The sequence below is a fragment of the Piliocolobus tephrosceles genome, chromosome 3 (genome assembly GCF_002776525.5).
Source record: "Piliocolobus tephrosceles isolate RC106 chromosome 3, ASM277652v3, whole genome shotgun sequence".
NCBI classification, from domain to species: domain Eukaryota; kingdom Metazoa; phylum Chordata; class Mammalia; order Primates; family Cercopithecidae; genus Piliocolobus; species Piliocolobus tephrosceles.
In genome coordinates, this window is record NC_045436.1 from 61,587,639 (window position 1) to 61,659,727 (window position 72,089).

The 72,089-nt window shown below is 35.8% G+C and overlaps 2 protein-coding genes and 1 pseudogene across 6 annotated transcripts in view; all 3 read right to left on the reverse strand.

Annotated features, from left to right (window-relative positions):
* Positions 1-1,902: 1,902 nt before the first annotated feature.
* On the reverse strand, positions 1,903-58,451 carry HSPA4L (heat shock protein family A (Hsp70) member 4 like). Of its 4 annotated transcripts, XM_023217568.3 has the most exons (20): positions 58,210-58,451; positions 57,613-57,810; positions 46,356-46,413; positions 44,626-44,766; positions 41,827-41,949; positions 39,271-39,370; positions 38,622-38,755; positions 36,631-36,875; positions 36,417-36,493; positions 35,304-35,455; positions 34,743-34,849; positions 32,407-32,540; positions 23,611-23,810; positions 17,722-17,820; positions 15,298-15,435; positions 13,010-13,135; positions 12,257-12,364; positions 8,505-8,624; positions 5,213-5,374; positions 2,610-3,296 (listed from the first exon to the last, which is right to left on the reverse strand). In XM_023217568.3, exons 2-20 carry the CDS (start codon positions 57,717-57,719, stop codon positions 3,105-3,107), a joined length of 2,523 nt encoding a protein of 840 aa, XP_023073336.1. In that variant the 5' UTR covers positions 57,720-57,810; positions 58,210-58,451; the 3' UTR covers positions 2,610-3,104. The 4 variants fall into 4 exon arrangements, with proteins under 4 accessions (XP_031791178.1, XP_023073337.1, XP_023073336.1 ...); XM_031935318.1 differs by lacking the exon at positions 58,210-58,451 and having other exon boundaries at positions 1,903-3,296; positions 57,613-57,972; XM_023217569.1 differs by lacking the exons at positions 57,613-57,810; positions 58,210-58,451 and adding an exon at positions 56,522-56,679 and having other exon boundaries at positions 1,903-3,296.
* On the reverse strand, positions 25,721-26,135 carry LOC111546277 (annotated as a pseudogene).
* A 7,912-nt stretch (positions 58,452-66,363) lies between the features above and the next one.
* SLC25A31 (solute carrier family 25 member 31) overlaps positions 66,364-72,089 on the reverse strand; it is a 41,063-nt gene continuing 35,337 nt past the window's right edge. Inside the window, exons 5-7 of one of the 2 annotated variants that reach the window (XM_023217619.2) lie at positions 71,523-71,648; positions 67,958-68,008; positions 66,364-67,269 (exon numbers count right to left, since the gene is read on the reverse strand). In XM_023217619.2, the coding sequence (XP_023073387.1) occupies positions 67,958-68,008; positions 71,523-71,648 (177 nt within the window). In that variant the 3' untranslated portion in view covers positions 66,364-67,269. The remainder of the gene's footprint in view (positions 67,270-67,957; positions 68,009-71,522; positions 71,649-72,089) is intronic. The other variant, XM_023217618.2, reaches the window with a different exon arrangement.

Here is a 72,089-nt window from a genome sequence, read left to right on the forward strand (position 1 = left end):
CCCAGGCTTAAGTGATCCTCCACCTCAGCCTCCAGAGTAGCTGGGACTACAGGTGTGCACCACCATGCCTCACTAAGTTTTTATTTTTTCTAGAGATAGGGTCTCACTCTGTTGCCCAGGCTGGTCTTGAACTCCTGGGTTCAAGTGATCCTCCCTTCTCAGCCTCCCAAAGTGCTAGGATTACAGGTGTGAGTCACCATGACCAGCCTTGTTATCCTTTTCAAAATCAAGTTTATCTGTTATTTCAATAGCCATATTCTTGGCTGTGCTCTTTCTAGTTTTTTGTAAAACTTATTTTATTTTATTTTTTTGAGATAGAGTCTTGCTCTGTTGCCCAGGCTAGAGTACAGTGGCACGATCTCGGCTAACGGCAGCCTCTGTCTCCTGGTGATTCTCCTGCCTGAGCTTTCCGGATAGCTGAGATTACAGGGGACATGCCACCATGCCTGGCTACTTTTTTTGATTTTTAGTAGAGACAGGGTTTTTTACCACGTTGGCCAGGCTGGTCTTGAACTCCTGACCTCAGGTGATCCGCCTGCCTCGGCCTCCCAAAGTGCTAGGATTACAGGCGTTAGCCATGGCGCCTGGCCAAAACTTAATAATTTTCCATTACTGCTAAGGAATTAAAACATCACTAACTTCTGTTATATTATTTAACAATTGTTTTTTATAATTACAGTACAACTGGCTATCAAGAGTACAGAGCCAAAGTATACTACTTTGTATTAATCATTCTAAATATTCCCTACAAACTTAATTCTTATTTGCTTACCATAGGAAAACATTGTTTTACTATGTATCTTTTAAAATAATTTCTGAAATAATAGCTTTTTATTTTGAAAATCTGTCTAGCATTGCATATTTTAATGTAGATTAAAATTGGACTGAATTAGACTGTCTACCCAAAGCTGTATTAAAGAGAGCACTCTCTCTCATTAATGAATTAAATAAATACATGATAAGGCTAAATTGCTTTTGAAATTATCTTTTAAGTTGAATAATTGGGTAGAAAAAGTATATATATGGATGTATTTAAGTTATTAAATTAAGTGTTATATAATTACAAAAATTAGTGGTACTATCTGATGAAAACACAAAACTAAAAGTGACTTCAGAGCAGGAATGGAAAATGTCAGGATAGACTAGAAAATTTAGATGTATTAATAGAAAAGTTGTTCCCATATTTATTCCCAGGAAGTTTCCGAGGCATAGCTCCTAAACAAGTGAGTGGATGTTTTAACTCAAACAAAAGCTCTAAAGTCCCTACTTGTATTGTTATATATTTGCTTTCATTATCTTCATGCTTTTCCTGAAATGAATCTATACATTCAACATACAAATAAAAAGCATCTATGTTTTTAAAAAATGTATTTAATCACCTATTTGATATACCTATTTTATTTTAAGAGAAGAGAAAGTTTAAAGACTAGAAGTTTTAAAAATATATTGTTTATATGATTTTTTAATGCAAAAAAGAGATTCTTCCCCTCAAAAGACTGAATAAAAATCCCTGCAAAATGCACTACTCCATACTCTCCATTAAGTGCCGACTACATTGTAGAAACAAAATCTCTCGTAGAGAACTAGTTGTGAGAAATAATGACTATCCCTAAAGATATTAGACTCTCAATTTTTACAACTTAAGTCAATATTTAGTTGTTCCTAATATAAAGATTTAGCTTTGGGAGAAAATGAGCCTTTTGAAATTTTAACCTAGGTCAATCTAGTTGATTGGCATTAAGGACATAAGGGCTCATACACTTGTCTATGCGTCTGTCTCTTGTAGGTGGAAACATCATTTCGGTCTGTTCCCATACTTAAACAGTTTCAGGTCTCTGGACAAAAATTAACAATGTGAACAAGTTTGGTGATGAAGCACAGATAAAGTCCTTAAAATACATCTTAAGTTTACAGTCCCTTTTCCCATTTAATTTGTATAAGCACCACCAAAACTGGAGCCAAGGTTTCAAAAGGTAATGTTAACAGCAGGAACTATAATTTAATCACATCATACAACACTATGTAACATTCTATATTTCTGCCTGTTGATATGTAACATAGTTAAGTTTATTACAAACATTATTTCCTAAGACTTACGGTATAAGTGCTCCTTTTCAAGTATTACCACTTAATAGTGTTTAATCTACAAGGTAACATTAGGTAAATCAATGATAAATGTATATAATGCAATACACTGTGCCACTTCTCCCTACCCTGTGTTAAGGTATTATTAACAAAATCAATTAAGAAAAAAACAAGACAACTATTATAACTGAAACAAGGCTATGAACATCACAGATGCATGTCTGAGTAGATAAACAGCATTTCCCCTTAACATGAAGGTCATTTTGTCAGAGACTCCTGTGTCTTTAGGCTAGCATTGTTTTAGCAGCAGCTAGTCTTCAGGACAAGATCAAAAATTTCAAGTGAAAAAGATGAGTTACTCTGAGAAAACATCAATCCACATTACTAATAAAAGAAGCAAACTGCTGGTTTCACCTTAACATAAAATTGGGTGTGTTCCCTTTCACATGTGATTTAGTTCATTTATGTGATGATAGCAAAGCTTTGGAGTTCTGTGGTACATCAATGAGATGGACTAATTTGTTGAGAAAGCTCTTATTTGTTTTAATATTTAAATTGTAACAATACAATAACTAGAAAAAGGTCAGTGCCTCCGTAGCTTTCAACCCCATCAATTTCCATTTGTTTTTCAAAATAAAGTTGCAATTAAATCTATGCTTCTGCAACAATAGTGCAATCAAGTATCCTTTCCTGAATAAAGGAATTGAGGTTTATCCCAGTAGAAGCTTTAAATAAGGTAGACTGTTGCCAACTATTTATCAATTCTGTTATGTTTGATATAAAATGTATCTGGAAAGCTTAAATTGTCTTGTAAATCTAATTCGGCTAAAGCTTCATGTAAGCAGCAATGGAAATGAACAGAAGTGCACTCAATATAAAACACTTTTCAAAACTACTCCAAAAAACAAATGACAAAAAGAGGTTAAGAACAACTGAACATCTGTTGTGTGTACCAGATGTAAAAGATGGACCCCGTGGTTACTTGCACTGTTTCAATTATGTGAAGGTAAAATTAAGACTTAGTCCACTTCCATCTCTCCGGAGGATTTAGTATGCTGTGAGCTGTCTTTTGTTGAATCTGATTTAGTTTCATTTCCACTCTGTCCATCCATTGGGCCATTGTGTTCACTATTAGCTTTTGCTTTGTCTTCAGGAACTTCTACTTTTGGTTTGGGCTTGTAAATGATGGGGTTACAGAAATTATCCAGTTCCTAAAGACACGAAGAAATTGACTATATTAAAAAGATTACAGAACAAATTACCATTAACTTTCTAAATTCCACATTAACCTTCTGAATTTTCACATAATTCCACCTTTCTGAATTTGTGTTAGCTCAGCCAGATAACCAACTGTTTTCTTCAAATGCCTCATGAAAGATTTACCTTGTTTGTTAGTATATGTCTGTGGCAGTCAAAAATTATTGAATCTTAAACAATTATTTTTTGTACTTAACCTTTCTAATACTTGTTTCTTTATAATAATTCAAATATAGTTTACTTTGGCAGGAATAATTTTTAATTCTTCCTTTACATTATGTGTAATGCTTTGCTATAAGAATGACATCAAATAACACCTATTTCATAAATTGAAAATTTTCAACATTTATATGAAAACAATTCTAACAAATGGAATCATACAAATACACAAACAACTTTTTTTTTTTTGCAAATAGCTGAGTAGCCTCTTCTGTTGAGGGAAAAAGTGCCATGAAAGTAAATTGCAACTTAATAATTTAAATGAAACAATGTTCTTCAATTTCCTTGCTTTTTACATACAAATAGAAGAACACTATACAAACACTACTCAAATTTAAAAACCTTTTAAGATCAACGTCACAAAGATTGGGGTAGGGACGGAAATATAGGGATTAACATCCTAGGGGGAATGTTTTAGTTGCAAACTGCTCTTGTCACACTCCACATCTCATCTCATTAGGAGTAAAATATATATTATAGCTTCTTGGCAAAACTTTGTTAGAATAAAAATATTTTTATTACGTATTTATTAAAAATACCAGCTTTTGTTAAAAAAAGAAAAAATCACATATCCCAAAACATACTGAATTATATTTTTAAAATCCCCTGAAATTCCATCTCCTACAAATAAACAATATTAACCTTTGGTGGATATCCTTCTAGATGTATATTCAGGCATATGCATACATATAAACAAATCTATGAGCACACATATTTATACAAATTAATACATTTTATTTAGGTTTTGTAATTTAACTTAGCAATACACTGTATATATCTTTAGATCTAAATAGATATCTCTATATGTAAAATGCTATATTTAATGGCTGCATAGTGTTGTATGGATGCATCAATTTATTGATCTAGTTTCCTAGTGATAGGTATTTAGATGCCTTTTTTTTTTTTTTTAAATAGACAGGGTCCTGCTCTGTCGCCCAGCTGGAGTATAGTGGCACGATTGTAGCTCACTGCTGCCTCAAATTCCTGGACTCAAGGGAGCCTCCTGTCTCAGCCTCCCGAGTAGCTGGGACTACAGATATGCGCTACCACGCCCAGCTGATTTTTGTATTTTTTGTAGAGACAGGGTTTCGCCATGTTGTTTATGCTGGTCTCTAACTCCTGGGTTCAAGCAGTCTGCCTTTCTCAACCCCCACAAAGTGCTGGGATTACAGACATGAGCTGTCTCAACCCCCACAAAGTGCTGGGATTACAGACATAAGCCACCACACCTGGCCAACGTTTTCATTGGCAATATTTTTTAAATTGAAAAGTTTATCTTGGAATAAGATTTTACCATGAAAATTTATACACTTCAAACTAGGTCAAAGACAGACTTATACTGAAAAATTCTGTAATGAAGACTTAGAGGTCTCATCCAACCTATAAATCTGAAATACTTAATCAGAAGTTGCCACATTGCTTTTATTTCATTCTATATTACTCTTGAAGTTTAAAAACCAGCCTTGTATGACAAACTAAATCAATTACCCCATACCTAAAATCTTAATTTTTTTTAACTAAATAAAAAATTAGCCTTAAATTTCTGTTCTTCTAAGTTCTTCTGCAAGTTGATTATTTGCCAAAGTATGACTCTCATTAAAAAATTTTAATCCTTGAAACCATTAAAAAGGCAATTTCATAAACTTCTTACCTTTGACTTTGCTACTATTTCTGAAACTTTTACCACAGGATCTTGAGTGAGACTTAGTTTGTTTTGTGCATTCATCTTACTATTCAGCCAACTCATGGCATCACTGATATATTTTTCAACCTTTTCCATTTCAGCAGGATCCAGATGGTCATATCTTTCATCCTATTAAAAAAAAAAAAAAAAAAACTTGACTGCATGTAACGATTTTTCAGGTAGCACCAGTTTATTCATAATTTCTACTTTAAAAATTTACTCTTATTGACTGTATACCTCAAATGTATTCATCTGAAGAAACCACATACAAATAACACAGAACTGAAGAGAATGGGATAAAAGATAAAATCAGTGTGAGTTTAAAAAGGAAAGGTTCTCTGAAGAAATCAGGTTTGGGAAAGAATGACTAGTAAGGAATACTCATGGAGAAAGCACTTAGCCAAGAAAGAAGCTGCAACAAAATGGAATGTGTAAAGGAGAAATAAGGTGAACAAGGCATATAGCAAACTAGACACAAAATTATGAATATATAACAGAAAAGTATGTTAAATTCTTGATTAGAAAAATGACAAAATTCTTTCTGAAAAAGAGAAACTGCCGTTGTCACATATAATAGACAACCAAGTAGTCATGGTTTAGGTTAGTAGTGATAGAATCAGAAAGAAATGGCAATGAACATATAGAAAGAGAATCTCCTGATGGATTACAGTTTGGACACAGAATATAAAGGGAAAGAGAATGTAAGAACACTCCAAAGTCAAAGAAGTAGGAGGATGGTGATGCCATTTTTAAAACCATAAAGCTATATATATGAAGGAAAAAAAACCCAAACAAACAAAAAACCCATAAAGTTCCCTCAGATACCCAAGTCCTCTTTCTGCTTGTATGATCAGAAATTATGCATCAATCATCTGACTTAGTTTCTAGGTTGCCACATTTTCTTGAATTTCTTCCTATGTCATGGATCACTTTTTAAGTTTCTTTTGCCAGTTCATCCTCATTCATCTCTCTACCCACATGCTTAAAAAAAAATTGCTTATGTTTCAAATACCTGATTATGTCCCCACCTCCTCTTCCCAGTTTTCCTCATCTCAGCAAATGGAAACTTCATTCTTTCAGGTCAAAATCCTTGGAGTCATTTTCAACTTCTTTGTGATAGATTTACATCAAATCTATCAGGAAATCTTAAAAGCATCTACCTTCAAAATAAATGGAAAAATCTGACCACTTCTTGGCTCCCCAACCCTACTATCTGGGTTCGAGCCTCCATTTCTTGCTGGTATTATTCTAATAATGTCTTAATCTGTCTCTCTGCCTCCAGATCCTTAAAAATAAAGCCAAATGTTATTACTCCTGTGCTCAAAACCTCCAACAGCTTCCTATCTCAGAGTAAAATCCAAAGTTTAACAAGGGCCAACAAGACCCATTTATGATCTGGCAACTGCCACACTTACCGCTATTTTCAACCACACTGACCTTGCTGTTCCTCTAACATGTTCTCCCCTTGGTGTTTTGCAACTGCTATTCATTGTCTAGAACATTTCTCTTCCAGTTATCACACATCTTTGAGTTTTCACTTCTTCATTTCTCTCCTAACATGTGTATCACCTTATTAGTACACCCTTCTGACAAACCTCTTCCAACTCTGGCAGTCCTTTACTTTTTCTTCAGCTTTTTATTACTATCTGATATAACTTACAGTAATTTATTGTCCACCTTTCACTATTGAAGCATATTAAAAACAAGTTCAATGTTTTGACACTATAGTTCGATCACCTAGAAAATAGCCTAGCCCATAATAAAAACTCAAATGTTTGAGCAAAAGTGAAGTCTTGCCTTGTGTGGGATTATATCTTAAACGTGTATATTGAAGAAGAGAGCTAAAGCCTGGGGAGCACTGTGCCACTAGTAATTATACCAGATTTAAAATATTCTTGGTGTTTTCATTGGGTTGTTTCTTCTTTCTTACTTTTTCATTATCCTTACATTCTATCTGTGCCTATAAGAACAATTTGAACACTGATATTAACAGGCATATTTACAATCAATATCTGAATTTTTCCTTTAGGTTTGCTGGACTGCAGTTTTTGTTTCACAAAACTCAAAAATCTCTTATTTCTAAAATAAGTAACTGTTTTCCATTTTGTGTAGTGGAAAGCAATACAGTTGCTGAGAATTTGTATGTTGATGTGAGACTGGTTAGGTTTGAGTGTTGATTCCATCATTAACTACTTGGGTAAACCTCAGTAAGTTGCTTAAGCATTTCTGTTTCCTTAGTTGTAAAATAAAGATAACATTAACTTTGTATAGGATACATCCTGGTGAGATAATCTACATAAAATACTTAAAATTCATGATGTGCTCAATAAATGTAAGCTATTTTCACATGTTTGAATATTTCTGGTGCTAGTCTCTTCTTCCTACTAATGCACGTTTAACATCAATGACAAAAACTAGGGATTACAGAGAATATTTCCTTAGAGTAGGGATCAAAAAACTTGTACCATCAGCTAAATCCAGCCACTGCTTATGATTTTTTAAATAAAGTTTTTGGGAACACAGCCATGTCCATTAGTTTGCATATTGTCTATGGTACTTTTGTGCTACAATGGCAGATATGAATAGCTGTACAGACACAGTAAAAACTGTAAAGCCTAAAATATTGTTTGTCTTAAAAAAAGTCTGATAACTACTGATTTAGAGGAAATAAAACAATAAGCTTAATTTTCTCAAATTTTATATCTAAATGGAAATATCATGTGTATAACTACATATTTGAGACTTAAAGACAGTGGAAAGATTAAGGTTATATAGATTTGAATATGTTTATAAAAGAATAAAGCATACAGGAGATTATGGATGACTAATGGACTGGAGGACAAAAAGCAACTAAAAGAAAAATGAGCCAAGAAACAAAATAATGGCTAGCAGAGTCCAGTCTCAAAGAAGCCCATAATTTAAAAAAAAGTCAAAGAGGTCCTCTTTTTCACTACATAAAAAACATAAAAATGAAATTGCTAAGAAGAAAACAATGGATTTGGTCACTGGGTTATTTTATAATGTAGTTTCAGGAAATTCTAAAAGATGAAAGCTTCGTACCTTCACTGTATTTCAAATGTATCCGAATCCTTAAGTGAAATTCTTCAATAAAAAAGTAAGTTTTAAATTTGGTACACAAAGTCTCTGGAATTTGATAGCTACAACTGCTATAGCTTTATAGCTGAGAACTTTTAGATTTGCCCCATTCTATGTACCATGCACATGCCATCGTCAACAATTGGCTTTATGAATTCAATACCTTGTTTCTATAAGCTTCTATCACTTTCATGACAAGTTGGATCTTTTTTCCCAGGTCATTTAAGGCTTTTGGTCTCTCTTCATGCTCCATGTACTTCATTTGAATAGGCTGGCCATATTTCTGTTAACATGAGAAATTTTTAAAGAAGAAAAATTGTTATTATTTGAGTTTTAACAGAAAACTTTTATAGGGCCCTTATAGGATGATAAATAGAAAGAAAAGATGGACAGATAAAAATATGTCCCCTCTTATTTTCCTATATGGAAGCGAGTTCCAGTAGCTACTTCCTCAATCCTACACACGGCTGCCTTCCTCACACCTTATCTCTTTTTCTCACTCATTAAGATTATTTCTTAGCTTCTCCAATCCAACATCTCAATCAAAATTTTAATTCCTTAAAAGCTGGGTGTTAAAACTTTGTAGAACTATTAAAATAAGAAAACCATAAAAACTATACTGCATGCAGAATTTGTAGATTTGAAACTTGGTATCAAATACTCAAAACCATAATATAACCCTCTATGTACAACATAATTACTGGGACTGATAATTATTATCAACTAAATATTATTTGTATATTTAATCAGTAAAATGAGTACTGTAGTATATGTAGGTTTTTCCCCTACATGTCTTGGATTAAGGAGTTTCTAAATGTTAAAACAGACTCTGTAGTTTTGGGAAGGGGCGCACATTAGAAGGATAAAATCACTATTTTCTTTTAAATTCTTTATATACTTAAATAAAAATCGGCTTATTTTAGAACAATTTTAGATTTACAGAAAAGTTAACGGAAATTATACAGAGAGCAAGCACCAGACGCTTCACTATGCTTTTCCCTAATGTTAGCATCTTAGGATACATTTGTCGAAACTAAGAAACTACCACTGCAGCATTACTATTAACTGAACTACAGTCTGAGTTCATTATCATCTGTTCCAGGATACCATTACTAAATTTGGTCTATTCATATCATACTCTTTATAGTTTAAATGTTTTTGAAAGGGAAGCAAGTAGTGCATTTTTTTTTTTTTTCCATTGGGCCAGGGTCTTGCTGTGTCACCTAGGCTGGAGTACAATGGCAACAGCTTACTGTAGCCTCAAACTCCTGGGTTCAAGTGATCCTCCTGCCTCAGCCTCCCAACCTGGAACTACAGGCACATACCACTGTGCCTGGCTAATTTATTTTTTTGTAGAGATGGGGTCTTGCTTTTTTGCTCAAGGCTGGTCTTGAACTCCTGGCTTCAAGTGATTCTCCTGCCTTGGCCTCTCAAATTGCCAACATTACAGAAAAAGTAAAACTTGTGAAAACTTCTGTAACATTAATTTCTATGGCTACTTATATATTTGAAGCAGAAGAATCCATGATAGGAACTGCTGGGATTTCCAGTTATTTCTACTGGCCTCAGCTGCTTGGCTTGTGTTTCTTTTTGAGAAGGAGTTTCACTTTTGTTGCCAAAGCTGCAATGATGCGATCTCAGCTCACTGCAACCTCTGCCTCCTGGGTTCAAGCGATTCTCCTGCCTCAGCCTCCTGAGTAGTGGGATTACAGGTGCATGCCACCATGCCTGGCTAATTTTTTGTACTCTAAGTAGAAATGGGATTTCACCATGTTAGCCAGGCTGGTCTGGAACTCCTTACCTCAGGTGATACACCCACCTCGCTTCCCAAAGTGCTGGGATTACAAGTGTGAGCTACTGCGCCTGGCCGGCTTGTGTTTCTTTTAGGGAGATAGGGATTAAAAACCACCAAGAAGATATGGTAAAGCCTAGTTTTGCTATCATAAACTTAGGTTTTCTAATTATTTCCTTTGGAAGTAATTTGTTGGCATGAAGGTAATTTTTTGCACAATATTAACTTCTTTTAAGTTGAGTAACTTCTTTTGCACACCCTCCCCCACCTCATGCCTGTCCCAAGTTGTAAAGGGCCATCTTTTCCCATATTCTAAAAATCCTTGTTAATGTCATCATGTAGCATCTATGTAATCCCTTGCTACTCAAAGAATGGTTGGGGACCAGCAGCATCAGCATCACTTGGAAGCTTGTTAAAAGTGGGTCCACCTTGTATCTACTGAATCAAAATTTCCATTTCAGTAAGCACCCAGGTAATTCATACGCACATTAAAGAGCTGCTATGATCCATACTAAGAAGGAATGACTGAAAATTTCCTCCATCCTTCCAATATAGACTTTTTTTTTTTGAGATGGAGTCTCGCTCTGTCGCCCAGGCTGGAGTGCAGTGGTGCAATCTCAGCTCACTGCAAGCTCCCTCCCGGGTTCACGCCATTCTCCTGCCTCAGTCTCCCGAGTAGCTGGGACTACAGGTGCCCGCCACCATGCCCGGCTAATTTTTTGTATTTTCTTTTTTTTTGGTAGAGACGGGGTTTCACCGTGTTAGCCAGGATGGTCTCGATCTCCTGACTTCGTGATCTGCCCGCCTCGACCTCCCAAAGTGCTGGGATTACAGGTGTGAGCCACAGCGCCCGGCCCAATATAAACTTTTAATCTTTTAAGGTATTTTTTTCCAGATTTGGTAGCAAGTATGGAGAAAGGAGTCAACAGTGGTCTTTCCCTAAAATAACATCACTGACCTAAAAAAGGAGATTTTGTGGTCAAGTCTCCTTATTTCTGAAAGGACGTTAAAATTCAAGAGCAGTGGCACTATTTTTTAAGTCCTGGCTGGTCAGGTATCCCCATGAGCTACACTGTGAAAATACAACAGGCCACTGTAGTATTACTCCCTAACATCAGACAGTTAAGAGTCAGAGGAGCAGGGGAAGAGGATGACTCCCTTAATGGATAAGAAAGGGTCAAGATTATATATGTATTACTTCTTAAAGACATGCCAGTAATATATAACTTGTGCAAAAATAACACTGATCATCTATAAACATTTATATTTCGACATTATGACTATACAATATCTGATTTCAATTATGTAGTACTGCTTGCCTCTCAAAATGCTTTTAAAATTAGAACATTTCCTCTTACACATTTCTGATTTAGTAATTTTTCATGTACTTACTAAAAACATACAGATCCAGCAATCTCACTGTGTATATATCCAGAGAAAATAAAATCAGTATGCCAAAGAGATATCTGCACTCCATGTTCACTGCAGCATTATTCACAATAGCCAAAATACAGAATCAATGTAAGTGTCCATCAATTAAATGATGGATAAAGAAAATGTGGTATGCATATACAGTGGAATACTATTCAGCCTTAAAAAGAAGTAGATCCTGTCATTTGAGACAATTTAGATGAACCTGGAGGACATTATGCTAAGTGAAATAAGCCAGGCACAAAAAGACAAATACTGTATGATCTCAAAGGTTGACTCTAAAAAAGGTAAACTCTTAGAAGCAGATAGTAGAATTGGTGGTTATCAGGTAGTATGATGGAGAGCTATTGGTCAAAGGATGCAATATTTCAATTAGACAAGAGGAGTAAGTCCAAGAGATCTATTGTACATATATATATAACAATATACTGTACATTCGAAAATTGCTTGAGAGAGTAGATTTTAAGTGTTCCCCTCCCAAAGAAACATATGTGAGGTAACTCATTTGTTAAATAGTTTGACTTAGCCATTCTACAATGTGTGCATAATCAAAACATCATGTCGTACACCATATATACAATTTTCCCCTCAATTAAAAAATTAAAAATTAATAGAACATACACTGTGCTATTACATCCTAATTTTTAGAAAAAATTACTGATTTACACTAACATGGACTTTAAAAAATGTACCTTTAGTTCTTGAAGCTTATCCACATACACTTGTTTAGGTTGGTCCTCTCCATCTTCATAAAGCCAATTTTCTGTGTCTTCCAATATTACAGACAGTTTATTCATGTCCTAGTAATATATTTGAGAGACACTGATTAAAAATACTTTCCTAAGAAATAAAAGTCATTATTGGGCCCAGTGCAGTGCCTCATGACTGTAATCCCAACACTTTGAAAGGCCAAGGTGGGAGGATCGCTTGAGCCCAGAACCAAGAGACCAGCCTGGGTGATATGGCAAAATCATGTTTCTACAACAAATTAAAAAATTAGCCAGGCATGACGGCACGTGCCTGTATTCCCATCTATTTGTGAGGGTGAGGTGAGAGGATTGCTTGAGCCTGGGAAGTAGAGGTTGCAGTGAGCTGAAATCGTGACACTGCACTCTAGCCTGGGCGACAGAGCTAGATGCTGTCTCAAATAAATAAATAAATAAATCAATAAATAAATAAATAAATAAATAAATAGTGAAAATTATGGAAGGACAGAATGTTTTTCAAGTATAAAATATCAAATTTCAAAATTTTCTAACTTCTTATTCAAAAATATGTTTTTAACCATACTTCTGCAACTTGCAAAAATAACTAAGAACCCTCCCCATATGGGCCCAAGACTGGCAACAATAACAACATTTGGTACATTTATTTATGTAATTTGTACTAGCATTCTCAAGTAACATTTAAATAGTCCTCACAAAAATTACAGAATTTAGACTTACTTCTGGAGTGATGAATTTTTCATAGACAGTGCCCAGCCTGTCTCTAAAATCATATACATATTCTTCAACGGCATTCTTAGCATCATTTCTTTCTTTCTCCAACTTATCTTGCATAATCATCTTCCCCTATTCAAAAAGCTTCAGATTAGTTGTCATAAGAATACGCGTTAGGGAAACAGAAATCAAAACCACAATGAGATACCACTTCACACTCACTAGGATGATTACAATAAAAAAATAAGTATTCATGAGGATGTGGAGAAAGTGAAACCCTTGTACACTGCTGAGAGGAATGTAAAATGCTGCAGCCACTATGGAAAACGTTTTGGCTGTCCCTCAAAATGCTAAGTGCAGAATTTCAATTTCACTCCTAGCAGAGACTTGAACAGATATTTGTATGTCACTGTAGCATTATTCACAATAGCCAAAAAGTAAAAACAATCCAAATGCGCACTAATAGATGAACGAATAAAAAAAGTATATAAATGCAATGTAGTATTTTATTTCATTTTAAGAAGAAATGAAGTTATGATACGTGCTGAAACAAGGTGAATCTTGAAGTCATTATGCCAAATAAGCCAGACACAAAAGGACAAGCATTGTATAATCCCACTTAACATGATTCTTATCTATGGATAACTAGGCAATTCACAAAGACAGAAATTAGGGGACTGGGAGAAGGGAGGAAAGCAAGTTATTATAGAGTTTACATTTGTGATGGAATTGTTTTGAAAACAGACAGTGGTGATGGATGCACAATACAGTGAATGTAATTAAAGTCATTGAATTACACAACTAAAAATGGTTTTAATAGCAAATTTCATGTAAAAATTTAATGTAGTATACCAAAAACCACTGGATTGTATACTTTAAATGGGTTATGATCTCATGTATCTCAATAAAGCTGTTAAAAATCAAAAGAAAAGATAGCCTATGTCATTCTACATACTCAGGTTAAAATCCTAGGTTCCCTACTTACTATCTTGAGATAGCAGAAAAATCATTTAAACGTAAGTTTTCTTATGCTAAAACAGACGGCATAATTCCATCTAACTCATAGGGCTGCTAATAAGGTTGACAGAATTCATGTCAAATATTTAGTTAAATGTTTGACACATACCTGGTACTGAATAAAAGCCTTGCGGGGGTGGATATGGTATAGTTGTTGTGATATTGAGCTTTGGAGAACAATCACCTGGATCCAAATCTAAAGGGTATTTCTGATCCTGGGTGATTTAATCTACTTGTGTCTCAGTTTCCTCACCTGTAAAATGTAGTTCTCTAACAGAACCTACACTTCATAGGTTTGAGGGTATAAATAAAAAGTATTTATAGATGTTAGTTTATGATGAACAAAAGCAAAGAAATAACCTGAAGATTATAATACTTGAGCAAAATTTTCACTTTAATAAAAACACATGTAAACATAAGAATCCCTTTATAAACTACCATGGATTCATATTTGTGAACTGAAAATGAGACTTTCAAAAGTTAAGAAAATCTCATTTTATGTACAAAATTTGCTATAACCGTGCTTCCCTACGATTCATTTCTTTGGGAAAGTTTTTCTCAAGACACACAAATTCCAGATTATTCAGGCTCTCCAGGAATGCTTGCTTCACATAAAATGCAGCCGTTAACAATTAATGAATAGATGATATAGGTAGGTACTACAAAAGCAAGCATTGTAAAGTCAGAAGACTGACCTTTTAATGCAGGCCAAGCTTGTAAAAATTAGGAACTACTGCTTAAATGCAAACTTACAAAATATAAATTACTTCTTACACAGATACTGGTAAAGAAACAACACTCGTTTCCTCTAGAGACTGTAACTTAAACATGTAAATAGAAAAGAACATACAAGAAAATGTCAAGAATTAACAAAGATTTTTAAAAAAATATTTAATGGATGTCAGAAAACATTTTGAATAGAGATATAATCTTTAAGGACAACACAGGAGAAGAGGGGAGCAGCTAATATTTTCCCATATGTTGTCTGCTGGGTGTCATTGTTAAAGACAGGATAAAAGGAAGAATCAATTTCAGAAGTCTTTCCCTATAGAGGAGGCAATACTTGTTTTTCACGCAACTAAGATGAAAGCTACACAGTACATAAGGCATTAATACAGCTGAGTATTTTGTAAAAAATAAAGCAATTTAGTAATTTACTTAATATAATTCCTTAGGAGTTATAAACTAGTGCCCTAAATTTTGGAGATAATCATTGACTTCTACAAAATATCAGAATAAATTACCACCTATTTCAACATCAACTCGGATTTACATACTTCATTTTCAATGTAGCTGTTGAGAAGATCTTGGCCCAGTTGTCTACATAGGCTACTCTGGATCGGTAGATCAATACTTTTGACTTTTCCTTTTTTAAGTGTCTGATTTAATCGGTCTTGTTTGTCTGAGACAGCTGACTGCAAATCCGAAAGAGAAGTATAAATTTCTAAAATTAGCTTAAAAATAGATTTAAGAGGTAAAACAGGAATTAAAATCAAAACGATTATGATCTGTTATATTTATTTTAAAGTACTACCTTAAGACTGATGGTATTTTGTAGTCTGGGTATGTTAAATCCTAGTTTCTATATTAAAAATATTGGGTTGGAAATGCAAAGCAAAATTAAAATGAGTAGCTACTTCTCACCCATTACGGTGGCTATAATAAAAAAAAATAAAATAATAAGTGTTGGTGAGGATGTGGGGAAACTGCAACCCCTCATACATTGTTTGCAGGATTGTAAAATGTTGCAGCCATTCTGGAAAACCGTTGGGAAGTTCCTCAAAATGTTAAAGATGACAATATTAACAAAACAATGTTAACAAAAATGTTAAACGATTATGACCCAGCAATTCCATTCCTAGGTATATGCCCAAGAAAAATGAAAATACACACCCCTGCAAAACCTGTACATGATTGTTCATAACAGCATTATTCATAATAGTAAAAAAGTGAAAATAACCCAAATGTCTATCAATTGATAGATGGCTAAATAAAATGTGGTATGTATTCATACAATGTCATATTATTCAGCCATAAAAAGGAATAGTGATATTTCCTACAACCTGGATGAACCTTGAAAACATTATGTTTGGTGAAAGAAGCCAGTCACAAATAAGCACATACTGTTTAACTATATGTATTTGAAATGTTCACAATAGGCAAATCTATTGCCTATTCCCTATGGCTGGCAGGGAGAGGGTTGAAGGGAAATGGGAAGTCACTCTTAATAGATACAAGGCCTCTCTTTGGGATGATGAAAATGTTCTAAAATTGTGATGATGGTTGCACAACTGAATATACTAAAAACTGTACACCTAATTGGATGAATTGAATGATACGTAAACTAAATCTCAATAAAGCTGTTCAACAATTAATTTTTGAAAAATGCCAGAAAAAAAGTTTCCAGGTTTTAAATAACTTTAGAATCTAAGATTTAAAATTAAATCTTTATAATCTCTGAGAAATGAATCTATTTGGCTAACCTGCATAGATTAAGTTCTATGCAGGTTAGAAAAATCTGCTGAAGATGACAGCTTAAGAGTTATAACCACATTCATCTGGGTGACTGGGGCCAAGTCTCTCCCTTCTGTCTTATTGGCAATAGCTGTCTTAGAAAAATAATTACTCTCAAGAAATCATTTATCCTTTAACATTTTATTTCTGAAAGTATTAATTTTTGCACATAGAAAAATATTTTATGATATACTTAGAGTGGTTAATTCTGAGATACAGAGTACAGCTAATATAAGTTTTCCTCATATAGCTTGTTCCATCTCATATTTTTCTGAAATGATTTTTTTACTTAAAGTTAAAATTTTAACTTATGTATTCGTACTTTAGAAATACAATGCAGTTATTGGTGAAGCATGAGAAATAATGAATTAAAGAAATAAGGTAAAGAATTTAGGCAATTTTATTGTTGGGTTCTTTGATAAAATCTCCTTTTTTTTTTTTTTTAATAAGTTCAAGGGCACACGTGCAGGTTATATAGGTAAACTCATGTCACAGGGGCTTGTTGTACAGATTATTTCACCACCCAGGTATTAAGCCTAGTACCTGTTAAGGGGAGGGATCCTCTCCCTCCCTTCCACCCTCCACCCTTCACTCTCCAATAAGCGTCAATGTTTGTTGTTCCCCTCTACGTGTACATGTGTTCAAATGAGATGAAAAAAAAAGTTAATGAAAAATATATCTTTTTTCCTACCAAAAAAGGTAATTTTGCTGATGTTGTTAGGGTTCATTTTTTAAAAACACAACTTTTTTTTTTTTAATTATACTTTAAGTTCTAGGGTACATGTGCGTAACGTGCAGGTTTGTTACATATGTATACTTGTGCCATGTTGGTGTGCTGCACCCATCAACTCGTCAGCACCCATCAACTCATCATTTACATCAGGTATAACTCCCAATGCCATCCCTCCCCCCTCCCCGCTCCCCGTGATAGGCCCCGGTGTGTGATATTCCCCTTCCCGAGTCCAAGTAATCTCATTGTTCAGTTCCCACCTATGAGTGAGAACATGCGGAAAAACACAACTCTTAATAAATCATTAAAGCATACTTATTCCAGCTATCAGCTTTCTATACTTTCTCACAGTTCTAAGATCAAAAATATCAACTGCATTAAAAGAAAACATTATAAAATACAATAATTCAAAATATCAATTTCAAAAAGACACAACTATAGAAAAAGTAAACCAAACCTTTGTTTTGGCTCCTGTATGATCAATTTCCTCTTCTGGGGTGTGTTCCACATGACATTTTTGATGCCCTCCTTCTTCTTGGTCAACCTGCATTTTATCCTAGAAAGAAAATACATAACTGATAATATATGCAGTGTCTTTTTTTTGTTTTAGAAATGTAAACTGCATCTTGGAGTTCAAGTTTGTTTTGAAAAGTAAAATGTAGAAACAGTTAAGTAGAAGCTCATTTTTCAAATGAGAATTGCTACAAATAAACAGATTAACAGGTAAGTAAAGTGGAAAGATTTGATGCTATCGGATAAATCTTGTTTGATTTGTCTATGGCTAAGTAATTGCAAAATACATGGAAAATTGTTCTCAATTCAAATTTACAAATAAAGATTCACAAAAGCTTACAAAAAAAAGAGAACACTCAAGGGTTGGGGGCTAGGGGAGGGATAGCATTAGGAGAAATACCTAATGTAGATGACGGGTTGATGGGTGCAGCAAAGCACCATGGCACATGTATACCTATGTAACAAACCCACATGTTCTGCACATATATCCCAGAACTTAAAGTTATAATAAAAATAAATAAAAAAGAGAACATTCAACTTGATATGAAAAATGTTTATAAGTAACACAAGAAAATAAAATGAAAAAGATACAAAATCTATGAATTACACAAATATAATACATCTTTAAATTGTAAAATGTAAAATAATTAGAAATACCCACTCTTGAGTTTTGATATAAATTAATGAAAATTAATCAAATTAATCAAAACTCAAAGTGGGTGTTTCTAAATTATTAAAAGGTATACTTTTAAGATTTTTTTTCTTTTTATGTCTAAAAACCAAACTTTCTACCAATAAAATCTCCAAAATGAACTCTCCACTTGGCAAATAATCCCATATATATAATAGATTTTTTTGGTCACCTTCTTAATCCTATCTGTCACTATCCTCCTGAGGAAAGCTTGAAATGTAGGAATCAGCACAATTTAGGTCTTCAACTACATCTAGAATTAAGCAAATCTGTAATACCCGGAAAGGTATCTTGAATAAAAGTTTATTTCTGCCAAAGAGGAGCTAATTTTTTTTTTTTTTTTTTTTGTAGTTAAAAGGTCAATTATTCTTTGGGAGGCTGAGGCAGGCGGATCACGAGGTCAGGAGTTTTGAGACCAGCCTGACCAACATGGTGAAACCCCGTCTCTACTAAAAATACAAAAATTAGCCGGGCGTGGTGACGTGTGCCTGTAATCCCAGCTACTCAGGAGGCTGAGGCAGGAGAATTGCTTGAACCTGGGAGGTGGAGGTTACAGTGAGCTGAGATCGTGCCACTGCACTCCAGCCTGGGTGACAGAGCAAGACTTCGTCTCAAAAAAAAAGAAAAAAGAAATCAATTATTTCTGATATTTCAACTGCCCTCCCCCACCTTACAACCTCCCCAACCCTGTTGATAGGTAAGATAAGTGAAAAAAGTGATAAAGTGTTGAGTTATTAACTCTAATTTTTGTATTACTCAGAAAAAAATGCTAAAAAATGCCTTATCACTTAGAATTTTTATATTTATTGAAAGAGCTCTTCTATTGTTTATATATTTGTATCTCTCATAGAGAAAAGGAAAATAAACCAGATTAAGTAGTTATTTCTAAAATTTCTTCACATTCAGAATCCAACTCTTCTGAATCACTTAATCCAGTTGTTAATGTATATTTCTATACAATATCATTCTACATGTCATCAAGAGTATAAATGACCCAGCATTTGTTTAAAAGTTGCTCTAATACAGTCTCTAGTGTTTTCTTACAAGTCACTAATACCTATTCTACAAGATTTATGACTGTATCTTTATCACAACCTGTTTTCAAACAACCAGGACTCATATTCCTTCCTTGAATGCTCCTTAAATGGTTTGTTCACTAAAATGTCAAGAGGTTGCCAACTACCTAGTCATGCCACTAGGAATTTCAACCGAGTTAACAGATGCACAGGTGATGAGAAGTATCTCATGACTATTGTGATGGTCAACAGCAAACATAAGATGTTATCATTTGTAAGACTCATTAAGATACATTTAAAAGCAGAAAATTACACATCTTAAAATGGATATGAAATGCTAATAAACTGTTAATTCTTTGAAATGATTTAAAAATGTTTATAGAAATATTATCAATAGTGGAATAATTAATGGAAGTGCCTCTAGACTCTGGCTTCCCTGACAGATTTTAAACTCCGTGAGAGTTGAGTTTAAACTCCATGAGATGGTTGTCTTTCTGTTTGCTGCTATGGCCAAGCACACATTTTAGGTACTCACAGCTATTTGTTAAATAAACATAAAGCACTTAAGAAACAAATCTACATACTATCATGAACTGTAAGGTTTTACCCGATTTGTTGCTTGATTTGCCCTCTCAATTTCACTTTTTTTTTTTCTGGCTATTCCCCCATTCTCCACACCTATATCCTAAACACCAACAACTCTCCTATTTGTTACAACAACAAAAATGAAGGCCTTCCTGTCTCAGTACCTTTCTATTTGTTATTCACTCTGCCTGGACAACTACCTACCTACTCCTTACCCTTAAACTGTCTTTTGCATCCTTCAGACTAGCTTACCTGTTTCTTCCTAAGTGGTTTCCTCATCACTATCACATAATTCCCACTACACATCCCATTTCCTTTATGTTTATATGCTATCTTTTTGCTTCATGCCTGTCTTCTCCCACTAGACTGTAGGTTACAGATGTGTGGCAACCTTTTCAATCTTGTTTAATCACTGTATCCCTAGTGCACAGAAGAGTCCTGGCTACACATAATCAAATATTTTGAATTAAACAAAGAAATAGAAGTAGATAAAAAGATAAAGAACCCAAATGGTCAACAACTGGGAAATAGTTAAACTGTGGTACATTAGTAAGATGAATAGCATATAGTTTCTTTGATCCCTGGGTTTTGTGATATAGTTTAAGATGTGATAATTTTTGTTTTTCTTGAGGACTCTGTTGTCCAGGATGGACTCAAACTCTGGCCTCAGCGTCCTGAGTAGCTGTAACTATAGGCACAAACCAAAGTACCCGGGGCTTGATGTAGTAATTTCTTAGTAAGTACCTGGAGCCTGATGTGGTAATTTCTTAGTAAGTATCCAGGGCTTGATGTGGTAATTTAATATGCCCCTGTATTAAATTATACCTACAAGAGAGGGGTCAATTTTCTCACACGTCATTATATTGAAGTCAGCAAGCTCTATTGTGATTTTTCAGGAAAATCAATGCTATTTTAATTTTGAATTAGAAAATAACACATATAAAATAATCTTTCACAAACTGACCCTCATAGGAAAAAAAAGGCTCCTGCTGATGTTCACTGGTTTATGTCTGGGCCTCTTTATCTACCTCAGAGCCAGCAATACCATCAGCTAGGATAGAGTAAAAAGAAGAACTTATTATCTTATTATTCCCCACCCCTTGAAATTTAAACAATTAGCTTCCAGAGTCTTTGAATTGGTTTACTTTTTTGAGGGGAAGGGGAGACTACTTTATAATGGTATTTAAGTCTTTAAACTTCCAAATACAGAATTAAAGACAAAAATCCTACAGAAAACCATTAAGAAAGTGCACAGGCCGGGCGTGGTGGTTCACACCTGTAATCCCAGCACTGTGTGGGGTAGAGGCTGGCAGATCACAAGGTTAGGAATTTGAGACCAGCCTGACCAATATGGTGAAATCTCATCTCTACTAAAAATACAAAAATTAGCCAGGCGTGGTGGCATGTGCCTGTAATCCCAGCTACTAGAAGGGTGAGGCAGGAGAACTGCTTGAACCTGGGAGGTGGAGGTTGCAATGAGGCGAGATTGCACAACTGCACTCCACCCTGGGCGACAGAGTGAGACTCTGTCTCAAAAAAAAAAAAGAAAAAGAAAAAAGTGCACAGAATATTTTCAACACAGTGTATTCAGCATCATTGCTTTTATTAGCAAGGAAAAGGAAATAAATAACAATTTATTCAATATTTATTATATTAGCTGTGGTAGGGATTTAAAAGATTTAGGCTGGGCATGGTGGCTCAAAAAAAAAAATATAATACATATATGAATGTGCTCACCAACAATGCCAAGTATATGATCTGTGTTAGTTACCTTTTTCTTTGATTACATACATTGTAAAAAAAATATTAAGGAACACATCACCTATCCAGAAATTCCTTGTATGGGAACCTCAACTGCCTGCAAATGTTCTAGCAAGCCAAAAACTATCATAAGCAGGTAAGTCTCTGAGTAACCAAAGCAGAGGTCATAAATCCATGCACTTTATTCACATGTGAACCCACTTAGTTCACATACAGAAATCATCCTTTAAAGTTTGGTTAACTGAATTTCCGGCTCACAAACAGAAGCAGCAAATAAGAAATGCCAGGGGAAGTACAAGATGGGTGCCATACTATTCTTGTTGTATTTTCAGTTCCTAGGATTCACTAATATTATATAAAGAAAATTAAAGGTCTCAGCAGAAATACTTAAAAAAAGATAAACGAGCCGGGCGCGGTAGCTCACGCCTATACTCCCAGCACTTTGGGAAGCTGAGGTGGGTGGATCACGAGGTCAGGAGATCGAGACCATCCTGGCTAACACAGTGAAACCCCGTCTCCACTAAAAATACAAAAAAAATTAGCCAGCATGGTGGCACACGCCTGTAGTCCCAGCTACTTGGGAGTCTGAGGCAGGAGAATCGTTTGAACCCATGAGGCAGAGGCTGCAGTGGGCCGATCGCGTCACAGCACTCCAGCCTGGGCGACAGAGCAAAATTCTGTCTCCAAAAAAAAAAAAAAACCAAAGATAAATGATTATGAACACCTGGTCTTAGAAGGCATACAAAGTACTTCCAATTTCAGTAAAAATAAATCTTAATGGATTAAATTTACATATCTAAGTCATTGTGGATTATAAACTTGAAATATTAACTTTTCACCAATTATTATGTTAATTTATGAAAAACTATCTTCACTAACAGATAAAGACACTTCCTCTTCCTCAATTCAAATAAGAAAGTGACTACAAAATAATACATGGAAAGACAGAAAGAAAAAACCATAGTCCTTAAATGAAGTAGTTTAAAGGGCTAGTGATTGAATTCTGATCAATTTGGAAGAAAGATGCATAGTAATTATTAATAAAAACAAAAAGCAACCTTAAAAAAAGGGAGACACTGTCTTAAAATAGGACAAAAGCAAATCTAGGGCAGATTTCCAATTGTAATTAACAAATGCCATTAAAAATAATGCACAAAAGTAATTCATGAGGAGTGCACATAAAAAGATGAAAACGTTGTGTAGTTAAATACAATAAAGTTCTCCTAAGATTCCTTCATCTATAATATCCCCACAGTAAATTCAGTGTCACTCTTCAATAAAGAAAAAATTAAAAATCTGTACTTTAACATTACTGAATGTACAGCACATTTCTCTGTTTAACTGTCTCAGATGTCCCCCAAATAAACCCTGAAACATTCTTTATTAAGCATGTATTTTCTATCTAAAAAGAACGTAGAGTTCAAAATTTATCATTCTGAAGTGGTTTATCTGTAAGCTAAAAATCTAGCCATAATAAAATACATGTTTTAATGGAAGTTAAGAATGTAGGAAAGAACTCCAGGTTCACATGCTCCATGTAATACTATGAAAGATGCACCAAACTCTTAAAAAGTATATTACAACGTGAAAGATGTAAAGCATTGAAAATAGTATTATTCCTCAATGCTTTTATCAAAAGACTTTACACTGATTCCCACAGCAGAAAATCAAAGCAAAACCTCAGAGAGTAATGTATTCAACTATTAAAGTCCCAATTATGATTAAGATATACCGTATATACTATCTATTACAAGAACATTGAGAAAGAATTTCTACATACCATATTATCTTTGTTTTCATTTTTAAATGAAGTTTCTGTCTCCATTGGAGCATCACTGTGATCCCCTTCCAAATTTTGCTTCTCAATTACTGATGCGCTAGCCACACTGAAGATTCCATGGATATTAACACGAACTTTAACCTTCACTTTGGAACTATCACCATCAGACTGTGGAAAAACATTCTGAATAGTGAAGCTCCCTTAAGGAAAAAAGAACTCCAATCAGTATGTGAGCCTCAGATTAACTTATTCAATTCATTGAATAATTTGGCTATCATCTTTAAGATGTTGGCAAATAATCATGTTGGCAATAATTATGATCATATCCTGATTGATCACTATGGGGCAGGTACTTCCCCCAGATTATCTTTTATAAACCATAACAAACCTGTTATTAAGTCTCAGGAAGCTTAAGTAACCTGTCCAAAATCATCGAAGTAGGAAAAAAAAAAAAAAGCATTGGGAATTTAGCCATGGACAATTTGATTCAAAGGCAGTAAGTTATAATACTGCTACTCTAAAATCAAAGTAACAAAATTCAAATTCTGAATTTGAAAACAAAATAGATATTACCTTTTTTGATATAAGCTTTACAAATCATAACCATCTTGGTAATTCATAAAGCAATTCCAATTTTTTTATTTTTCCCATAGCAAAATACCTGTAGAGATTATTATCAATGCTTTAAGAAATCTACTGGTGTTTTATTTCTCTAAAGAAATCTCATATATATATGATCTATAGTAGAAGAGAGAATACTAGGCAGTAAAATCAGGTAGTAAAAAACTTGGATGACTTTTTTATGGGTTAAATTGTGCCCCCCACCTACTCCCACACTGTACTTAGTACCTCAGAACATGACTATGTGTGTTTTGTTTTCAGACACAGTTTCACTCTGTCACCCAGACAGTAGTGCAGATGATCATAGGTCACTGCAGCCTCAAACTCCCAGGCTCAAGCAATCTTCCCACCTCAGCCTTCAAGTAGCGGGGACTACAGGTGCACGCTACCATGTCTAGCTAATTTTTCTGATTTTTAGTACAGATTAGGTCTCACTACGTTGCCCAGGCTGGTCTTGAACTCGCAGGCTCAAGCAATCCCCCTGGCTCAGCCTTCCAAAGTGCTAGGATTACAGGCATGAGCCACCATGCTCAGACTGTGACTGTATTTAGAGATACCTTGACTTCAGACTTCTAACCTTCAGAACTGAGACAACAAATTTCTAATGTTTAAGCCACCTAGCTTATGGTACTTTGTTATAGCAGCCCTAGCAAATTAATATAATGTTCAATAATTTTACTGCTTTATATAATATCCTTGAAATATTTATATTTGTGCTGTCCCCTTCTTAGTCTATAAAGCAGCACATAGACAAAAATATAAAACTTGAAAATCCTTTTAAATGTTATAATTTCATTTTATATATTCTGAAAAGATCACTCAGTTAAAATGGATATTACAATCTCCTGTTCTCACTTTCTTTTTTTTTCTATTATTTTTAATTGCATTTAGTCACATCATTTATAAGGGAATATGTTTATAGAAGATGGTTAAGACTGGTAATTTATTCTTGGGGTTTGTTTTAAAATGAGAAAGGAGGAAGTAGTTATGAGTTCACAAAGAATATTTCAGGATGATACAGGTTGACTGTAAACTCAAAAGGGACACTGACACCAATCCTATAAACAGCAAATATGGATGTAACTGATTTAAGCCTATTGGTTCATTTTTAAAAAGTACTCTTCTTTCTTTAAAGTTAAGTACTATAAATGATTCTTGAAAATCTACTGTGGGCATGATATATTCAGTCAAACTTGCTAGGGGTTGGGGAATGTTTTTGTGACCATCCAATTCAGAGCATGATTGAGAGTTAAACAGCATTACAAAAAGTAACAGTCACAGTACATAATCAATTCCTTGGACCATACAGCTTCCACAGCTCTCATCATCCTGGTTACCCTTCTTTCCGCTTTCACTTGCACATTCCTTTAACAAACAAAAATCATCAAAGTTCACCAAAATTCTTAAAGTCACAGTTCATCTAGCACTGAATGATAGTAGCTTTGGCATTTGATATTACAAAATCACTTTTCCATCACAAATATTTTCTTCATTCTGGATCAAGGTGAGGTAAAACAGGAACAATCAGGTTCCCAAATACAGAGTCTCGAATTATGAAGTATCCAAATGAATGTGCATGAGCATGCTGCAAAGCTGCCTTCTGTTGGGCTGCAATATACTGCTGCTCAGCATGATCCTGGAAGTCCTTAAGAGAGGGTCTCGAGAGTGCAGTGCTAGCTCCAGGATGATTTGTTGAAGACTGGTTCTGCATAAGTAGTTTTCTTTTCTCTTTGTCCAGTTCTGCCAAGATTGCAACTTGTTTTGAAAACTTTGTCCTGAAGAGTTTGCTGCAATTTTCCTATTTTGTTTCAATTACGTCCAGTGGCAACTGGTCAGCACTTCATAATCACCTGGGACGTGAGAACACCGGGACCACCTCACCTTCCAATTGCCCTCACTTTCATATTAATCCAGTAATAGTCATTCTAGTTGTTTCCCGTGAACATAAAGTTTAAAATTAGAATATACAGTCAGTCTGGCAGCACAATTTCAATCTACTGATTAAAGTTAAGTTTTTCAGTAAAAAATAATTATTTCACAAACCTTTCAGGACAGTTACAGAGCATTTTATTTTTATAGAGTGAGTCTTGCTGTGTCGACAAGGCTGGAGTGCAGTGGTGCAATCTCAACTCACTGCAGTCTCTGCCTCCTGGGTTTGCACAATTCTCCTGCCTCAGTCTCCCAAGTAGCTGAGATTACAGGTGTTTGCCACCACACCCGGCTAATTTTTGCAAAGCATTTTAAATACAGAAGTAAAAATGAATTAGAAATATAGCTGTCCCCTCAGTATCTACTGAGGATTTGTCCCGGGTCTCTCTGAGGATGCAAGAACCTTGTACACATCATTTTGCATTGAGTGAAACGGGGTCTCACTATACTGCCCAGGCTAGTGTTCAACTCCTGGGCTCAAGCAATCCTCTGGTAGTCAAGTCCCTTATTAAAAAAATGACATAGCGCCTCCGCTGTTGATACCCAGGCAAACAGGGTCTGGAGTGGACCTCAAGCAAAATCCAGCAGACCGGCAGCTGAGGTTTCTGACTGTTAGAAGGAAAACTAAGAAACAAAAAGGACACCTACACCAAAACCCCATCAGTAAGTCACCATCATCAAAGACCAAAGGCAGATAAAACCACAAAGATGGGGAAAAAGCAGTGCAGAAAAGCTGGAAATTCAAAAAATGAGAGCGCATCTCCCTCTCCAAAGGAACGCAGCTCATCGCCAGCAACAGAAAAAAGCTGGATGGAGAATGACTTTGACGAATTGAGAGAAGAAAGCTTCAGTCAATCAAACTTCTCAGAGCTAAAGGAGGAACTACGTACCCAGTGCAAAGAAACTAAAAACCTTGAAAAAAGAATGGATGAATGGATAACTAGAATAATCAAAGCAGAGAAGACCATAAATGAACTGATGGAGATGCAAACCATGACACAAGAACTACGTGACAAATGCACAAGCTTCAGTAACTGACTCGATCAGCTGGAAGAAAGAGTATCAGTGATTGAAGATCAAATGAATGAAATGAAGCCAGAAGAGAAATGTAGAGAAAAAAGAGTAAAAAGAAATGAACAAAGCCTCCAGGAAATATGGGATTATATGAAAAGACCAAATCTACATCTGATTGGTATGCCTGAAAGTGACAGGGAAAATGGAACCAAGTTAGAAAACACTCTGCAGGATATCATCCAGGAGAACTTCCCCAACCTAGTAAGGCAAGCCAACATTCAAATTCAGGAAATACAGAGAACATCACAAAAGATGCTCCTCGAGAAGAACAACTACAAGACACATAACTGTCAGATTCAACAAAGTTGAAATGAAGGAAAAAATGTTAAGGGCAGCCAGAGAGAAAGGTCAGGTTACCCACAAAGGGAAGCCCATCAGACTAACAGCAGATTTCTCGACAGAAACTCTACAAGCCAGAAGAGAGTGGGGGCCAATATTCAACATTCTTAAAGAATTTTCAACCCAGAATTTCATCTGCAGTCAAACTAAGTTTCATAAGTGAAGGAGAAATAAAATCCTTTACAGACAAGAAAATGCTTAGAGATTCTGTCACCACCAGGCCTGCCCTACAAGAGATCCTGAAGGAAGCACTAAACATGGAAAGAAACAACCGATACCAGCCATTGCAAAAACATGCCAAAATGTAAAGATCATCAATGCTAGGAAGAAACTGCATCAACTAACGAGCAAAATAACCACCTAATATCATAATGACAGGATCAAGTTCACACATAACAATATTAACCTTAAATGTAAATGGACTAAATGGTCCAATTAAAAGACACAGACTGGCAAATTGGATAAAGAGTCAAGACCCATCAGTCTGCTGTATTCAGGAGACCCATCTCACATGCAAAGACACACATGAGCTCAAAATAAAGGGATGGAGGAAGATCTACCAAGCAAATGGAAAACAAAACAAAAAAAAAAAGCAAGGGTTGAAATTCTAGTCTCTGATAAAACAGACTTTAAATCATCAAACATCAAAAGAGACAAAGAAGGTCATTACATAATGGTAAAGGGATCAATTCATCAGGAAGAGCTAACTGTCCTAAATATATATGCACCGAATACAGGAGCACCCAGATTCATAAAGCAAGTCCTTAGAGACTTACAAAGAGACTTAGATTCCCATACAATAATAATGGGAGACTTTAACACCCCACTGTTAACATTAGACAGATCAATGAGACAGAAAGTTAACAAGAATATCCAGGAATTGAACACAACTCTGCACCAAGCAGACCTAATAGACATCTATAGAACTCTCCACCCCAAATCAACAGAATATACATTCTTTACAGCACCACATCACACTTATTCCAAAATTGACCACATAGTTGGAAGTAAAGCACTCCTCAGCAAATGTACAAGAACAGAAATTATAACAAACTGTCTCTCAGACCACAGTGCAATCAAACTAGAACTCAGGATGAAGAAACTCAATCAAAACCACTCAACTACATGGACACTGAACAACCTGCTCCTGAATGACTACTGGGTACATAATGAAATGAAGGCAGAAAAAAAGATATTCTTTGAAACCAATGAGAACAAAGATACAACATACCAGAATCTCTGGGACACATTTAAAGTGGTGTTTAGAGGGAAATTTATAGCACTAAATGCCCACAAGAGTAAGCAGGAAAGATCTAAAATTGACATCCTAGTATCACAATTAAAAGAACTAGAGAAGCAAGAGCAAACACATTCAAAAGTTAGTAGAAGGCAAGAAATAACTAAGATCAGAGCAGAACTGAAGGAGATAGAGACACAAAAAACCCTCCAAAAAATCAATGAATCCAGGAGTTGGTTTTTTGAAAAGATCAACAAAATTGATAGACCGCTAGCAAGACTAATAAAGAAAAGAGAGAAGAATAGACGCAATAAAAAATGATAAAGGGGATATCACCACCAATCCCACAGAAATACAAACTACCATCAGAGAATACTATAAACACCTCTATGCAAATAAACTAGAAAACCTAGAAGAAATGGATAATTTCCTGGACACTTGCACTCTCCCAAGACTAAACCAGGAAGAAGTTGAATCCCTGAATAGACCAACAGCAGGCTCTGAAATTGAGGCAATAATTAATAGCCTACCAACCAAAAAAAGTCCAGGACCAGATGGATTCACAGCCGAATTCTACCAGAGATACAAGGGGGAGTTGGTACCATTCCTTCTGAAACTATTCCAATAAATAGAAAAACAGTGAATCCTCTCTTACTCATTTTATGAGGCCAACATCATCCTGATACCAAAGCCGGGCAGAGACATAACAAAAAAAGAGAATTTTAGACCAATATCCCTGATGAACATCGATGCAAAAATCCTCAATAAAATACTGGCAAACCAAATCCAGCAGCACATCAAAAAGCTTATCCACCATGATCAAGTGGGCTTCATCCCTGGGATGCAAGGCTGGTTCAACATACGCAAATCAATAAACATAATCCAGCATATAAACAGAACAAAAGACAAAAACCACGATTATCTCAATAGATGCAGAAAAGGCTTTTGACAAAATTCAACAGTCCTTCATGCTAAAAACTCTCAATAAATTCGGTATTGATGGAACGTATCTCAAAATAGTAAGAGCTATTTATGACAAACCCACAGCCAATATCATGCTGAATGGGCAAAAACTGGAAGCATTCCATTTGAAAACTGGCACAAGACAGGGATGCCATCTCTGACCACTCCTATTCAACATAGTGTTGGAAGTTCTGGCTAGGGCAATCAGGCAAGAGAAAGAAATCAAGGGTATTCAGTTAAGAAAAGAAGAAGTCAAATTGTCCCTGTCTGCAGATGACATGACTGTACATTTAGAAAACCCCATCGTCTCAGCCCAAAATCTCCTTAAGCTGATAAGCAACTTCAGCAAAGTCTCAGGATACAAAATCAATGTGCAAAAATCACAAGCATTCTTATAAATCAGTAACAGACAGAGAGCCAAATCATGAATGAACTCCCATTCACAATTGCTTCAAAGAGAATAAAATACCTAGGAATCCAACTTACAAGGGATGTAAAGGACCTCTTCAAGGAGAACTACAAACCACTGCTCAGTGAAATAAAAGAAGACACAAACAAATGGAAGAACATACCATGCTCATGGATAGGAAGAATCAATATCATCAAAATGGCCATACTACCCAAGGTAATTTATAGATTCAATGCCATCCCCATTAAGCTACCAATGACTTTCTTCACAGAATTGGAAAAAACTGCTTTAAAGTTCATATGGAACCAAAAAAGAGCCCGCATTGCCAAGACAATCCTAAGTCAAAAGAACAACGCTGCAGGCATCACGCTACCTGACTTCAAACTATACTACAAGGCTACAGTAACCAAAACAGCATGGTACTGGTACCAAAACAGAGATATAGACCAATGGAACAGAACAGAGCCCTCAGAAATAACACCACACATCTATAGCCATCTGATCTTTGACAAACCTGACAAAAACAAGAAATGGGGAAAGGATTCCCTATTTAATAAATGGTGCTGGGAAAATTGGCTAGCCATAAGTAGAAAGCTGAAACTGGATCCTTTCCTTACTCTTTATACAAAAATTAATTCAAGATGGATTAGAGACTTAAATGTTAGACCTAAAACCATAAAAACCCTAGAAGAAAACCTAGGGAATACCATTCAGGACACAGGCATGGGCAAGGACTTCATGTCTAAAACACCAAAAGCAATGGCAACAAAAGCCAAAATTGACAAATGGGATCTAATTAAACTAAAGAGCTTCTACACAGCAAAAGAAACTACCATTAGAGTGAACAGGCAACCTACAGAATGGGAGAAAATTTTTGCAATCTACTCATCTGACAAAGGGCTAATATCCAGAACCTATAAAGAACTCAAACAAATTTACAAGAAAAAAACAACCCCATCAAAAAGTGGGCAAAGGATATGAACAGACACTTCTCAAAAGAAGACATTCACACAGCCAACAGACACATGAAAAAATGCTCATCATCACTCGCCATCAGAGAAATGCAAATCAAAACCACAATCAGATACCATCTCACACCAGTTACAATGGCAATCATTAAAAAGTCAAGAAACAACAGGTGCTGGAGAGGATGTGGAGAAATAGGAACACTTTTACACTGTTGGTGGGACTGTAGACTAGTTCAACCATTGTGGAAAACAGTGTGGCGATTCCTCAAGGATCTAGAACTAGAAATATCATTTGACCCAGCCATCCCATTACTGGGTATATACCCAAAGGATTATAAATCATGCTGCTATAAAGACACATGCACACGTATGTTTATTGCAGCACCATTCACAATAGCAAAGATTTGGAATCAACCCAAATGTCCATCAATGAGAGACTGGATTAAGAAAATGTGGCACATACACACCATGGAATACTATGCAGCCATAAAAAGGATGAGTTCGTGTCCTTTGTAGGGACATGGATGCAGCTGCAAACCATCATTCTCAGTAGACTATTGCAAGAACAGAAAACCAAACACCGCATCTTCTCTCTCATAGGTGGGAATTGAACAATGAGATCACTTGGACACAGGAAGGGGAACATCACACACCGGGGCCTATTGTGGGGAGGGGTCGGGGGGAGGGATAGCATTAGGAGACATACCTAATGTAAATGACGAGTTAATGGGTGCAGCACACCAACACGACACATGTATACATATGTAACAAACCTGCACGTTGTGCACATGTACCCTAGAACTTAAAGTATAATTAAAAAAAAAAAATGACACAGTATTTTGCGTATAACCTGCATACAGCCTCCCAAATACTCTTAAGGCTGTATCATCTCTAGATTAATTATGATACCTAATACAAAATAAATGGTATGTCAGTAGTTATATGTAGTAGTGGAATAGCAACAAGAAAAAGAAGTCTAGACATGTTCAGTACAGACACTTGGTTTTTCCTAGTATTGGCTGAATCTACAGATGCCAAAGTCATGAATACTGATGGCCAACTGTAATAAATCCTGCTGTCATTATAGAAATGAACTGAGCACTACAAACGCACATTTTAAAAAAGAGTATAAATATCTTTCTTTAGAAGTCCAGTACTGGCTTAGCTGAAATGTCTATTTGTTTCCTTGATTCTAAAATAACACATTATTTATAAAAGGCCAAAATGTTATCGAAAACTTTTTTTTTTTCTCTTACCAATTCTTGCATCAGGATAAGGCACTTCATGTAAATTAGTATAAAATGCTTCTAGTTCAAATGGTTCCTTCTTGTGGAAAGTAATGACTTTTGAGAATGGGGCAGGATGGTTCTTACAGAAAACTTCACATTCCCTAAAATGGAGTGGGAAAGACACTCACTTAGAAACAAATAGAAAGTTGCCTATGAACCTATTTACTGAATCCATTTTATTCTTAATCCATTAGCAGCAACTGCAAAAATCTCTGCACAAATAAAAAGAGAAAACAATTATTGATTTTGTTCTAAACATACATTGTGACAGATTTATGGCTCAAAGGTTTCATGATGTCTATCATAGTAACAGACAACTGTATACTATTAAAAAAAGAAAAATTACCTGAGAATACGTATATTTTAAAGTCAATGTGTAGGGTTTTTTCCCTCACATCTGAGGGCCAAGTCCTACCCATTAACTTCTAAAATACTTGCCTATTACCCTTTTAATTCTGGCTACCTTTAATAGAAACTTTCATTTGCCAATAATTTTGAACCTACAAAAAGGTGCAAAATTAAAAATCGGACAAGGAACACTTGTATATCTTTTACCTAGATTTGCTACTTTACTCCATTTGTTTCATCATCTGAGTATACACACTTTCTGTGTATATTTTTCCTGAACCAACTGAGGGTTATACATACATTATGGTCCTTTACCCCTAAAAACGTCAGTGTGCATCCTAATAGGGATATTCTCTGATGCTGAACTATTCATATTTCCATTTATTTTTCAGTTGATATAACAATGTCCTTTGCAGTATTTTACCCCACCAAAACAGGGAGTTTTTAAAATCTACATAGCAATTCCTATTCTTAAATCGTTTAGCAGAATCAGTTTATGACTATTTGTTATAGTGGCCCAGAAACCAATCTTTAATACTATATTATCATCCTATTACTGTAAGTTTGCAAGATTTTAAAATCTTGAATCCATAAACCTCTTACTCTATTCTAGTTTTCAAGAAACTACCAATACCTTCTACTTTCTTATTGTAGTCATTAGGCTATATTTACTTTTCAATTTAGCTCCCCCATATGTTTTCTCACAATTTTTTTCTGGATCACTTATACCTTGAAACTGAAATTAAATTTTATAGAATAATAATTCTTGCCTCAAAATTGACATTATCTGGGGAAGACAGGTGAAAAAATATTTACAAAGAAAAAAACTGACTTTAACACATGCCATTAAAATCCTTTGCAAGACATTCAGATAAGGCTGATAATTCGTATTTTTGAAATGTATACAAAAATCTCGTTTTCTTGGGGGTACTTATGTATAGAACACAGAACAAAATTTTAAAAATAACTTCAAAATGTAAACACACCCTTATTCATTGTACAAGCTACACTTTTGAAAAGCAGGCAAGTAAAACGTTTGAAATATAAATTTTGATTCTGGTAGGGAAGCAGGCTACCTAAATCCTGGGCAGTTCATGGAAAAAAATGTAAATGTTAACACAAGCATGAAAATATTGTAGCTTATGACAGACAAAAACATTAATAACAAAGTACTTTTTTAAAAAAAATATCTGCATGTTCAATTGAAAGTATAGGAGAAAATGAGCTAAAATAGGCAATCTCATGCAAACTAATACGAATATAAACCGGTATCCTTTTAGTGAATAATTTGCCAATATTACTCAAAATAATGTGCATATTCTTTGGCTCAACAATTCCATTCCTACACTGCTATCTTACAGATACACCATGCACGACTGAACAAGGGTATGTGCACAAGGATGTTCTTACTAGCACTGTTTAAAATAGCAAAAATATGACTTAATACTATATTGGTTAAATTTATTATGGCACATACAACTACTGAAAAAACAGTTACTGTGTGTTGACATGGAAAAATAAAACACAATATAATTTAAAAAGCTAAGTTGCACTAGAGATTTATAGATAATTCTATATGTACTTAAAAAGTGTATGATTTATTTATGGATAGTCAAAGAAAATGACTGGACAGATAAACTAGCTGTTAAAAATGTTTATGTCTGTAAAATGGGCTAAGAGAAGATATGACAAATGCAGGTCTTTTTTATACTTCTATACTGTGATTTATTTGAAAATGAGCCTTGCTTTACTTTTATAAAAAACACAAATTTAAAAATATGCCCAATTATGATTTATAGGTGATATATCATTTTTATATTCTTTGTTATCTAATACATTATTTAAAAGTATTTGGCAGAATTTTAAGAAGTGTAAATTTCTCTCATTTAGAAAAGTAGGTTTAACTGGTTAAAGATTTACGACAAGCTCTAATCAAGATTTTAAAAATAACTTACCCAGTTCCATCTTCAAAAGAGGTCTTCCACCTTAATGTAATTGAATAGGGAACAAGGTCTGTTATGGAAAATTCACGCACTTTAAATGCTGGTGAGAGAATCGCACACTGAAAATAATAAGATGCATACCATATTTAAATCAACAAATACAAAACATACCCTAGATTACTCTGATTGAACTGCTTAAGAGTCCTCCTATTACAATTGTTACATTTTAAAAGTTACTGGTTTTTGGCAATGAGAAGTGAAAATTTAAAAGGGCCTGAGTACTTTTTATGTGACCTTACAAAAATTAACATCTTTACTCTAAAGGGATTTTAAATGGGCAGACTGCAAGAATTTGTAAAATTAATATTCTTTCAGTGTCGTTACAGACACACTGTCCTATTATAGCTTAAAAATATAAATGGGAAAGACATAAGACTTATTTATCAGAAATAACTTCAGTTTACTTTAGCTTATTGATAAGTGGATGGAACAGGTAACATTAAAAGGCCCCTTTGGATCTATCACTCATTTCTGGCAAAATACATACTCTACAAAATAAAATAACAATTATACCTGTAATGCACATCCTCTTGCAACAGCTTCATCAGCATTTAATGTGGTACTTATGTCTTTAAGAAAGAATTTAGTGATTTGTTCTTTCACTGCGGGAATTCGTGTTGCTCCTCCTACAATTTCTATACTACTAACGTCTTCACGTTGTAAGCCTGGAAAATTTTTTTAATTGAGAAAAATGATAGTTTTTAAAAATCTCAACAGAAGGCTTTGTCAAGTACTTTTTAAAAAAGTGGATTGACTTTTTACTTGTCAGAAAATAAAAGGAAAGAAAAATGCAATTTTTAGAAATAGATAACATTTAATAAATATTATTTATGTGACAGGCAATGCACTTGGTCCAACTTGGTCCAGATGATGGAGTGGCAATAGAAGCACTTCATGGCTTTTAAAGTAGCTCTTCAGAGTCCTTCAATTTTCTTATTTCTACCTCCTAAATCCCTATAGAAGATATTTTTGATTACCAAAATCCTTATGAAAAAGCAATCATGTCCCCATTTCTACATTAATTTCATTTTAGAATCATCTATAGTTTATAAACACTTCCAAATAGAACTAGCATGAGTCTTTTTGTTATTGTTTTCATTTTTTGTTTTTTGTTTTTTTTTGAGACAGAGTCTCACTCTGTTGCCCAGGCTGGAGTGCAGTAGCGCAATCTCAGCTCACTGCAACCTCCGCCTCCCACGTTCACGTGATTCTTTGGCCTCAGCCTCCTGAATAGCTGGGGTTACAGGTGTGAATGCCTGGCTAATTTTTGGAATTTTAATAGAGATGGGTTTCACCATGTTGGCCAGGCTGGTCTTGAACTCCTGACCTCAGGTGATCCACCCACCTCGGCCTCCCAAAGTCTTAGGATTACAGGCATGATCCACCATGCTTGGCCAGAACTAGCATGAGATTTATGATATAAACCATAAAAAGAGCCAGGAAGAATTCCCATAAACCCAGAATTATAGTGTCTTACTCTTATGAATAATGAGGTACAATCCTCTTCTCTAAAATGAGAAATATAAATCTTTTTAAAAAACGAAGTTTATTCTTTTATCATTATCTACCCCTGCTAAGTAGGCAACATTATGGTACAGTTTTGATAGTCCAGTAATTTCCACTTACTAGCTTGTTCCATTACTGCTTTTAAAGGGGGTTCAACCCTGGCCAAAAGGGAAGCACACAGTTGTTCAAATTGAGCCCTGTGAGAAAATAAAATAAAATTCATTATTCTGGGATTAAAAGTTGAACATATCTTCTAAAACAACAAAAAAATCAGATATGATCTAAACATTATAAAATAAGTAAACACTTTTCAAACTAAAAACATACGTGGTACCTGTTCATTTTACTAGAAACATCAAGGTCATTCATGAAACACTCAATGTTCAATGGAAGATCTGATGCATTTGCACTCATTAGCTTCTTTAGTTTTTCACATTCCTGATATAAACGCAACAAGGCCCGAGAGTTTTCTTTCACATTTATCTTATATTTGGTCTTGAACTCATCACAGAAGTAGTCTACTAAAGCCTCATCAAAGTTCCTGCCACCCAAATATGGATCAAAGGTAGTAGCCAAGACCTGTTTAATTGAAAAAGCAGAACTGTATTTTCAGAATTATAGATTCTTCCAAAAAAAAAAAAAAAGAAAAAAAAAAGAAAAACCTCTAAAATAAAAAAGTTTAAAAATAAAAATGACTCTAAAAAAACTTGTCCAATCACAGGGGTGCTGAATGTGGAATCAGAGTTAAATTATCACTTACATTTAGCCAATGTATTTCCTTATTCTGAATTTTCTACTTTATAGTTACAGATCCATATATCATAATTAAAAGAATTCTAATTCAGAAATAACTGAATTACAACAACTAAAGCCTCATTATCTCACTCACTTGGTTCTACAACAGCACTGAAAAGATAGACCTAAACCAAGTTTAAGAGAGTAAAGTAACAGTCCTAAGCATATAAACGAGAACAAAACATCCAAGAAAAGCAGATTCAAAGATTAAATATAAAATACCATAATTGGTCAATTTACAGATCAGAAATTAAGCCTTTTGACTATCACAAAACAAAAACAAAAACAAAAAACACAACCAAAAACTAACCAACAGAAAAAAACAGGTAACAATTTAACCAGCTGGTTGAGCAACAGGCTTCTCAGCAGAAGGGAGTCACATAAATTCAACACGATGGTTCTTGAAAACATAGGACCAAACATGTAGGCTCTCTCCCTAGGGTAAAATGACTACTTACAACAGTCACTAATAAAGAATCCTACTGTTGGTGTGGTTTTGCAGCTCTTTCTTTACAAGGTGGGTGGTGGGGTGGTAGTATGGTGGTAAATATCACAGGAGCATATGAGTGCAATCTGCGTGGAATGTCGCCCCACAGACTAGCATGGAGAATCCATGTATAGACCTCTCATGGAGTCTAGTATTACCCAAAATTAAATGCAAAATTATCTTGGTATATAACTAGTACAAGTGTGTATTTCGGGAAGAAGGGCTATAGCCTTGATCAGATTTTCAAAGGGGTCTGTGATCTAAAAATCGTATTTCACTACAAAGTTACCTACTAAAAAGGAAGGAAAAAATCATAGTTCACTACAAAGTTACCTACTAAAAAGGAAGGAAAAAAAACGTTCGTTTTAAAGTAAGTCAATATGTAAGACTGAACGCCAAGGATTAAGTCAATGTATACTGAACATTACCCTACATTCAGTCTGAGTCATTTCCCTTTAATTTTTTGATTACAAAGATGTTACTATAGTAATACAAATTAAAACAGAATACTTTTGCAGTGTTGCAGTTTATCTCCTAAGTAAACTCTACTCTGTGCATACTGGAGAGAGACCATAAGTCTGGACAAAAGAATCAATGTAAAAATGATTATAAATCCTAATTTGTAAGAAGCACATAGAAGTAAAATTATGATTAGAATGCTTGGATAGAAAGGTTTCTATAATCAATGGGAATCATTTTAGAAAATGCTTCCTGTAATTATATTTATGGATAATTTATGCTCCCTGATAGATGACTTCATTAACAACCTAACAATAGAACAACAATAAAAATAGCTAATATATATTACAGCAGCTACCCTATGCCAGGCATTCCAAGAATTTTGTACACAACGTTTTGTCCTGAAAAATTATATGAGATAGTTAGTATTGTTGGTCTCAGATAAACAAACTTAAGATTTAGGGAGATTAAGTATCTTGCTTGAAGTCATAAAGGGGCAGAGCCAGGATTCAAACCTAGCTATTATGGCTCTTTAGTCTGTGTTCTTAATATATGTAAATATAACAAACCATGTATTTACTTACTTTAAGTTTTCCTTTGTTAAAAGCACAAACTGAGACCTGATAGGCAGAATGTCCCATATCAATAAATACTACATTTCTTGGTTTCTCATCTAAGGGGGGAAGATCCTGTTTATAAATTCCATACGCCAGTGCAACTGTATAAGAACAAAGAATTATGTTAATTCTAGCATAGTAATTACTTGGAAAACAAGAAATGTCACTTTGACACTGTACTTTAACATGTAGTACAGTAATACATATTATCTTCAAAGTAAATTAACTTTTCACAATTTGGTTAATAATGTTTTAACTTTACTTTTTCCTTATTCAACTACAACTCTTTAATAGTAAAGATCTGTAAAGCCATTAAGACATTTAACCTCTGCCAAAAAGTTGTACTACAAAGTAACAAGCTTAGAAGAATCAGTACACACACACACACACACACGTATTTATGTGTATATATAATTTTTTTAGAGAGACTGTGTGTAGCTCTGCCTCACAGGCTAAAGTGCAGTGGTCTGATCATAGCTCACTGCAGCTTTCAACTCCCAGGCTCAAGCAATCCTCTTGCCTCAGAGTTAAAAAAAAATAATGCTTTGTTATTATTTAGAAAAAAATACTACAATAGTATTTTGCTTAAGTGATTTTCAAATTGCAAAGTGCTTACCTGCAGTAGTTTCATTCATCAGCCTTAAACAATTTAAGCCTGCAACCTGGGCTGCAGCCATCACAGATCGTCTCTCGGCATCAGTGAAAAAGCTAGGAATCTAGTATTTAAAAACAACAGTTAAGTATAACGTTTTACTTAAACATTTTGTCAACTGAAAAATATAAAATAATTACCCTAAAACTTATGTACAGTTTAAAGCAAATAATGATGTTCTAATTAAAGAGGAAAAATACTAGTGTTTTATTTTTTAAGTTTGACAATTTCTATGCTGTAAAGATCTGACCTAAAGTATGAATACTAATTTAAAGTAAAGTAATATGGCAGGGTTGCCTAAGTTTTGTTAATCTAAATACTTCCTGTGTTAGTCTGATCTATTAAAAATATATTTGCTCATCTTTCATAATAAAAAAATGAAAATTCAAGAGTCTGAAAATGAGATTATAGAAATATATGATGGTATATCCATATAATGGAATCCTATGTAGCTGTTACAAAGAATCAGGTAGATCTGAATTGTTAAGGAATTCTATCTTTATTGTGTTAAAAAGGGCACGTATAACATTACTTCATTATTGTGTGTATATACACCCAACCAGAAGAATATAGTTCCAACTGTTTAAAACAATTATATATCAAAGGAGGGGAACTATATTGTAGGGAACTTGTGATAAATACGAATTTCCTTTAAAAATCACCAAATAACATTAAAAAATATACATACATACACACACACACATATATATGTATATATATATATATATATTTTTTGAAAGAGACTGTGTCTAGCTCTGCCTCACAGGCTGAAGTGCAGTGGTACAATCATAGTTCACTGCAGCTTTAAACTCCTGGGCTCAAGCAATCCTTTCACTTCAGCCTCCTGAGTAGCTGGGACTACAGGTGTGTGCCACCATGCCTGGCTAATTAAAAAAAAAAACTGTACAGACGGGTCTCACTATGGTTGCCCAGGCTGTTCTCCAACTCCTGGCCTCAAGCAATCCTCCTGCTTTGGTCTCCCAAAGTACTGGGGTTATAGACATAAGCCGCTATGCCCAGCCCATTAAATACATCTCCATTTAAAAATTAAACTCAGTCTTAAAATGTATAAAGATGTATATATGTATAAACCCTAGTTTTATCAAACTAAGAAGTATTTTAATTTGGCATATAGACCAATTTCTAAAAAGCTATTAAGTGTATTTACATGTAAAATAACTTGGGCTCTTCCAGTTTTAAGTTTCAAATAAGTAGCTTCCTTTAATTTTATTGTTTTATGAATTTGGAAATTTCATTGAACAGATTAACAACAGGAAAATAATTTAAATTTTGCTCAATAAACTTGCTTATCTGATTTGGTATTATCCTCCTGACAAAAATCTAAGTTATAATGCATGGTTCATTTAATATTCATTGAGCACTTACAAACCAGGTACTTTCTAGTTACCAGGAAAATAGTGCACAAACCAGAAAAAATACTTATCCCTGTAGAGCTTACAATGGATCTACTGCACCAACCACAAAGTTAATAATGGTCAAAAGTTTTATTACTCTGTTCTGACATGAATTTCTGACACAGAAGTAAAAGCAAGTATAATTAAATAGAAATGGATGTGAATTTAAGATGAATCTTTAAAATTTGTATGATTCTAATATATCCTTTCAAGTGGCAGTAAAACAATTATGAGCATGGGCTTGGGAATTAACTATCCGGCTCTAACACTGTATTAGTTAGCTGTGTCGATTTTGGGCAAGTTATTTGACATCTCAGTATCCCACTTTTTGAATCTGTAAAAGTAGGGTTAATAATATCCCTACCTCATAGATTGCTTCTGAGATTAAATGGGTTAAAATGCCAATAAATAGTGCCTGGTCAATGGTAAACTCTATTATTTGCTATTACTAAATGGCTAGAAAATAAAATATTAAGCTCTAATATTCTCCCATTAAAAAATTCCAAATGCCTATGAAAAAAAATTGATTACTAAACTCACTGAAAAGTTCATAATCCAATTCTGTTTTTCTGATGACATGAGACTCCTGAACTTTTGTAGGCAAGTTTAATAGAAGAAATTTATCAATTTAGTTAACGTGTAGGTAAAGAACCAGTTGAGGATGTTTAATGGGACCTCAAGAGATAAGACAGGGTAAATAATTTAAATGTTTTGTTAAGAATCCTTAAAGAATTTTTTTTCCCCTGATACACAACCTCAAATTCCCAACTAGAAATTTTCAACTTTTGCTATAAAATGTTAAGGTCCTTACAGGTGGGCAGTTAATTGCTATCTGAGAAGATTCTTAGGGATAAATCCCAGATAGCAGCAGTCACTAGTTACATAACAGTTTTTCAAGAGTCGCTGCTCATCATAACTGATTTTATGGGAAATTCAATCCTAAACTTTAGCAAGTAAGGCAATTTTTTTAAAAAAGAAAGTCAAATGGATTTAGGTTATTTACTGGATAAGGGCAGAAAGTGTAAGGGAAGAAAAATCTTTCAATATTACATTAATACACTGAAAAATATAATTCAAGGGTATTCATTACTGAAATAAAACTTACTGAAATCACACAGTCAGCCACTGGTTTCTTCAGAGCATTTTCTGAAGTCTCTTTAAGCTTGGCTAACAGCATTCCAGTAACCTGCTCAATTGCAAAAGGTCTTTCTTCTTCTAAGTACCGCACCTAACACCAAAAGTTGGGATATTTATTAAGAATGATTTGCTTATCCAACAAATATTTAGTGAGTATCTAACTCTATATGTGATACATACAACATGAAAAAGACACCCTTGCTCAAGGAAGTTTTATTCCAGAAAGATTGCCATTTTAGAATCATGATCCCATGAAAACCAGTGACTATGTCATTTTGGAGGTTGTAGTACCTTACAGACAGTATTATAACCAAAGTATTTTCAAAAGTATAGTCTCTACCCTCTCAGATCCCGACTTCCCACAAAAACAATTTTTATCATTCATTTTCCAAGTGTGACACAGCAAACAATGAAAAGGAAAAGATCAAATAATCTTTCTTTTGAAACTCAGAACTCTCCTTGGGTTTAAAATAAAAGCTTCAGTCATACAGTTTTGGGAAAAGGAAATGAGAACATCATTCTTTCAAGCAGCATAATGTGTTTATGTATATGATTATATGTATAAATATGTATATCGAATGACATAAGATTTACTTTGAATCAGACCTAAAACTGATAAGCATTTGTTTCCAAACCTATTTACAAGTTAAGTTCAAAAACAAGTATTATGCCAAATTACTGCCTTTAAACCAGGTGTGCAGAAAGAAATCAAGCACACAGAAATAAAGGAAAATGAACCACAGTCTTAGTCTTGACTATTGGAGGCATGATCATAGAGTATTCTTTTGTATAAGAACATTCTATGTAATCCCAGCACTTTGGGAGGCCGAGACAGGCGGATCATGAAGTCAGGAGATCGAGACCATCCTGGCTAACACGGTGAAATCCTGTCTGTACTAAAAATACAAAAACTTAGCTGGGCGTGGTGGCGGGTGCCTGTAATCCCAGCTACTTGGGAGGTTGAGGCAGGAGAATGGTGTGAACCTAGGAGGCAGAGCTTGCAGTGAGTCGAGATTGCACCACTGCACTCCAGCCTGGGCGACATAGCAAGACTCCCGTCTCAAAAAAAAAAAAAAAATTTAAAAGTTAGATGAAATCAATTTAAATAAATGTATAAAAAACAAATGTATAACATGCTTGAGGAGTTGAACATTGATTTTCTTAAGTCTTCAAAAGGTGACATTTCAAAACTTTTTCTACTACCTTATAGGCACTTACTGTGAATGTATAAAATAATATCACTCAAAACTTTGGTTCTGCCTTTCTTTAAAAACATTATTGTGTTTTTCTCAGCCTATTCTCAAAGCCTGATCATTAATTTTCACTTTTAGAAGTTAAACTACTTATAAAATTAAGTAGTTCAAATTTTAAACTGGAGTAGAATAAAACTGCTCTAGGTAACTATTAACCAGAGCTTACCATATATAAAAGATACTTGAATATTATTTTATCTCAGTTGTTACTATCATAACCCATCCAGCTTCTCAGTTTAGTAACCTGAAAATTTCACCTAAACTATGGCTTCACAATTTGTTCCGTCTTCAACTTCTCATGGTGTCTTCCTCAACTATTTTAACAGCCTCCTGTCTCCTTACTAAGATTCATCATCCACCTTTTAGTCAGAATGCTCTTCTAAAAATGGAACTGTGTACATATCCGTAACACATACATCAAGTCTAAAATTACTTACTAAAAATAACTTTCTTAACAGATAATTTGCACAGCAATAAGTTTATCCTTCTGAAGTGTACAATTCAGTATCTTCACAAAGCTGTGCGCTGATCACCATTATCTAATTGCAGAACATTTTCATCACCCAAAAAGAAACCCATTAGCAGTCATTCTCTATTTTTCCTTCCCCTTAACCCTTAGCAACCACTAATCTGACTTTGTTTCTATGAATTTGTCCTACTCTGAACATTCTATATAAAAGGAATCATATAGTATGTGGCCTTTTGTATCTGCCTTCTTTCATCACTTGGCATGTTTTCAAAGTTCATACATGTTGTAGCACATATCAGTACTCCATTCCTTTTTATGGGTGAATAATATTCCATGTGTTAAGATATACCACATTTTGTATATCTACTCATCAGTTGATAGAAACTTGTATCGTTTCCACTTTTTGGCTATTATGAACAAAGCTTTTATGAACATTCATGTACAAGTTTTTGTGTGCACATATGTTTCAATTCCCTTGGGTATAAGCCCAGGAGTGGAATTTTTGGGCCATATAGTAGTTCCATGTGTCATGAGGCTAGTTTTTGAAAAAAATCAGCACAAACATATTTTGGTTAACTAATGTACAACTATCTCAGAATATAAAATTAAAAATTCAGAATCCAAGTCTTACTTGGAAGACAAATATGCTTTAACATTTATAGTATGTTATAAGATTCTTCTAAATTAGAACTCACTAAACTCATTATAGCAATTAACATAACTTTTGAGTCCATTCTTCTGAATTAACATACTTTTTGGGTCTATTCTTTTGAATCCTATATACCTTTATTTTTATCCCCTAAAAACTATTCTCTTGAGTCTCAATAACCATTTTTTTCCTTGACAATAACAGTGTGATTTGAATGAAAAAATTATCTAAATTAGATCTCCTGGCATTCACTAAAATTATTACAAAAACTATTATCTCTTGGGTGTGTATGTACTGTATCTAGAGGAAAAAGGTCAAACTACAAATAGCAATATTATCATATTGGGTTTCCTTAATTTGAAGATATGCTTGTAACCCTGGGAATATAAAGCTCACCTTAACTCCTGCACTTCCATTAGGCATCTTCTGCAGTTCATAGGGAAGCCTGATCCTTTCAGTCTGCACAATGGGATCATCAAATGATCGCCCGTGAAGCTTTTTGAAGCCATGAATCGTATTTCTTACGTTTGTGACTATCTGTTGGCAGTAAACATTTGTATTTATCAGTTACTTAATAAATGCAAAATAAAATTCTATCCTAATACTTGACAACCACCAAGTTCCTTTATCCTACACATCTAAGTTTAGGATTACACATAATTATTCATTTTTCTGGTTTCCAACTGATGGTAAAGTCATACAATGAGAATGTACACATTTTAACACTTGCCTCCCAAATTCTCCACCTATCCAGGGAATGTTAGATTCAAAATTAATGTCTTCAGAAGAGAAAGAACAAACCTTTAAAACATTTCAAATAACAAATATCTACAACTCATTTTTTGGTGTTCCTCAACGCTTTTGCTCTAGTGAATCAGTATGGGCTGAGCATCCCAAATCCAAAAATCTGAAATATACTACTTCACTGAGCATTTCCATTGCACATCATGTTGTCACTTAGAAAGTTTCAGATTTTGGAGCATTTTGGATTTCAGGATTTGGGATGGTCAACCTGTATCATGCAAACATTCCAAAATCTGAATACTTCTGGTCCCAAGCATTTCTTATAAGGGATATGCACCCTGTATCTTTGATTATTTCTTTCCACTTCCATTTCTGTGTTTTAATTTAAACTGGTTTATTATTGTCTAGTTTTTCTTTTTCTCTCCATATCTAATTCTTTGTGAAAATCTTCATGTGCTAGTATGTTGCTTCCATTGCTGTGGATTGCTCCTAGGCTAGTAAATTAAAATCCCTTCCATGTAGCATAGTGCTAAGTGAAAGTGTCTTAAATTGTAAATGGCTTGCATTTTTGCAAAGCAATTTTTTCTTTAATGAGAATATGCAGTTCAAATTATAGAATATTACTGAGATCCAGTTGCTATAATCCTAGTGACCTTTAAAGCCAAATAGACCTTGATCTTCAATTATGAGATGAAAACTATAGGGATGCTGAATTACTATGTTGTTCTCTTTAGCTCCTTAGGAGAAATGACTTTAAAGGTTGCTTTTAGAGACTCTGATTATCTGTGACACACTTAGAAGGTCAGCCAGAATGTGAGATATAAGACCCAGATATATATAAAATGCAAGAAGTAATTGTTAAGGGCTTTTGGTTCAGGGAAGTAATGAAAGTCAAAGGAAAATCGATTTATAACATGGAATGTTAAAAGTCAACGTTCTAATCATAAGGATTACAAAAGCCTAAAAATATAAATACTTCAACGAATTCTATGTAAATTAGTGGTACCACATTGAGTTACTCTGGAAATTAGTTCTTTCATTTTTCCCACCTTATTTTACAAAGATGTTACTTACCTGTCATTCAAATGTATGTTCTAGACAGAATATCCCCCATTATTCCCTGGATGGTCACCTGAGACACCATTCAGGGAAAAACTGATGTCACACAGTAGCACACCCTAACTTCACAACTAAAAAATATTTTAAAAAAATAAAATTCAAGAAATATTTTACAACCCAAAGCAAATTATATCTAAAAACAAAGTACCTGTCCTATTTTCCTCACTGTCTTATTCACTCTTAACAACATAACTTACGGAACTTAGTTACCAATATTCAGTTAATTCTTCCTGTAAGTCAAAACATCCATATTAACAATTTACCTGGCTCTTTGCTGCATTTCCAATGGCTCGAGTTCTTGATCCCAGTGATATACAGGCCCTAAACCAGAAAAACAAAGTTTGTTCCATGGTACTTTTCTATTATTGTGCTATTATTTTGCTTCTCCTTACACAAAAGTAAATTTAAAAGGAGAAATATAACGATATATTATTTTTAAAATAGGTTATGCAAATCAAAAATTTATTTTAAAGCTTCCCTATATAATAAAATGGTGGTCAGAATAAATGTTACAATAAAAAAAAAAAATGTCCTAATAGCTGGCAATACAATGTTGATCTCCAAAACTGTTTTTCAAATTATATTGATCTATGACCCCTTAGAAGAAAACTCAACCATGTTGACCAATGGATTTTCAGGGAAGGTAAACAGTTAAAAAGGCCAAATCCTGGCTTTGCCACTTAACCTTGTGGAAATTACATAACCACTGGGTGCTTCGGCTTCTCGTCTAGAAGATAGTGATAATAGCTGCTCATATGATTATATGAGAATTAAGAGAATGGAAATAGGTAAATTCTTTGAACAATAATTGGCACATAGTAAACATTATGTAAAGTATTGTATTTTAACAACCACATTTAAATGTAATAGCACAGAATAATAACAGAGCAAGCACAGAATAACATCTTCATCAAAATACCATTTCATGTTATGATTCAAGAAAATGTTTCCATGATTTCAGTTATAACTACAAGAAACTACATTCAATCAACAAACATTTATAGGCACTCCGTGTATACAAGTCACAATACCTGTCTTGAGGAATGCATAGTCTATTGAAAAAAAATCAATAGAATATATAGAATTAAGAATAATACTAGCAAAGAAGAGAATAATCACTTCTAGACAACAGAGGTGACTTCTTGAATTAAGACTTGAAAGGAGAGAAAAATTTAATACCTATTTGTCTTGCAGAAAAAGACAATCCTGATATATAGGTATGTAACTCTGTTCTCCATGTAGTAGTCAAAGTGATCCACTTAAAAACTAAGATCACGAAACGCTGCTGTTCTCTGATCGTGAAATAATCCTCCAGTGGTGTCCTATCTCATAAAGTAAAAGCTTGGGTCCCCGTAACAGCCAATAAAGCCTTTCATGGTCTGGTCCTTGGCTGCTCTACCCTGCAAATTCAATCTAGGAGGCATACTGATCTCCTTGCTATTTCTAGAATACGCCAAGCACCCTTTTGCCTCAGGGCCTTTGTAAATGCTGTTCTCTCTTTCTAAAGTGTTCAGAAAATACATCCATAAGGCCTGTGCTTTCACTCCTTTCAGGTCTCTGCTCAAATGTCAGCTTATCGGAAACACCTATCCTCACCATCCTATATAAACAACATTCCTGCTCCTCCCCAACACATACCTCACACTGTTTACCCAATTTTATTTTTCTCCATAGTATGTATTACCATCTCATACAATTCATTTAGTGACTGTATCTCAGTACCAGAAGCCAGAATGTGAACTCCATGAAGGCGAAGTAACAGGTATCCACTGCCTTGATCTGCACTATCTAATATGGTAGCCACAAGTCATGTGGTGCTAGTACAATTTAAATTAACTAGAATATTCAGTTTCTCAGGACTAGTCACATTTCAGGTGCTCAATGTAGGTAGCAGATATACAGAGAACTGAATATACGCAGAACAAATATACAACAGAAAGTTCTACTGGATAGCACTAGCCTAGATCTTCTAGCCTAGATCTTTTTCTAGGACATAATAAAACTACTTAATGAATGGAATAATGGTTCCTAAGGTAATGCTTATTTGAGGACTAGAAGAATATAATTTGGACTCGGCCAGGGAGAAAACAAAAAGAATACAACTTGGCTAGTTTCATAGGACAATTTGATAAGATAGTATCAAGGTCAGATTATATAGGGTCTCAGGTGCCAGATCATAATCTTAAAATTTATTCAGTTAATGAAGATTAAATTTCAATGAGGATTCATTAAACATTTCTGAATAATGGAGAGGACCCTACCTACTGATATATAATACAAACTGGAGAGGCAATATTCCAGAGCAGTACTTTCCAAGGGCTGAACAACATACTGTTCTGCTGGGGACTACTGGATTTTCAGGGAAAGCAAACAGTTAAAAAGTTAATTTAGTCAATTTAACACATTTGTTAATAGTTACTATATGCCTGGCACACTGTTAGTTGCTAGGGATATAATAATGAAAGAAGATATGGTTTTGGCTCTCTTGGATCTCACAACGCTATAGACTCATACAAAAGAAAGTAAACCAGGTGCTATAACAGAAGGTGACCATGGTGCTATGAAAGTTTGTAACAGCAAGAATTAACCTAGAGGAGGAGAGTCAGGAAAGGCTTACTCAAGGAAATAAGATTTTAAGGAAGAGTAAATGATGTGGGATAAAAGTGGTAGAGAGTTTGTTGGAGATCATATTGACCATAGTGTTAACTGATGAGAGGAGAGTAAAAAGTTACCAGTAATCTATATCAGGATGGTGACAGCTGGGACACAAGAAGAAAAAAGAGATATTTAGGAGGAAACTTAAAGGACTTGGTGACAGACTAGATCTTCACCATCCCATATGGTAGCCACTAGCCACCAGCCATATGTGGTTATTATGCACATGAAATGTGGCTAGTCTGAATTGAGATGTGCTTATACAAAGTGTAAAATAAACTCTAGACCATGGGTGTCCAACCGTTTGAATGCAGGGACTTTTTTGTCTGTGGTGGCAGATATCACAAAAATGATGCATGGACCTTTTTTCTAGCTCATCAGCTATCTTCAGTGTTAGTGTACTTTATATGTGGCCCAAGACAATTCTTCTTCTTCCAGTGGGGCTCAGGGAAGCCAAATGGTTGGACATCTGTGCTCTAGATTCTAAAAATTTAATACTAAAAAAGTAAAATATCTCAATTTAAAAATATTGATTATATATTGAGATAAAATTTTGGATATACTGAATTTAAAAAATATACTAAAATTAATCTCACTTGCTTCATTTTGCCTTTTTAATGTAACTATTGGAATTTTTTTTTTTTGGAGACAGGGTCTTGTTCTGTCACTCAGGGTGGAGTGCAGTGGCACAATCTTGGCTCACTGCGGCCTTGACCTGCAGGGCTCAAGTGATCCTCCTATCTTAGCCTCCTGAGCAGCTGGGACTACTCAGCTATTTTTAAAAATTTTTTTAAAAATTTTTTGTAGAGATAGGGTTTCACCATGTTGCCCAGGCTAGTCTCCTAGGCTCAAGTGATCCACCTGCCTTGGCCTCCCAAAAGTGCTGGGATTACAGGTGTGAGCTACTGTACCTGGCTCCATTAAAACATTTAAAATTACCTGTGTAGCTCATATGCTTTTAATGGGCAGTGTTGGACTAGAGAGTAGGAAAAGGCAAGTGACAAGAATAATATCTAGGTTTCTAGTTGCACTCAATGAGACAGAAAATTTTCTAAGAAAGATAGGTTTGGGGACAGGACAGTCACAAACTCTATTTTGAACACGGTAGGCTTCAGGTAGCTTTGAGGCATCCAAGCAAATACATACTTAGAACTGAAATGTTAAAAGTGATGATCAGATTAAATAGGAAATGGAAGTTACTGGTCTTTAGTTGTGATTTGGTGAAAAACAGGAAAATAAGGGAACAGCAGGAATCAGTGGCTTAGATGACATCTTCACATATCTTATAAATAACTCCTTGATTCAACATATTCTCTGCCAGAGTAAAAACTTACATATCCAATATGGTAATGTGTAGATGTTGGCATTCCATCCTAAAACTCATCTATTAGAGAAAATATAGGTTTGCCATTTCTCAGTCTACCTTATAGCCCATCTTGCTCCCAACTCCATTATTTGGACATACTTCCAAATACTTCTAATTTTTCAATAGTAGGCTACTATCACTTGACTACACTGAACATTTTATTTGTAGGTTGATTCTCAAGAGTTTAATTTTTGTTAGAACAGTAGAGCTAAATAAGATTCAGATTCAACTACCACTAAGCGCTGGTTCCTTGAAATATGTTTCATACATGTATTACTTCACAAAGAAAGCTGAACAATTACCAGTATCAGATATTCTCTGAAGTTAAAAGCAGACAATTTTTAAAGTTAAAAAATCTGCCATTTAACCATGTTTGGAAATGCCCAGTTTCAAATACATAGAAAACCCATTTCATAAAGGCACCCTTCAAACTCCTTCGATTTTCTTTCAAATACATTCCAGGATGTTACAATCATTAAATAAAAAATATCTGCCAAGTACTTTCAGAAAAACCCAAATAAATTAAACACCTATTTGCTCTCAGAACTTTTACATTAGTAATAGCAAGGGAAATAGACACATTATAACACATATTAGGCTGATGTAAGAGTTTTCACAGAAAAAGATACAGTTTATCCAAGTGTATACAGCATAATCTATATTTACTTTGTATTGATTATTTCAACTACTATTTAGAAATGTCATTTTATGGCTAAAATAAAGGGAGGGTTTTCAATGCAGTTCAAATCTATAATATCCAATCTGCTTTTGCTAGTGTGTGGTAATTTCAGATTATCAGAAAATACCACAAAATTCTAAACAATGAAGATTTCTAAATATCCTATGTTCCTTTTAGTAAGAGAGGGGCATAAAAATCAGAGGACAAGATGTTACTTTAAGAAAGCTGTATCTGTATTTTCTCCTTAAAATTTAGGATTTTCTTCCTCTCTCAAAAAGTTTATTTTTATAAGACCAAGCATGATTAGGTTGGAGAAAATACATGCTACCAGAAGAGATTTATTGCCTAAGAGCTCAGCGCTAAGTTTGTTTGCTCCTTATTATTCTCCATTAAGATTCAGTCCTCACTCTCTAAGCTTTAAAAACAGCCCTTTTCTTTTCCTTGCCAGTTCCATAAAATCACAATTACTCTTCACCCTCTGCTATTAGTGTAATCCATAGGTTTAAATCACGGGCTGAACAAATCATTTCAACTATGCTTGCCAAGATGTCTACAGAGCAGAATTTCTCTACCTTGGCACTACTGACATCTTGGCCCAGGTAATTCTTTGTTGGGTCACTGGGGCTGTACTGTGTGCACTGTAGGATATTAGGAGTATTCCTTGCCTCCAACCACTAGATGCCAGCAGTACCTCCTCTTTCGACCTCAGTTGTGACATACCCCAAAATATCTCATTCTGTCAGATCCCTTCAGAGGCAAAATCACCTCCAGTTGAGAACCTCTGCCCTAGAACAACATTTCCAAAATGGTGCTCCATGAAACATAGTTCCTCAGACGTTCAAATAAGCTTGGGAAAAACATCCTTTTCTTGGAGAATTTCAATGCTTATGCACAAATTAAGGGAACTACAAAATTCTACAACAAAGAAAACATCTGGATATTGTTTCTCAAATTATTTGGAAAAAATGTTGCCCTAGAAGAGGGAGGGGGAAGAATGCTCTCAAAAAAGCTCACTGTTGCAATTTGCTTTCTAGCTTGCTATTTAAAAATAAGACCCCTAGGCACATATGATTTAGTAATAACAAAGCTTTCAGCTTTTCATTATGGACAAAGAATTAAACATTTAACAATATATAAACAATAATAATTTAAGAGTTTTCAAATGCTTAGTAAATGTAATGATAAATAAATCAGCTTGAAGCCATTAGGAGAAACCACACAAATATTTACATAGGTAGACAATATTTTAAAAGCTGATTAGGTATACTAGCTACATTAAATTTGATACATTATTTAACTATTATTATATTAGATACATTATTTGAAAAACTCATATTACCTATAATTCACTTGGTTCAAACACAAATATCAATGCATAACAATGTTAAAATTCTTTTGGTTATAATTGCTTAGACCAGGAGTTTGAAAACTACCACAACCTGAAACCTATTTTTGTAAATAAAGTTTTATCACAACTATACTCATTAATTTATAATGACCACATAACAAAAGACTGTCAGTGCTATGTTAAACCTTTTTTTTTTTTCAGTGCTTAAGGAAGTCAGTTCAATGTTAAACATTTAGAAATCACCTGGCTTTTCACTCTTCTCAGCAAATTTGATTTAAAAAAAGCAAAGGTATTAACTGAATTTTTGTATGTCACTAGCAAAATATTAACTTGAAACGTCCATAACAGTCAATATATCAATGGGATATTATACAGCTAGCAAAAAGAATGAGGTAAATTAAAGCCGTAAGTTTGAGAAGATATCCACAATATTTTGAGGTGAAAAATTTACAAAATATTTAAAAAATATTTTTTAATGAAAGCAGAATGTAATGTAATTCTGCTTTTGTTAAAAAAAATCCCAGTTACACACATATAATCACATACTCGTATAGCTAGAAACAAATCAAACTTTAGGAGGTGGCTGGGAAGGGATAAAGGGGGAGACTTACTTTGTGTAATTCTTCAGCATTTAAAATATTTTAAATAAAATATAAGCTCAAATAGTAAAACATATAAAACCAACTCATGTAGTAAAAAGAATATTTAACAAAAAAAGGTAAAAGCCTCTTCTTCATCCCAAACTGCCAGCACCAGAAAATGCCCATCTATTATAGTTACAGTTAACCCCTGGAGTTTAACATTTTCTATGTGCTGTTGTTTTTAATGTAACAAAGTGATTTCTATTTTCATGCATTTAAGAGGGGTCTCATTCATCTGAAACACAGCATTTAAACAGCATTTTCCCATATTTCCAGATTATTCATACACTAGTAAAGAAATAGGAAAAAATAAGACAGAAAACCAGAGAACTGAATGTTGAAGAATCATACAGAATTTTGATGATAAAATATACCTAACAAAAATCTTCAGTTTCACTTAAAGAAAATCCATATTCCCTACTACAAAGTGTTCATTATAGACCATAAATTAAAAGCACCTCCTTCATAATTCTATCTCTGAGAAGTATATATCCATTATTAATAGTAGTTTATTGTCTTCCACACTACTTTTTCTCCAAATGTTTACACTAACATTTGTTTTGTATGTATTTTTTATGAATTTTAAAAACAAAGTAAGAATTTTACATGTCCTTAACATGACTTAAAGAATTATTGGCTGGGCATGTTGGTTTACACCTATAATCCCAGCACTTTGGGAGGCCAAGATGGGAGGATGGCTTGAGGCCAGGAGTTCGCGACTAGCCTAGGAAATATGGCAAGACCTTATTTCTGTTGGAAAAAAAATAAAATTAGTGGGGCATGGTGGCATGCACCTGTACTCCCAGCTACTCAGGAAGCTGAGGTGGGAGGATCCTTTGAGCCCAGGATCTCAAGGCTGCAGTGAGCTATGATTGCACCACTGTACTCCAGCCTGGGCAACAGACCAAGACCCTGTGTCAAAAAAAATTTTAAGAATTATTAAAATAATGTTTTTTAAAAAGATAGTATTTCTTAGAAACTAGATAAAATTAGACTTTTACTGATAGTAGATCAAAGATGCCTTCCTGTACAATAACTGCTCAACCAGGTATTTTGTTCCTTTCATCATTAACCTAGTTACACACATGCCACACTTACAACAACAGATACTGGAAAGACATTTGGGTTCTAGGGTCAGAGAGGCCTGAAACAGAGTCCAATTCACTGTTTTACTAATTCTTGGCCAAGTTATTTAACTTTGCTTTAGGCTTCTTATGGGAAAAAAGATAGCTAGTGTGATCAAACTCATAGAATTGTGATACATATGACAATGCTTGCTTAGCACATAGCAATCTCTATTTCAATTTACCACATGCTTTAATTTGACACTTAATGACGATTCTTGGCTATTGCTTTTTTCCCCATGTGTGAAACTAATCACCTTGCTATATTTAAGCCTGGGATGGAAATTCTAATCCCCACATCCATACTTAAGTGAACAAAACAGATATGTGCCAGACCTTTAAAAACGTGGACACTCAGGAATTCTACTTCTAGGAATTTACTTGAAGGATCAAAAATTTAGTTACAAAGATAGTTATTGCAACACTGCTTACAAAGTATTATAAATAACCTGAATGTCTAACAGGGTATGAATTAAATTACTATGATTATACAGACACTACAACTGATAGTATAGAAATACGTATGTTTTACATAGAAAAAGGTTACTAAACATAGGCTGGGTGCAGTGGTTCACACCTGTAATCCCAGCACTTTGGGAGGCCGAGGCGGATGGATCACCTGAAGTCAGGAGTTTGACACCAGCCTGGACAACATGGTGAAACCCCGTCTCTACTAAAAATACAAAAATTAGCTGGGTGTGGTGTTGGGTGCCTGTAATTCCAGCTACTTGGGAGGCTGAGGCAGGAGAATCGCTTGAACCCAGGAGGCGGAAGTTGCAGTGAGCTGAAAACACGCCACTGCACTCTAGCCTGGGCAACAAGAGCAAGACTACGTCTTACAAAAAAAAAAAAAAAAAGAAAGAAAAAAAGAAAAAGGTTACTAAACATAAAGTATATACTTCCCCTTCCCTTTGAAAACACACAGAAAACCATCTGGAGGAATTACAATTTTTAATTTCATCTTTTAATGTGCCAGTATTTTTTATAATGAGCATATGAACATTTTCAATAAGAAAATGTTCAGAAAAAGTATTTTGTCTCTTCAGTTTATGCATAATTTCTCTCTCCCTCTTCAACTTATGCACGAGATGAGAGGCTAGTATAACCACTCCAACTTTACAGAAGGTGAATCTGAATAAATAGGTTAAATTAACTTGTCTTTTGTCCCTTAATTACAGGCCAAAACTTGGTTCTTTTTCATTAAACTATCCTTCTTGGTTTATACAGGATCCTCTCAACTATAAGCAATCAAGTATGCTAATGAAAGAAATGTAAAAAAGTATGAATGCTGAAAACAACTAAATTGAACATTTCTTTCCTCTTCTCACAGGATCATTTTATAATGTATTCGCATCTTAGAAATATGTCACATTACCTTGATGTAAGCAATTGGAATATGAAAAACATTTTATTTGCAAAGGTAACATTTTATTTATGTGTGTTATTAAACACTGTGGTGTATTAGAAAAGTTAAAGGTTATCTAATAGTTACAATGCTTTTTGCATGATCGGTGTTGAATTGATGGATAAACGTCCTGAGGTCTGGAAGGGCTATGTTTTTCCTCAACAACTGGACCCACAAAGTAATACATAGTGTAAGAGCACTAGACTACCATGAAGGACTTTTGTTCAGAAACAATAACAAAAAAATACACTTTTGAAGTAAATGACAGTGCCCAGCCATGGAGAGAAGACTTGCTGATGCAAGTTAAGTGAGAAATATCCTTTCACTTTAAGAACTTTCTAGTGTAGATTAGGCTCATTAAATCTAGATATTACTATTGGCTTTCTAGCTCACAAATCGGAAATATCACATTACTTCTCAGCCACACAGAACCAGCCAATATGCCTAAGTACAGTAACAAAGAGACTTTTAGAAGACTCTAGAAGCCCACTTTTTAAAGAACTCTCAAAGTCTGGCCGGCCAGGCTCTTTAAAGAATCACAGGTTCACTCACTACTAAAGAGATTTCTCAGCCCGGAAATGTAGATCGATCTTTCTTATTGTTATGGTTTCTGATCTTTTGGGATATGGCTTTAAGGACTAAAAGAATGTCCACACTACCTCTCAGTTTTTTCTCTATAGACTGAGTCACTGAAGCCAAAGATTGCTCCCATTTTTAACCCCTACTCTGCTGAAGGTGGAGAGTGAAATTTCCGGTCCTTTTCTGGCGAAAGCCAGTATTTGTTGTGGCTTAATACAAAACCTTGCAAAGACGAATTCATCGACTTCACAGTTACTGTTTTGGTCTCCCATTGTGCATAAAAGCCAGAAAAAGATGTAAAAAGTAGAAGAGTTCAAACAGTATTGAGGATTACCTTATCTATGCCCATATATTGAAAATATAAACGTCCAAAACGTTTAAAATTTCAATAGAAGAAATGTGTACATCTAAGACAAAAGGTATAAAACCTTCCAAAATCTTCTTTGAAAGAAATCAAAGCACAGACTGCTTCAAGTGAGTTACTCTTCAATATCTCTTTGCCATATTTTAAAGCTGTCACAGAATAGTAAAGGAGGTATTTGAAGACCATTTGGACACTGACCTTGTTTTAGTATAGCTTAGGTATTATATTTTGGACCATTCAGAACGGTCAAATTAAGATGCCACATTACCTTCCCGTAAAAAGTAATACAAGTTTCATACAGTTGATTTCCTCATAAAATTACCAGTAACAGCAGCCTATAAGCAGCAACTAGTTTTTCATATTACAGAATTACTTCATTATATTCCTTGCCAACAAACTTCCCAGGCCAGAGAAACAACGGAACATGTGAAAACATGTTTCCATGACATAACACCGCTCCTAAGCCTTTCATCAAGCGTTCATAATAGAATCACTCCACAGTCATGTTTATACGGGACAGCTGCCCCCGACTCCAACAATTCACTTTGCAGAAACACGCTTTTGGTCCGACCCAACCCCGCCGCATTCCAGCAACTGACGTAGTTACCAATGCATGAGGCCAGTGACTCCCATCCCGAGGCTCTCCCTATCAATGCTCTCCCTATCAATGCACCATTGACCTGGTCCTGGAAACCAGCTCCATTACCTCCAGCTCTCAAGGGCACTGGGTTTTGTAAAACCGCACAAGCTTCACTCCCCGCCCTTAAAAAAAAAAAAAAAAAAAAAAAAAAAAAAAGGCTTTCGGGGCCAGACGAACCTGCAATTCATCTCTGACGTGTGCAGCCGAAGCTGACTTTTTACTTTTCTGAGAAAAAGCTGTCGCCCAGAGGGACGGGGAAAGGAAGGAGGGCAGGATGAAGAACTCTACTGAGCTAGTGCGGGGCTGCTTGCCCGCGGCTGATAAATCCCACGCAAACCTCGTTAGAGGCAACCGGAGACCTTTCTCGATGTTCCGGACGCCAGGGGCTGTCCCACAGCAACCTCTTTCTCTCAAGCAAAGAGGCGTTAGGGGACAGCGGCACGAGGAGGCAGGGGACGTGCGTGCGTGGCTACAGAAAAGAGAGCTGCGCAAACTAGTGCGGTCCCTCGTCCTTGAAGGAAAAGCAGCTTTGCGGGGCAAGGAAGTCCGACCGCCACCCGGCGGTCTCTAGGGACTGCGGATGACGGGCTGCACCTGTCATCTCGGGGTTCCGCACACATTAGGGGAAAATCCGAGGAAGCAGCAAACAGGACAAACGTTAAGGGCGGGAGAGAAAAACGTTTCTTAGGGTCGAGGTGATGCTCAGCAGAGGCACTTACGGGGTACACCTGTCGCTGTACTCATTGGCGATGGTCTCGATGCCGCCACTCCTCGCGACAGCGATGTAGCAGTTGAGAAAGCCGAGGTCAATGCCAACCACAGACATCCCGCCGCGTGATGGTCGGGCTGCTGGTGGTGAAGCCTTCGGTACGGGAACCGCGTCCTCTTCTGGGCTATTGCTGCTGGGATTGTGACTCCTACGAGAAGCAAACGAGAGGGAACCCCAAGTCGCAAAGCAGAAAATCTAGGGCAGGGAGTCGGAAACCCGCGGAAGGAGCAGATGCCGTCCCCGCCGCAGCCTGCGTCGCGTCCCGCCGCCTGGGTCTCTCCCTACTGCGGTTCGGCCACCTCCAACCGGCGGTTACTGGGACCTGCGCCTGCGCGCTCGGCCGCCCGGGAGGCGCGCGAGCCTACGCTCCGCGCCCGAGCCCGCTCCCGGCCCGGACTTCGGCCGCTTCCGTCAGCACTCGGGCAACGGCTGCCCAAGGAGCTGCGGGTTCGAGAAAGATCTGGAAAATGGAGACTGCTGAGCCATCCGGGGGCGGGAGAAGCGGGAAGGCGGGGCGGGGAGGATCAGGGAAAGGCGGAGAGGAAGCAGAGTTGTTTCGCTCGCCCTCGCGCGGCAGCAGGACGTCGGGCGGTCAGGCTAGGTGAGAGGGAGGCGACCGGCCGGCTCCGGGCTTTGCAAACGTGTTTTGAGGCACATTTTTGGGTTGTTTTGGCAACTGGAGGCGTGCTTGTCAGGGCGGCAGGATGCTGCCCTGACTGACGGGCACCGCCCCCTCACCCCCTGCTCTCAGAAGGGCTGGCCCGTAGGCCTCGCCTCCCCGAGGGGCCCGTGTGCCGGCCTGCGCACTCCGCTTGTGGCTCGAGGCCTGCCGCGCCCGGCTCTGTGAGCTGGCGCGCATTGTGCGGTGCCCGCTGCGTCACCCTGCCCAGCCCCGGGGGAGCTGCTGATCTTGTGCGAGAGAGGGATGAGCACGTTTTAGGCTTTTTTTCTTTTTTCCTCCACAGGCTTTGAAATATCAAAAGTCAAACTTCTGTCAAGATATAAGATTACACTGACAACTTGCTCTCCACGTACCTTTCCTCACACCATTCTATTTTTTTTTGAGACGGAGTCTTGCTGTGTCTCCTGGGCTGGAGTGCAGTGGCCGGATCTCAGCTCACTGCAAGCTCCCCCTCCCGGGTTCACGCCATTCTCCTGCCTCAGCCTCCGGAGTAGCTGGGACTACAGGCTCCCGCCACCTCGCCCGGCTAGTTTTTTGTATTTTTAGTAGAGACGGGGTTTCACCATGTTAGCCAGGATGGTCTCGATCTCCTGACCTCATGATCCGCCCGTCTCGGCCTCCCAAAGTGCTGGGATTACAGGCTTGAGCCACCGCGCCCGGCCTCCTCACACCATTCTAAAAGATGCTGGCCCAGCCGCTGACCCTTGTCTCTGGAAACCAGTTTTACAGGAAAGTGACCTTAAGTGTGCCACTTACACCAGCCAAGTCTGCTTTAGCCTCCAGCCACTGCCCTGTGGTCCTCAAAAAAGAGCCCAATGTGGTCCAGCGCCCTCCCTCTTCATTTGATCGGCATGTGTTGCCTGTTTGTAATTAACCAAGATTTATGTTACACCTACGAAATTTGGCTGCCCTGTTGCTTTTCGTTCACTTTTACATGTGTGTCCTGTTCCTTCTCTCCCAGTCCTTGGTCCGTTCCCCGTTCCTCCCCGTCATCTTCATCTGGTCTCTGTTCCTTCTCATCCAATTCCTTGTGTGTTTTCCTGTTCCATTTTGGTTGCCATCTTGAAAATAGGCGTGTTGTTTTTTGTTTGTTTTGTTTACCAGATTCTTTAGTATTCTGATTATCCCTAGCTGTCCACTTCTTTAAAGAACTCAGATATTTTACTGTTAATGTTGCTACAGTAGCAGCAGCAGCAAGGATGGCTATAGTTCCTGCTGCTGTTAGAATGAACGTGAAATCCATTTTCAAGGGCAGTACTGAGGCAACTGGATTGCCTCAGTATTGCTTGGGCTTTGGTCTCTACATTGAAGAAGTCAATCAGGCCTCTCTTCCCTTCATGAGCACTCAGGAGACGTGGAGCGCCTGGGCGAAGCTGTGCTCTGAGACACCGCAGAACACGGCGTCCCAGCGGGCAGCGCGTGAACAGAATAGGGATTGGGCGATGCCCTGTGACTGAACCCTGGCCTCCGGTCCTACTGGGCGCCCGTGGCTTCCACCAGTTTTCACGCACCTCTTCTGACATCGCCGTTTCGGGGCCACCTCTGTCTAGATTTATTCCAGAAATATCCTGAAATGCTCCTAGTACAATTAATTTATCTAATTTCATTAGTTTATTCATGTTGTCTAAACTTGAGGGTGTAAGAATTTTTTTTCTTATTAAAAATACCACTTAAAATATCAAAGTAAAAAGAAAGTTGAGGCCAGGAGCGAAGTGGTGTTATCATCACGTTGCTTACAATTACTGGCAGGATGTGGTTAAAACCATGACGGGCTTTGCGGTCACACAGATTTGGGTTGTAGTACCAGGCTTGCCTAACTTACTATCTGTAGAACCTTTGGCAGGTTACTTAACGCTCCAAGTCACAAGTTCAGTCTGTTAAAATGAAGACAAATATGCCTACTGGGCTGTTTTTATGATTAAATAATGTAAGCACTGCATCAGCCCCTGGCACCAAACGGTCAATAAATGCTAGTTATGCTTAGCTGCTGTTACAATGTAAGAATGATCCTGATTTATGTACATTGGTTATGTATCCAGCAACCTTGCTGTATTCTGTTATACTAGTATTTGCAGAATTTCTTGGATTTTCTGTGTATAGAACAATATGGCCTGGGAAATAATGAATTTCTTCATTTTTATTTCTTCTGTTTCTTATTGTTTTGTCTGGATTATGTTCCTTAAGTGCTCCAGTAAAATTCTGAAAATAAACAGTAGTGGTAAGCATCCTTGTCTTGTCCCTAACATTAAATACCTTTGTGTTTATGATGTAAGAAAGTTAACAAAATTATCTTCTATTCCTATTTTGCTGAGAGATTTTCTCATAAAATCCACTTACACGCCTGTAAGTGGATACTGAAACTTAACAAATGTTAACCATCATCTAATATAACCTGTTTGTTGCTGTTTAACTTGTTAATGCAATGAATAACGTTACTAGAGTTTTCTAACATCCTTGTATCCCTGGGATAAACCAGAAAGGCCATAATGGTTCTGATTGTTTTGGTTTGTGATTATTTTATGTAGGATATTTACATCTATATTCATAAATGAAACTGGCCTTTAATTTTTCTTTCTTTACTGTTTTTATTGGCGTCAAGATTATCGCCTCATAGAAGAAGCTAAAGGGGTTGCCTATTTTTTGTTCCCTTCTGATAGTTTTGGTAAGAAAAGCCTGTAAACCGGCTAGGAGCGGTGGCTCACGCCTATAATCCCAGCATTTTGGGGGCCTAGGCGGGCGGATCACCTGAAGGTCGGGAGTTTGAGACCAGCCTGACCAACATGGCGAAACCCCGTCTCTGCTAAAAATACAAAATTAGCTGGGTGTGGTGGCACATGCCAGTAATTCCAGCTACACAGGAGTCTGAGGCAGGAGAATTGTTTGAACCTCGGAGGTGGAGGTTGCGGTGAGCTGAGATTGTGCCATTGCACTCCAGCCTGGGCTACAAGAGCGAAAAAACGTCTAAAAAAAAAAAAAAAAAAAAAAAAAAAAAGCCTGTAAACCATCTTAGCCTACTGTTAATGAGGTTTATGATAAATGATTAAATTTCTTTAGTGGTTATGGTCTATGTTCTCTATTATTCTTGAATCATTATTGGTTATTTATATTTTTATTATAAATTTACCATTTCGTCTAGGTTATCAAGTTTGTTGGCACAAAGTTGATTATTCACTTAAAAAATTTCTTCAGTAGTTATATGTACATCTTCTTCATTCTTAATATTGTTTATTTTAATCTCTTCCTTTTCTTGGTTCCTGTCAGTATGGTTTGTTAAAAGAACCAGCTTTTGGTTTTCTTGCCCACCTTAAGTCTTTGTTTTCTGTTCCATGTGCTCTGTTTCACTCTCTATTTTTGTTTATTCTTTTTCTAGTTCATTAATTTTCAGTTTCCTGTTTTCTAATACATACACTTGAAGCCGTAAATTTACTTCTACATACCATTTTAGCTATACTCCTACCTGAATTTTCAAAGAATTGAAGTTGGAGAGTAGGCAACGGGGATAAAAATGAAACAGGTCAATGGTCACTGGTCTTGTTGTCTAAGGTGTTATCCCAGTTCGTTGTCTCACGACTGAAGGAGTGTGGATGCAAAGGGTGAGATGGGAGTGAAAGTTTAATGTGCAAAAGAAGAAAGCTCTGCACAGTGGAGAGGGGAGCCCTAGTGGGTTGCTGTTTTTACAGTTGAATTCAAAAGCTTTTGTAAGAAACTCCTCTCATCTCTGTAGCTGTTTGAGTAATTTCTCTTATTAGTAAAGCTGTCTGTGCAACTCCCCTTATCTTACGTAGTTGTGGGTATGTCTCTGGGCAAGCACAAAGTGCCACTTCTCTTGTTTCTATAATTGGGCTTAATTTAGGTAAGCCCTCCTTCTCCCTGTGCAAGTTCCCATGGAGCCCACCGTGTACATGTCTGAAAAGGGGAGGACACTTTTTCCTGGGAGCCTGCCAATGACACAAAGAACAAAAGGCTTCTGTGCTGGACCCTGCCTACTTATCTGTGCAGGTGCAGCCTGAGTTTTCCCTAGGCTGCTCTATTTTTGCCTATAGGTGTGATTTTGTAGGCAGGCTGCTTCTGTGAGGACTAGCCTTAGCTGTGTACCTAACATTAACATTAGAGAAATGTCCTAGGTGCTGATGGTTTTGTTAATTATTGCACCCCAGAATTAAGTAGACTTATATAGTCACAGTAATACTAATGTTTCATTGGGGTCTTCTCCTATAAACTCATATCAAAAGTACAAGAGAAAAGAATATGTGTAGGCTCCCAAGAAAAGTGAGAAAGAGGCTAAATTACTCTGAAATTCATCAAGATAAGTCACTCCTCTCACCAAAAAGTATGTATTTTTCCTTTCACAGGCAGTGTTTATCTAGGTCTACTAACATGTTTACCGATTTCTTTACTTTGTTGCTGCTTGCATTCAACTTGACTTCCTCTTGAGTTTGGTTTCCTTTCAGCAAAGGCAGGGGTCCCCAGTCCCCAAGCAGCCAACTGGTCAGTGACCTGTTATGAACTGGGCATGGGCACATGGCAGGTGAGCAGAGGGCAGGCAAGCATTACCACCTCAGCTCTGCCTCCTGTCAGGTAGCATTAGATTCTCATAGGAAGTGAACCCTATTGTGAACTGCGCATGCAAGGGATCTAAATTTCATGCTCCTTACGAGAATCTAGTGCCTGATGATCTGAGGTGGAACAGTTTCATTCCGAACATCTTCCCCCAATTTGGGGAAAACTGTCTCCCATGAAACTGGTCCCTCATACCAGAAAGGTTGGGGACTGCTAAGCAAAGATCTCTGAATGGTGAACTATTTTGTTTGTTTGAAAATATTATTGTCATGGAACTGTTTAATAACTTAGCTGACTAGAAATTCTGAGTATTTTCCAATCTTTTGTTATCGTTTATTGAGTATAATGTTCCTTTTTAAATAATCAGTTTGTCTTTTCTTTGACATTTTGCAATTTTATTATGTCTTTAATTGTGGATTTTTTATTTATTCACTCAGAGTTTTTTTGTTAACCTGAAGACAAATGGGTTCCTGAGATTCTGGAAAGGTATCAGGCATTATTCTTTTGTTGTCTCTCACACCCTTTTTCAGTTTCTTCTGAATCTCTTATTAGAATATGTAAAATGTATTCAAACCACTATGACCTTTAGACTCTCCTTTGTCATGTTTTTAATTTCAAACACTGTACTTACAATTTCTAGATGATTTTTCAAACTTGCCTGTCCTTTCATACTGTACTATTTTTATTAAAAAATAAAAAATCTAATTATTTAAAAAGTCTGTTAATCATTTTAAACATTCTAATTTTATAGTTTCTTTTAGAGTGTTTCATCACATTTTTAGTTCTTGGGGTGCTAATTCTGTTTGTCATGTCTACCACCTTTGCCACACAGTGCTTTCTCAGATGACTCATCAGTTCATCTTCATTGAAGGCTAGTTTTTCTGTAGGATTTTTCGTGGCCTATGTTGTACAAGTATTTCAGAGAGGTTTTTTATTTGTTTTTGCCAATGCCCCGAAGGCTTCACTGGTCCTATAACAGTTTTAATTGTTTGGCTTGGAGTTCCTGTAGTATATAGATAGTTTAAATATACATATGTGTTCCATACTTTGTTGTGGTACAAGATTGTGGTGTTTTGATTTCTCACAGGTGGCTTTTTAATTTTTAAAATTGTTAACCCCCAAACCAGAGACATCACAGGTGGGTTCTTCTTTCCCTATTCACTGTTGGGGTAGTTGGCAATTCGTTTTCACTATGATTTGTTGCCTATTTTTCTGGCGTCTCTTCTTAAATAAAACACTCTTTTTAAGATTGTAGCTTTTTTTTCTTTAAACAGAAATAGGGTCTTGCTCTGTGGCCAAAGCTGTAGATCAGTGGCATGATCTTGGCTCATCAGCCCCCTGGGCTCAAGTGATCCTCCCACCTCAGTCTCCTGAGTAGCTGGGACTACAGGCATGTGCCAGCATACTTGGCTAATATATATATATACTGTACTATTTTATATATATATATATATATATATATACTATGTGTGTGTGTATGTGTGTGTGTGTGTGTGTGTGTGTGTGTGTGTGTGTATATATATATATATATATATATAATTTTTTTTTTTTTAAGAGACAGGGGTCTTGGTATGTTGCCCAGGCTGGTCTTGAATTCCTGGCCTCAAACCAGCCGCCTGCCTCGCATCCCGTGCCTGGACCCAAGTTTGTAGCTTCACTGGACAGTTTGTGTGGTTGGTAGGCATGGTATGTTTCAGTTTCAACCGCCTACTCTACCAGGTCCCCAATTCCTTAACTCCTATCTACACATGTGGGTGTCAAAATCACCCTTAGTGTCTATTTGTTTTTGAAATCTGTGGGTTGCTACAATGTTAGCTCCCAGTTACCCTCCTGGCCTTCAGTATCTTATTTCTGACATCTCTCGATATGCTATTTCCCTACTTAAAACAATACAAAACAAAACCAAATCTTTTTGGATATATTTTATCCAGCATGTTCTTGGTGGGGGAGGGGCATCTGTGTCAGCACAATCTACCATATATAAAGTGAGAAAAGAGCAAAGGACTGGCCCCTGGAGAATACTAACATTTAAGAAGTGGTGGAAGAAAAGGAGCCCTTCTGAATCTACATTTCGATCTATCAGCTAATGAGGAATTAAGGTATCAATTTCTTACTTTTGTAGCATAATGTTTATATATGAACAAAGGAACTGTCTCAGAAAATTTAATGTGAGGGTACCAAAGTTCTAAATTTTACTAGAAAGCATGAATCTAGAGTAGGAATATAAAATAGCAAAAATCTCTTCAGGGGCTTTTGGCCTTTTACTACTCAGACAATGTGTTATTTTCATTCCCACCTCCACTTTCTCTAGCATAATGAGAAAACAATGTAAAATTCATCAAAATAAATGTAGTTTCAGTAAGTATAAACGACTATCAACTTAAAAGGTCATCTTGTTTTATGGAGGGTGTATTTTAATGAATTAAGAGAATGAAGCTCTGAGTATGGAATTTTAGGTATTATTTGGGGAGATAGTTTTAGGGCAGGAGATTAAAAATCCTATCTAATAAGACACTGTAAAAGATGCAGTACTCCAGCTGTCTTCTACAGAAAAAAAAAAGATGCAGCACTAGTCATTTAAGATAAAAATTGTACATATTTTAAATATATTTTTATTTATTTTCCAATGTTGATTTTAAAAAATAATTTCCTTATATAATCACGTTATGATTTTGCTCACTATAAACTATCTCTCATTAATAACAGTTTAATGTAGTTTATACAGTTTTAGCTCTGTCCAGGCTACTAAGTAATATTTTTACTTTTTGTTTTAACTATACATCTTTTAGGCTTCAAAGAATAGCATTTTATCTAGCAATTTAGCGATTAAATTCCTGTTTGCCCTCTATCCATGCCAATTCAGAGTTTCGAGCCTTTTTTCCTCTATGCATGCCTCTGTACAAATTGAAAACTTTTATATTATCTTACTCTTTATATGGGAAACTATTCCTCATATTTGGTTATTTTAACCATCTTTCTTTGAACCATTTGATAGTGTAGAAGGAAAGGAAAATATTTTCTATTTTGTTCCTATAACTCCGTTATGTTGACCACTGCAAGAAATGATGTTTAGAGTTTGATGTTTTTTTTCCTCTTGAGTGATAACACCAATATATTTAAAAGTGTGGTCTGTATTATTGTCCTTGAAATACACTGTCCCTGTGCATGAGGAAGTTCACCCACCCCAGTTTGCCCATTCACAGCCTCACAAAATCTGTCTATAGTTTATCCCCACTAGCTTAACATCCCTTTACTCATTAGAACGTTAAAAACTTGGGGATTTCAAACATACTGTATTCTACAACAGCTCTGAAAAACAAGACAAACTCCTGTACAAAACCTTGGAATGCTGTTTATATCTATCCATTGAGAAATACCTTTCTCTTTAGTTAAGCCAGTTCTGACAAAAATTTTGCTATACTCTGCTTACTAATAAAGTCAGAGTCAGGGAAGAAAAGATTATCACAGTTTTAAACTTCCTTTATTGTCAACAAAATATACAAACTAATTTTCAAGAGGATATTTTTTGTTCTAAGATATATTCACACTAGCAAGATTTTATTTATTTTAAAGATAAACATTAGCAGATAAGCCATTTTTATTTTCCAGTTTCAGTTTTATAATGTCACTAAAGTCATTATCAAATTTTAAATGATCACATCTATAATCAAAGGCTGATACTATAGATATTGTACACAGTAATAACAGCTGTCTTAGCAGAGATATAGAACAAAGTTTACTTGTGCCTAGAGATATGATGGCATCTATTGATAAGCTTTTAAGAAATATGTCATAGCATATGACTTTAAAAGATGGGAAAACAGGTATACTAAATGAATAGCAATTTAAAAGAGGATACTTTCATTGCTTAGATTTCAGCATTATACGTTTAATTTTTAATCATAAAAAGAATTTTAAACTAACAAAATATACTATCTATAATAAATGAAATATCACACTAAAATGTGTTTGAGTCTAAGTGGGAAGACAATCCACATTTATCTGATTTTTAGTATTTAAATCCTTGAAAAAATACATGCTTTATTGCAGAACTAGCACTTTAACAAAACACAGACAATAACAACACACTATCAAAATGTATGCAAATGGCAGCTAGCTATGTAATTTGTATGTTTAACAAGTTAAATCCATGTATTTCTTAATTTACTCTCCCAATTACCTACCACCAATATCGATATGAAAGAATTCTTTAAGTTTATCATATAATACCAACACCAAAGCACCCCCTGTACCACGAAGCACATTGGAGAAAGCGCCACGAAAAAAGGAATTGATTCCTTCATGTTGGTATATCTTCACAAAGCAGTCTAAGGTTCCTTTATATTGCCGTTTAGCCTCACCACTCTATATAAAGAAAGACAAAGGGTTTTTCATTATCTGAATATCTTTTATCTTAAGATAGTCTTCTATTAACACTAAGGATAGATAAGATAAACACTGTGTTGAGTAGCACGGTGTTAACAGGCATATATGACTACTATCCCTAGTGGTTAGAGAACATTCATACTTTTCAGGCACACTTGAAAACTGACCATACATTAGGCGTAACAAATGTCAAAGGATGTCATCACATAGACCATGATTTATCCTCTCACCACACTGCAATCAACTGAGAAATCAATAACAAAATAGAAAAATGCCATATGGGCTAGGCATGGTGGCTTATGCCTGTAATCTCAGCACGTTGGGAGGCCGAGGCAGGAAGATCGCTTGAGCCCAAGAGTTTGAGACCACCCTGGGCAATATGGGGGCAATATGCCATCTCAACAAAAAATACAAAAAATTAGCTGGGTGTGCTGGCACATGCCTGTGGTCCCAGCTACCCAGGAGGCTGAAGTGGGAGGATCACCTGAGCCTGGGAAGTCAAGGTTGCAGTGAGCCATGATCACATCATTGCACTCTAGCCTGGGTGACAGGGTAAGACCCTGTCTAAAAAAAAAAAAAAAGAAAGAAATCATACGTTGGGATGTTAAGAAAAACATTTATTCTTAGAAAACAATGAAAACCAAATGATAACTGCAAAACTCCTTACCTAAATTTTTAAGATGCAGCTTGAGTGGTAATTTATAAGGAAATTAATGACCTTGAAATATTAGAAAAGGCTGAAAGTTAATGAGCAACCTAAACATTTTTAGACAAAGTATAAAGCTAAAGAAAGTAAAAACAAGAAAATAACTGGCAGAAATAATGGAAATAGAAAACACACACAACAACACAAAAAAAGTCCAAAGTTAGGTCTTTGAAGTACTTTGCTGACAAAGTTTGGAAATATTGTTTGAGGAGAAAATGCCCCGAGATTATCAGAAATGGCAACAGTAACAAAAATGCAGATGATCCAGAAATTTAAGAGCAAGATGATATCATAAAAACTTCATGACAATTATTTTTAAGTCATAAGAAATGGATGAATTCCTAGAAAAGTATAATTTACCAACAGTGTACAAAAGAACTAGAATACTATAGTTGTTAAAAATTCAATCAGTTGTTGAAAATCTTCTCATAACGAAAACCACATGTCCAAATGGCTTTACATGTAAGTTCTGCTAAACATTCAATGAACATTTAATTCCAATCTTACAGAAATTATTCTAGAGAAGAGAAAAAGTGGGATGACTCCGCAACATATTTTATGAGGCTCGCACAGCCTTGCTACCGAAGTCAAACTAGAGCAATACAAGAAGGAAAAATACAAGCCAGTGTCATTGAAACATGAATGCAAAAATCCTGAACAAAACCCAGCAATCAAATCTAGCAAGGGCTATAGAATACAATACTTACAAACTGGGTTTATCCCAGGCATACAAGATTTAGCTCTAGAAAACAGATTAATTTAACACAATATGTAAACATATTAAAAGAAAAAAAGGTTTAATCATCTCAGCAGATATAGAAAGAATATGACCGCCATTCGTAATTAAAAACTGTTGTAATCCAGGAACAGAAAGGAACTGTCATTACATGATAAAGGATAACAAAAAACCCCCACAGTTAATATTAAATTATGTAACACTGAAGTCATTTTCTGTACGATTAGGAACAAGATAAGGTTGCCAGTTACTACTTTGTAAATATAACACTGAATCCGGGGTCTCAGTGAGTACAGAAAGGCAAGAAAGAGAAATAAAAGGTGTAAGAATTGATAAGGAAGGAAGGAAACCCTGATATTACTTGCAGATTATATGCCTGTTCATGTATATAAAAACTTGGAAGGTATGTACATACACATTCGTGTTTGTATTAGGGTTAACAAAGTTGTGGGATATAAAATGAAAATACAAAAATTAAGTAGTACTGTTATAGGCTGAATTGTTAAAATCATATATTGAAGTCCTAATAACCCCCAGTACCTCAGAATGTGACTGTATTTGGAGATAGGGTCTTTAAAGGTAATTAGAATTAAATGAGATCACATGAGTGAACCCTAAGCCAATATGACTGTACTTATAAAAAGGGGAACAGGCCAGACGTGGTGGTTCAGGCCTGTAATCCTAAGCACTTTGGGAGGCCGAGGTGGGGTGGACTGGCCTGAGCTCAGGAGTTCGAGACCAGTCTGGGCAACATGGTGAAACCCTGTCTCTACTAAAATACAAAGAGTTAGGCAGGTGTGGCAGTGTGTGCCTGTAATCTCAGCTACTCGGGTGGCTGAGGCAGGAGAACTGCTAGAACCTGGGAGGTGGAGGTTGCAGTGAGCCAAGATTGCACCACTGCACTCCAGACTCAGTGACAGAGTGAGACTCCATCTCCATAAAAAAAAAGAGGAACAGAGGAGAAAAAAAGGAAAAGAGAAGGAAGAACCCTGTGAAAACACAGGAAGAAGATAGCCATTTATAAGACAAGGAGAGAGGTCTTCAGAGGAAACCAAGTCTGCTGACATCTTGATCTCAGACTTGTAGCCTTCAGAACTGTGAGAAAATAAATTTGTTGTTTAAGCAAACCACTTTTGTGGATGATACCAGCCCTAGCAAACTAATACACACACATACATATATAAGACATCATATTCCCACTTTTTTTCTCTGTATTATTGTGAGATTAGGTTGAAGACATCATGCCCTTTATCCTTAAACACTCAAGTGCATTTTTTTTTCTTTTCTTTTTTTTGAGACAGAGTCTCACTCTGTTGCACAGCCTGGAGTGCAGTGGTGCCATCTCAGCTCACTGCAAGCTCCGCCTCCTGGTACACACCATTCTCCTGCCTCAGCCTCCGGAGTAGCTGGGACTACAGGTGCCTGCCACCGCGCCCAGCTAATTTTTTGCATTTTTAATAGAAGACGAGGTTTCACCACGTTAGCCAGGATAGTCTTAATCTCCTGACCTCATGATCCACCCACCTCGGCCTCCCAAAGTGTCGGGATTATAGGCGTGAGTGCATATTTTCTAAATATTAGGCTCGAGTGCGTATTTTCTAAATATTAGGATATTTTCTTACATATCCAAAGTACAGTTATCAAATTCAGGAAATTTAATACCATTGACCCAATCCATAGTCTACATGCATACTAATTTTCTATTTTAAAAAGTTTCTCAATGCATTCTCGTTTTCTGACCTCATTATTTTCACTTGCCCTCATAAAACTTAGACCTGGCTATACTGAACTACTTCTCAAGCCATATTTCTATGTACTATCCCCCTATGCTTAGAATGTTCTCTCACTGACTGAAATAAGCCTACTCACTGAGATTTAGCTCTCTAAAAGACCACGTCTGATCATTTTAAGCATTTGGGCAACCCTCCTCTGTGTATTCCTGGAACCTACACACATTTGTATTTAAACCATTAACTGTTGTCTTCAATATTAGACTATGAATTTGGGTGCAGATTCTGTCTTTTTCTTTCACCAGAGCGTAGCATAGATAAAGCATGCAAATATTTGCTGAATGAATGAATGCAATAAGTACAGGTTGTTATCCCTTATCTGAAATGCTTGGAACTAGAAGTTTTTTGAATTTTTTCAGATTTTGAAATATTTGCTTTGTATACTTACCAGCTGAGCATCTGAAATCTGAAAAGCTCCAATGGGCATTTCCCTTGAGCATCATGTTGGTGCTCAAAACATTTTGAATTTAGGGGTGTTCTGCATTTAGGATTTTCAGATTTGGGATGGTCAACTGGTAATAACAATAGAGATCAAATTCATCAAAAATTTGGTTTAGGGATTTATATTTAGAACATAAACCATTACAAACAAGTTTTTGTCCTTGGAGTTCAAAATTATTTACTTTCTTAAAAATACATTACAATAAACAATGAAATATTTCAATGGCTCATGACTGGGCTCATTCTACTTAATCTAGTGTATCAGTTAAGACAGACATACTCATCCAATTTCTGCCATAACCCTCTACCTTCCAAGCAATATATGCTACAGGAATAGTAGGCATTTCTGTTTTGATGGTAGGTGAGGAAGAAGCTTTGCTGGCTGATGGTTATTTTAGGATAGGAAAGAATATAAGACAGAATACATCATGTATTTATTTTAGCTAAGTAAAACAAATGATCTATGCCTTTCAGCCAAAATTTCTCTTAAATATGATTATACCCAAATATCAGAGATATTAAAAACTCAACTAAGCTTAGAAACAATAACATAAAATACCTGCATCATCATACGTCTTCTAACTGTGTCAAAGGGATAAGAAAGTATTCCAGAGCATGTAGTCACAACTTGAGCAATGAAAAAGGAGACAAGAAATGGAGTTTTCTTTGGCTTTGGTAATAAACCCTAGAAAAGAAAAATGTACCAAGTAACTATCCAAATTTCTAAAATATCTTACATTTGTAAGTTAAAGGATAATTTTTATAAATATATGAAAGAGGGTACAATTATACTTAAAATGCAATAAAAAAGCTAGATTTAATAGTGGCAGATCAATAAAAAGTGGACTGCCACACATGACTCCATTTCAAAAGTATATTTGAAAAATATAAAGCATATTTGCCATGATAAGAATTTGTTATTAATGCACATAAAACTAGGGAAGATAGCAGACATTGACAGCAAAGAAGTTCTTCCATGGCTCTTCCTTGTGGGGTTAAAAAAAGTGAAAAAAATGCTTGCTTTAATCATCAACACATATTTGATGAGCAGCTTTAAAACTTTAAGCTAGTGGAGAAACGTTCCTAAATTTCACTACTGCAGGTGATAACAAAGAAAACTAGAGAC

Coding starts and splice junctions, on each gene's coding strand:
- HSPA4L (XM_031935318.1), bottom strand. CDS start 57,719: ATGTCTGTGGTTGGCATTGACCTCGGCTTTCTCAACTGCTACATCGCT. Junction 44,767..46,355: donor GAAATGCAGCAAAGAGCCAG/GTAAATTGTTAA, acceptor TACTGCCAACAG/ATAGTCACAAACGTAAGAAA. Junction 36,876..38,621: donor TTAACAAAGGAAAACTTAAA/GTAAGTAAATAC, acceptor TCAATTAAACAG/GTCTTGGCTACTACCTTTGA.